General features: G+C 23.8%; 6 protein-coding genes across 11 annotated transcripts; 3 read left to right on the top strand and 3 right to left on the bottom strand.

Annotated features, from left to right (window-relative positions):
* Positions 1 to 14341: 14341 nt before the first annotated feature.
* On the top strand, positions 14342 to 15701 carry LOC129608786 (holocytochrome c-type synthase). Of its 4 annotated transcripts, none has more exons than XM_055520504.1 (3): positions 14342 to 14412; positions 14605 to 15219; positions 15277 to 15701. In XM_055520504.1, the coding sequence occupies exons 2-3, from the start codon at positions 14618 to 14620 to the stop codon at positions 15506 to 15508; spliced, it is 834 nt and encodes a 277-aa protein (XP_055376479.1). In that variant the 5' UTR covers positions 14342 to 14412; positions 14605 to 14617; the 3' UTR covers positions 15509 to 15701. The 4 variants fall into 4 exon arrangements, with proteins under 4 accessions (XP_055376479.1, XP_055376481.1, XP_055376478.1 ...); XM_055520506.1 differs by having other exon boundaries at positions 14352 to 14399; XM_055520503.1 differs by having other exon boundaries at positions 14376 to 14533.
* Positions 15702 to 16011: 310 nt separating this feature from the next.
* Positions 16012 to 19368, bottom strand: LOC129608785 (MICOS complex subunit Mic60). 3 transcript variants are annotated; one of them, XM_055520499.1, is made up of 11 exons: positions 19188 to 19368; positions 18660 to 18790; positions 18439 to 18602; positions 18342 to 18385; positions 18080 to 18264; positions 17879 to 18027; positions 17653 to 17819; positions 17068 to 17596; positions 16985 to 17005; positions 16663 to 16821; positions 16012 to 16605 (listed from the first exon to the last, which is right to left on the bottom strand). In XM_055520499.1, exons 1-11 carry the CDS (start codon positions 19230 to 19232, stop codon positions 16136 to 16138), a joined length of 2064 nt encoding a protein of 687 aa, XP_055376474.1. In that variant the 5' UTR covers positions 19233 to 19368; the 3' UTR covers positions 16012 to 16135. The 3 variants fall into 3 exon arrangements, with proteins under 3 accessions (XP_055376474.1, XP_055376475.1, XP_055376476.1); XM_055520500.1 differs by having other exon boundaries at positions 18342 to 18382; XM_055520501.1 differs by lacking the exon at positions 16985 to 17005.
* Positions 19369 to 20027: 659 nt separating this feature from the next.
* LOC129608803 (fumarylacetoacetate hydrolase domain-containing protein 2) lies at positions 20028 to 21438 on the top strand. The gene is made up of 5 exons (XM_055520535.1): positions 20028 to 20193; positions 20271 to 20514; positions 20578 to 20716; positions 20776 to 21107; positions 21169 to 21438. Exons 2-5 carry the CDS (start codon positions 20273 to 20275, stop codon positions 21338 to 21340), a joined length of 885 nt encoding a protein of 294 aa, XP_055376510.1. The 5' UTR covers positions 20028 to 20193; positions 20271 to 20272; the 3' UTR covers positions 21341 to 21438.
* On the bottom strand, positions 21380 to 22136 carry LOC129608804 (39S ribosomal protein L35, mitochondrial). Its single transcript, XM_055520536.1, has 2 exons — positions 22023 to 22136; positions 21380 to 21965 (listed from the first exon to the last, which is right to left on the bottom strand). Exons 1-2 carry the CDS (start codon positions 22045 to 22047, stop codon positions 21424 to 21426), a joined length of 567 nt encoding a protein of 188 aa, XP_055376511.1. The 5' UTR covers positions 22048 to 22136; the 3' UTR covers positions 21380 to 21423.
* Positions 22137 to 22808: 672 nt separating this feature from the next.
* Positions 22809 to 25262, top strand: LOC129608808 (isocitrate dehydrogenase [NAD] subunit beta, mitochondrial). Its single transcript, XM_055520540.1, has 8 exons — positions 22809 to 22992; positions 23066 to 23125; positions 23188 to 23289; positions 23788 to 23904; positions 23963 to 24097; positions 24156 to 24476; positions 24552 to 24677; positions 24741 to 25262. The coding sequence occupies exons 1-8, from the start codon at positions 22951 to 22953 to the stop codon at positions 24969 to 24971; spliced, it is 1134 nt and encodes a 377-aa protein (XP_055376515.1). The 5' UTR covers positions 22809 to 22950; the 3' UTR covers positions 24972 to 25262.
* Positions 25263 to 25460: 198 nt separating this feature from the next.
* Positions 25461 to 27017, bottom strand: LOC129608818 (uncharacterized). Its single transcript, XM_055520555.1, has 4 exons — positions 26743 to 27017; positions 26124 to 26223; positions 25809 to 26019; positions 25461 to 25729 (listed from the first exon to the last, which is right to left on the bottom strand). The coding sequence occupies exons 1-4, from the start codon at positions 27015 to 27017 to the stop codon at positions 25461 to 25463; spliced, it is 855 nt and encodes a 284-aa protein (XP_055376530.1).
* Between the last annotated feature and the right edge of the window lie 33931 nt (positions 27018 to 60948).

Genomic DNA, 60948 nt, shown 5'->3' with positions numbered 1-60948 from the left:
ATAAACAACAAATAATAATATAAAAATAAAACTAAGCATTTAACCGGAAGAGGGGTTGTTATTATAAGTACATATTTGTATGTACACATTTGGGTGCTTATATACATACATATAATATTTTTATTTATACATGTTAACATATACTCGTACATATACTTTTATAGAAATAAGAAAATTTTTATAACATGAATAGGAAAATTTTATACATAAACATTTATACATTGAATGCTTGTACATATGTATGTTGCAAATATAATATAAAAAATAATACTACGTATATATATAAAGTATTTGTATAAAAATAATATATAAATAATCATTATTATATTGTATTCAACACCTCAGTCAGTACTTTGAACCGTCACAAAAGTTTTTTGTGCTTTTCATTTGTATTTTTTATACTTATTTTTTGTTTTTCATTTTTTATTATTTAATTTCTATAAAATAAAAATACAAAACTTTCAATAAAAAAAAAAAAAAATATGTGCATATGCATGAATATTTGTGTGTAGTTATGTGTGGTTGTAAAAAAAACATGTGAGGACACACGATTTTTTTATTTATTTTTTAAATACAACACGCTTTTTGCACATATTAAATACATTCTTGATTTCAAATTGGTATACACACTATACATTATTATGATACTTATGTATGTATATACGAATAGAGGTATGTGCTTTCAAAATATACATACATACATAGAAAATGATTATTCTTATTTGTAATTTTTATTATATTTAATAAATCTATATAATAACTTTTTCATTTTAATAATAATATTTTAGTATTTTACTCTTTATTTGTTATACAAAATAATATAGTATAATATATTTATAATCTCTAATTTTATATGTATGCATATGCATAAAATTAATATAAGTATACCTAATAAAATTTTTTATTGAATATGTGTGCAAATATGTATGTAATGTATGTACACATTTTTATATAAAATATTTATATTGAAAATTAAATTCTAAAAATAAATTTTTATTTAAATGTTGTAGATTTTACCAGTGTCTGCATACATACATACATATATTTAACAATTTTGAGAAAAGAAATAAAATAAATTAATAATTCCATTTAAAAAAAGTTAATATTTATAATAGCAATAAGTGTTATTAACAATGAAATTATTAATATTTTTATTTTATACAAAAAAAACAAAAGAAAAAAAAATGAAAATTGTACAAAAAATAGGCCGTTGACTGATATTTTTTATTAGGTACTACTTTTATGTATGTATGCATTTTGTTTGTCTGGTTCTTGTATAAAATAAAAAAAAAAATATACAAAAATTTCATTTTCACACCCTTAAAATTAATTTAAATTATATGTATGAATAGATATGTATATAATAAAGTGTATGTATGTATATTAAATAATTGTGTTATATGAAGAAAATAGTTTGATTCAAATCCGAATTACAATTTTATTTCAATTTAAATATGTCCATGTATACATAATATTTCAAATAACTCTAGTTTCTTCTTTTGCCAAGTAATTTACGATATTTTATACAGTTATATAAAAAGAGTTATAATTTATAATTGTTAAATAGTTAAAATTGCCTATAACAATAGACATGCTTAACAAAATCTCAAGTATGTCAAAAAATATTTTGTATTGATTTATATTATGTGTGGATATGTGTATGTATTTATTATTTGAATATATGTTTATAAATTTGTTAACTGAAACCGGTTTTGATATTCCTTTTGTAACGAAAATTAAATTTTTTATATTAAATATACATTATTCTTATATTAACTTAAATATGCAAAAAGTAAAGTAACTAAATTTTTTTTTAATAATTCCACTTTTACTCAATTTTAAAATTTTTCAGAAAAACATTTTATAAATATAGATTCATATATACCGATATTACTTTACAAATTAGGTACAATATAACAATATAAGTACACAAATTTTTAATTTATGATTGAATTAATTAAAATTATTTTAATTACTTTGAATTAATTTTTTACATAATTAGTAATAACAATTTTACATTAAAAAAAGAATTGGCCAAAATAAATAATAAATTCTTAAGTAAATAGAAATATAACAAGAACAAAAAGAAAAAAACCAAAACAATAATTGTTATTTAATTACAATAAATTATATCTAGCTATGTATACAAAATAGAACAGTTTTTTTTATTTATATTTCAGTTTATACTTGTTGAATATTTATGAGTTGCTTAGCATTAATTAAAATTTCAAATTTTATTAAAAAATACTTAAAAAAATTATAAAGCATAAGTAAATATGTATATATATATATACATTATATATGTACATATAAATGAGTTTGTATGTGTGTATATAAAATATACAAAAAAGAAAAAATTAGATAAGAGATAAAAGATAAGATCATCACAGATAAAAATACGATGTCGTTTTTTTTTCTTTTGAAATTGATAAAAAAAATTTTCAATAATTGTTTTGTTATACTATATATATATATATATATATATACATATAGTTATTAAATTAATGTGTGAAATAATTTTTTTTGTAATGAAAATTTTGACCGTAAAGTTTTTAAACTAAGTATGGACGCAATTATTATGAATAACATGGATGTGAAAATAAAATTCATATAGATTTTACCTTTGAAAATTCAAAAATGCAAATTATCTATAACAAAATATTTTACATATTAAAAAAATTAATATTTAAATTCAATATAGTTTGAGTTAATGTACACAGTAGAGCCTCTTTAACAAGAACTTCTCTTTAACATGAACTTTTTGAATTTTGTGTCAGACATTTTTATATTTCATGCTATAATTAACACCAATTAATTTTGTCGCAAATGGTGTTATTGTAGTCTCACTGCCTTCATTTATGATAAGGATGTTTTAAATTATAAGTATGTACATATAAAAAGAAAAAATTTTCATAATTTAAATTCCTATGCCTACCTTTAAGCAGAACCATAAATCAAAAAAGTTTATATCTTTAAGCAAAACCAGAAACAAATAATGTAATTTTTAAATTTCGCATTTTTTTTTATAAAATTGGTTTCTAATTGAAAATATTACATATACATACATACACTCATATACACAATATTTGGTTAAATTTCACTGAAGCTGTTACCAAAAATATCAACGTTTCAAAATATAATATTAATTTTCATAAAATGTTTGTTCATAAGAGATCCAGAAAAATTATATTTTATATCATTTATATCTTATATATAAACCAACACATTTAAAACATCTAATGAAATTATTTAGCATAATGATAATATAATATGAATTTTTATAAATTGAAATAAACTGTATATAATATATATAACACATTTCTGAGTTCATTTTGTGTGATCTTAATATTATGAATAACTTTTATAAACTACATTAATTGAAATTATAAGAAAAATTAAATAATATAAATCAAAATCTTAACACTTATACATTCTTATATATACAAATTCAATTTTAATATTTGTATATACTCGTATACACATAATTATTTTTATTATACAAAAAATTTACTTTTATTATTTAAATTTAAAAATTAATTACGAGATTTTTTTTTATTTAAATAAATAAATTATAAAAAATTGTATTTCCATAAAATATTATAATTTAAATATTATTTGTTATACATACAAAATAAATCTATTTGTTTTTTCTTGTTTTTTATTAATTAACAATAATTTCTATAAATATCTTGCTAAATTAAGTATATGTAGGTATACATAATTGCAAAATTTGGAATATTAATTAAGTATACACACATACCGATAAAATATGTACATAATTTATTATTAACTTTTATATTTGAAAAAAAAAACATCTTTAAAAAAATTAAAAAATATTTTTTTGTGTTTTTATTTATAACAATAATAATAATAATAATAATTAATATGCAATAAAAATATTTTTTCGGAAGTAGGTATCGTATATCTGTTATACTACAATAGATAAATTAATAAAAATATTTAATTTTTTTTTTCATTTTATTTATTTGATATACATAGAATAATTATATTAATTTTATTTTATTATAAAATATGTATGTAAGTACAAAAGTATATGTATAAAAAATATTTTTTTTTAAAGTTGTTGCCTTTTATTCTATATATTGGCTTCTTGTTTTATTATCTGTTTCTGTGTTTTATGTTTTTTTTTTTTTTGGTTTTCTTTTTGTCTTTTTCATTTTCGACCCGGCCTTGATGAAATTTGAACTCATGACCTTACGCATTATACTTGAGCGTATAATATAATTTGCAATCGCATACACATATGTATATACATCTTTAAAATATAATATATAAAGTTATAATATCGAAAAAAAAAAGGTAGGTACCTACTTATTTAAAAATTAAATTTCTTAGAATCTTAAGTATAGTAAAATGAAAAAACTGGAATGTATAAAGGCTAAGAACTTATTATACATATATAGGAATAAAGAGTTGAAAAAATAAATTAATAAAATAAAATCTTTTAAATTTAGTACATTATTTTTTTATTTCACCAAATAAGTTAATGTATTAAAAATATAGGTAATATTATTTAAAATTATAATTTTTTTTTTTATAACAAATTAAATTATTAATTTAATTAATTAAATTTTAATATATTATTAATTATTTCATTTAAGTTTAAAATTTTTTTATTTCATTATGACACTTTCACATTTCCACATGAAAAAAAATATTATGCATGTATCCGCATATACTTATATATAATATATATATGTATATACATAAATACAATATAAGTACATTTTTGAATTCTTGGGAAAATTTTCAAAACTTATTGTGTTTTTTTTTTTCTTTTTTATTATTTTATTTCGTTATTATTATTCGTTTAATTTTACATTTTTATTTTTTGTGAATGGAAAATTTTTTTAACATTTTTAGTTATTAAAAAATTTTTTTTTCTTTCTTATTGTTATTATTATTTTCGTTCTAATGATTAATCATATAAAAATAATTTTTAATTATATATACGTAAGAATTATTACTTTTGTATATACATATATATTACCAAAAAATATATTTTCTCATTTTAATTGGAAAATATGAATAATATTCCGATAATTTTTTTTTCACAATGTTGAATAACCACGATTAATAATATTATTAATAAATTTATATTTTATTTTTTTTATTATAATTAAAAAAAATAATTTTTTTTTTTAAATTTTATTAATTTTTATTATAGTTTTAATTAAGAAACAACAACCTTAAAGCTTTCGTTAGCTACTAAAGACTGTTGTGTGTAAACCAGAAAAAAAAATAATCCGAAAAAAAAAATTATATATACAGAAAAATATAAAAATAAAAATTGTAATAAAAGTTTTCAACAAATTTATTTGTGTTTGTAGGTGTATGTATATTTTATATATGCACATACATATGCATATACATATTCGAAAAGAAATCTACAAGTATTAATGAAAATAACAAAAAAGAAAAAAAAACAAAACAAAAGTCTGTGTTTTTTTTTTCTAAATTTATCACGAGACTGACTGTATAGTGTACGCGCGTTTCAAAAGTTCAGAGTATGATGATAGTTATAAGTTGTTTTTGTGTTTTGTTTTTTTCTTTTATTCTTTAATATTTTTATGATATGTATACATACATGTGTATATAGACGAAAGAAGTAAAAGCAAAGAGGAGAAATAACACGTTTATATAAATGTTAAATATTTTTATATACATATGCATACATAAATATTTTTCGTATAGCTAATTATGAGGAAAATAAAAAAAAAAATTTTTTTAACGGTAGGGAAATTTACAAATTACATACAATATAATCGTATATAATGCACATATAACAGTATATAATTATAATATATATGAACATACATACATGTAATATTCATATTAATTTTTATATAGTACATTTTTTTATAAATGGGTGAATGGTTTTTTAAAAGTTACGTTACTAACCTTTTAGTTTAACCTTAAAGTTCATGATCTTTATAGATAAAAAAACATTTTTTTTTTTTTTTTTTTTTGTTATAGGGATTATCGTAAAAATATGTATTAGATATAAAATATATATACATATATATATATATATTCATTGTTATTAATTAATATAAAATATAAATTAAGCAAAAATTTATTTATAAAAATTTTTAAAATTGCAAACGTATACTTCAAATATTGTTAGGGTATATTATAAATAGGAATTAAATATAAACGTAAGGAATTAAATATATTATAGCTAATGACAAATTATAATCAATAATGTTATTTATTATGCCATGTTATTTATTGTAAGGTTATTGTTATGTTACAAATTTTAATTAATAAGTATCAATATTAATAATTTTAATTTAATTTATTACACAAAATATAATTCCAATACTACTTGCCTATTCATAATTTTACAAAAAATTGTAACGAAACAAGTATAACGTAAATTCTAATTTTCTTAAAAATTTTGTTTTTTTATTTATTTAATTTGTCATTATTTTACGTTAAATATAAGTTTATGTTAAATATAAAAATTTCTGTATTGACAGTAAAATAAACAATGAAATAGCTGGCTAGTTTAAACAAAATTATTTAAAAACTAAAAGTTAGAGGGGGAAAAATTGCATATTTTCAGGGGAAATTTTAAGATTTTGTAATCAAAGTTATTAAAAGTATTAATTTTTGTTTCATATTATTGTAATATTGGTATGTCTTATGTATATACTACAATGAAAAAATTTATATATTGCATAAATATTAAAAATATTGTACTTGAGTTTAAATATTTTACGTATATCATAAAAATTAAACGCACAGCTAGTAATAATTAATTTATGAAGAAATTTCTAACATAATTTTTTGACGCCACATCAAAAAAGAGAAACATGAAAAAATTTTTTTTATATGTATATATATAAATATTAAGTGTACAAAACAATTTTATTTCTCTTATCTTGAATATAACAATAACAAAAAAAAAGAAAAAATTAAACTTTATTATCTTCGCATATTTGGATTTTTTTTTTTTGGTTTTTCTTTTGCTTTTAAAAAAATATTTTAAATAACTTTTAATTTTCGTTCAGATAAAACTACGTGTACATACATATTGGTATTTATATACATATCGTAATAAAAATATTATTTTTGTAGTTTTTATGTATTTGTATATTTTGTTATACATAATCAACTCATATCACAGCTGTTCTTTAATTTGAAATTTTTAATTCTTTCAATATTTTCGGCTTTTTTTCTCATCAAGAATTTCATGTTATTTGGATTATAGTTTCGGACTTTTTGATTATTTTACGTATATTATAAGTATAATTTATATGTAAATGTGTTATACATATGTCTTTATGACAAATTATATTAATCAAATTTTATATCAACTAGCTATACTTTTACTCTCAGTTATAATTCCTAGAAAATATTTTCAAATATTCATTAGGCATGTAATGAGAAAAACGAGCTCAAAATGTAATTTTCCATTAAATTTGTAAAATAATAAATTAATAAATTAATACATAACAATATAGTATAATAAATAACAATATTTAATGTTAAAACATAAAAATTTCTATGTTTTAACATTAAACAAAATTCCGATTTCTCGAAATTGTTGAAAGAACTATTCCATAGCTACATTATTATTGTAAGTTTATAATACAATTTTTATATTTAAAAAAAAAATTAGTTTTCAAGAGCGTTAACTAAAAATTTTAATGTATGTACATATGAATATGTAAGTATTTTTAAATTATTTTTGCATATTATACACAAAATAATAATATGTATTATATACGAATGCGCATGTTAAAGCTTTTCGTTTTAATTTTTTCGATATGTGTGTATTCAAATGTGGGTGAACATTCATCGAATATTTTATTTCTATAATCTATACAGATCATACATGTATATACATATATATACGTTTAAATTTAATATAATAAATACTGATAAGCATGGGTTTTTGTATTGAAATATGAATATTTAACTATATACAGCTCTTAATTTTGTGTTATTTTATATTTTAAAATTAAATGTATATTCAAAATAAATTTATATGATTGTATTAATGAATATATATGATTTGATTAAAGGAAAATATACGCATACGTACATACATAATTGTATTTTATTACAAGTGTTATTTAAATATGAATTTTAAATAGAAAAACTTATAATAATTCTATACGGATATGGTTGGTACAAATGTGTATAAAAATAGTGTTAAGTATTTTCTATATTTTTTTTAACAAATTTTCATATTAGAGCCTAGCTATTTTAAAAAATTATTAAATTTGTAGCAAATAAAATTTTTGCTTGCGGGGTTAAATATAAATATAATTGCATAGTAATAGGCGTTATTTTATATACATATTATTATTTTTATGGAATATTTTTAATATTATAATGTGCGGAAAATCATATTATGTTCGTAAAATCAGTGGACAAAAGGAAATGATTTATACATACACATATCATGTATAAATAATTATAACATAAAATTTATACGTAAACACATATGTATATACCTGTGAATGTATTTTTTTTTTCATACACAATCTAAATGATTTTGTGTAGGCGAATTTTTATTTTTATAATCTAAAACTTTTTGGAGAGTAATAATATTTTTACTGTTATTTGTTTAATAATAATATTATTATTATGTTTTAAATCAAATTTTTTTTATATTCATACAATTTTATTTTAATATAATGAGTACATACATTTTATGTATTTGTGTATTTATCGCACACACAATTTAATCCCATATAAATTATAATACATTTAACATGTATGAAAATTTGTATGTTTGTATAATAAATGAATCTAAAAAAAAAAGAAAAATTTATTTTTATTGAGGTAAGCAAAATATGAAGCCAAAAGCTAAATAAAATGCAAACAAAGCAATATTACAAAAAAAAAAGAAAAATAAATAATAATAAGCAAAAACAAGATATCGTCGAAATAAAATGTGAAAACACGTGAACGTGACTACTGCTATAGCTTTTCATTTAGTGCGAAACAAACAAAAGCAGTATAAGAAAAAGAAAAATTTAATAAAAAAAAAACAAAAACATAAATTTATAAAAGTAGAGGGGGCTGGGCTGGGTTAATGTCGGTAACTGTGAATTTTTTCCCCATTCTGAATTTGTGCTTTTTATTATATCAATTGTTTTTTCTTCTCGGGAAGGCGAAATATTGGTATATGAGTTCCTACCTACATATACATACTTACATAGTAGATATGTTGACTTTGTCATGCTTAAACGAAACTGAAATTTTCTCTTCATTTTTATAACCCAATAAAAAAAAGAAAAAAACTTGTATCTGAAAAAAAATATTATGGGAAAATTCACATACAAATGCACACATCCACATATTTTTTTTTCACCGCACACAAATAAAATATTTTCCCATTTTTTTTTATAGTGTTGACGTCATGTCTCACGCGACTCCAGCGTGTTCATATTCATTTTTGAGTTCATTTTATGTTCTTTTTCATTGAAGTCACGTGTTAAAAAATGCTTGCGATGGAATGAAAGAAAAAACTTTATTTTTTTATTTTGTTATATGTGTGACTGTTAGTTTCAAATTGTTTTTTTTTTGTTTTCGTTTTATTCATAGTTTTCTTTATATTTTTATTTTTATATAACAAAATGTGCTATTATATACATATAGTGTGTGAATGAGTATGTATATGAGTGAATGAGTGTGCATCAATTTTTCTGCAACATTGTTTTTCTGGTATAAATGGTAACAAAATAATAAAAAAAAGTGTTTGTTGAGGTAACTAAGCTTTTTAAGTGTCATGAAATAGGAATGAAAATTGTGTGAAGTAATGAATTAACAATTTGGCGATTTAATGTTTTTTTTTTTAAATTTAATTTTATTTTACTGTTTTGTTATTTATACATATGTAAACTGTGACTCGAACTGACATATGTATGTATAGCTAAATATACGTAATATTATAGGAAATTAGCTTAGGTGTTGGCAAGAAAAAATAATAAATCACACAATTCATTTAGTATACATACATACATTATTATTATGTATGCCTATGTATATGAAAAAATAAAATGTAAATAGAGATTGATACCCATTTGAAGTAGGTACTCATACAATCTGCATCCTGTGTTAATGTTGGTATCGATGGTATAATTATTAGCATAAATGCAAATAAAAATTTTGTTTATATGCTTTTCGAAAGATAATTGCAAAATTAAATAACTTTTAATGTACATATATGTACATATTATGTATGTATGTATAATTGTTAAGTTCTAGTACATCATTTTTATCATGATGTCATGGGCAATGCAGGTCCTCACAAAACGTTTTGAGGAAAATGTAAGAATATTTGCATTTTATATTTGTATAAACTTTAGAAACTATCATAACAGCTCATTGTATTCATTTGCGTTTTTATATATTTAAATGTTTTAAATACTATGTACATATATATTCCATATTAGTTCAATTACTTTCATTTTTATATTTGAAGATATGTACCCACATATGTATGTAATGTGAGGTATAAGTATAGTTGGAATGTCCTAAAGTTTTCGTGTTAACATTTCTCACATATGTATATCCATACAGAATTACTGCATTTTCAATCTAGCAACTCTGTATGAGGATACTCATAGTTACAAAATAATTTAGCTCATAAGAGCCAGTTGCTGAATTATGCATAATAATAGAAAATTAATCCACACATAAGGTAACACTTTTAATGTCAGATGTATTATGTTGAAGGTATATGTATTAGATAAACCAAATTTTTTAAATAAAATTTAACAATGCATGATATTATAAAATAAAAGATGAAATAGATAATTGTTCCTCTTTCTGATTACTGCAAAAACTTTTAAAATAAATTCTGTAACGCGGTATCTTATATTAATTTTTTCACTATCGTATACACTCTGTACAAAATTTGTGTTTACCCACATATTATTATTGTGATATTATTTCTATTTTTAAAATGAAATTGTGGCGCAGAAAAATTATAAATGAATATTTGCCATTAAATTACTTTCATTATATAGATTTTATTATTAAAAGGTGTTTGGTTCATTTAAAATCAAATTAACAACATTTTTATTCTTTCTATTCCATTTTCAAGCTTTTCATATTCCGCGCCATTTTTTTTTAAATTTCAAACATAACATATTAAAACATTAGCTTATCCAAAAATCCAGCTTACAAATTATATCCCTAGTAATGAATGTGCAAATTGTTTGCTCCAAGACTCCATTTGAGTCATATCATTCGTAACTTGGAAGGAAATGAAATTTGTTATAGCGTTGTACTTCCGCTTTCATTTCAGTAATTTAAAAAGCATTTAAAACGGAACGATGAAAAGAGAACTCAGGTGTAAAGAAAAGCGTGTGATTCGAATGATGCTGCTTGTCAACCTTGCTGTAGAATATCAAAATTTAATTTCAATCAAATATTAGACATATGTATATTTTATGCTCTAATATTTGTTTATATGAATGTGCATGTGTGTGTACTCCTATATGTAAGGAGTAATGTGCACAAACGTGTTTTTGTGAGTGACTCGTATAGGAGTGTATTTTTTTATTTAACGGTTAACTTCTCGTGTTGACATTTAAAATAAAATATATGAAAGATATACATGTATACTGGTATACATATATATTTATTGTTCCTTAAAATTTAAATTTCAAATTTAAAAAATACAATTAATTTTTTTCAATACTTTAATTTTGTTTTTATTTTTCTAAAAAAAACAATCGATAAAATAATTTACAATGTTGAATTTATTCTGTTGAAACGGCAGAAGTCTCTTATGAATTTTCAGATTCTGCCGTTTCAACATGCTTTTGAGGTTTTAATACAAAACGAACAAGTATACAAGTATGAAGTTTTTCTTTTATTATTCCATTGTTTTTCTAAATTTTAATTTCTGACCCTTAAAACATGTAAATGAAATGTTTATTAAATAATAAATGGTTCTGGTTTAATCTAAAATCTTTTTAAATTGTAAAAAGAAGAAAAAACAAATTTTTCAACATTCACATAATACCATTGCAATATAACTATTTACATATGTACATATATGCATACATAAGTATTTTTTGTGAAGACAATTATTTTTGATTTGCTCCGAACTTATTCAATAACTTATTACAGATTTATGTAAAAAATTTTACCACATTTTCTGTATACATGAGACCTGTAATAAAAATGTATACGAACATGTGCATTTGCACACCGCCTATGTACGATATATTACGCTAATTTATATCAACAGTATGCCTGCAGTGCACACTATAGTATTTATATGCAAAAATCATTTACAAATTTAAATAAAGCATGTTGTGTATACACATCTTTATGCCCATAATAAATATTATTACGAACTCATTATTACGTGTATTTGTAGTTATGAAATATTACAAACATATAGACACAAATTTATAGTAAAAGCAATTTGTGTAATATAATATGTATAAATGTGTGTAATATAATGTACATTTGCATGCAATAATTCATTTTAGTATAAGACACGTGTATTTTGGAAAAGTACCTGCATAATATGAAGGAGCTTAAACTAAATAGTAAACTATAATATATAAATTATAATATGTATGAGTATGTATGTATATGTCCAATTATGTAAATAGATAAACTATTTTAAATGGACAATAAAAAAATATAAGAAATATGGTAAACCATTTTGGGAATTACATGTACGTCTAGAATATTTTAAAAATTTATGTCCAAATACCTACATATGTAGTACAAAATTTAAATAATATACTCACTTTAATATCTACTTATATACATATATTTTTATTCCACATGTGCATTTGTTTATGCAAAATTTTTGGTTCGCATGCTTAAACATTGTTTATTCATTTCTTATTCTATTACTATTTATTTTAAAAATTATTAAAAAATATTTAAATTTTTAATAAGTTTATTGATACATACATACATATGTATATGAATATAAAAAATATGAAAAATTATTATTATCTCTACATATGTACATAATATACAATAACATTTTTAGAATATATTCCAAAAATCAATAGTTGTTTTGGCCAATTCTGAGATATTCTAGACAGGCGAATGTGCGTTATATAACGTTCAGCTTGTTATGTTAAATTTCAGCAAAATTGTTTTGTGGCCATACAAATGAAATTTTAAGCTTGTCAAGTATGACATAGCAGCTTGTACGGTTACAGAAATTGATTATTCTAAGAAATTGTATCACACTATGAAATACAATCATGCAATAAATGTATACATATGTTTACACATATATAAAAATAATATATATTAAATTTTTTATCTTAAACACGTGCCCATAAACGCATTTTATTAGTTGTTTTAATTTTTAATTATGGAAATTTTCGTTTTTTTTATAAAATGAAAAATGTGATACTTGATTTGATTCGAATGCGTGTATAAAACGTGTTGAAAAGCTAGATTTTTTTTTATTGTATAATGATTTCATATATTATTTTATAAAAAATGCGTATACTTGAATTATTTGAATTTTTGGATTTTTGTTTAGTAGCCATAAATTTAATAATTGCTTTAACTTATATCATTTATCGATAATGATTATATAATTCGTATATGTTAACACTATTGTATGCAATACTTATCTGAATGTTGGTGTTTCCCTATTTCATTAATATCGCAATGCATTTTGTATTTTTTTTCTTGTTTATACTTTCAACAATGCAAATGTACCGTTTACTTATTTGTAAATATTATATTTAAAGCTTGCATAATTAAAATATAAAATTTAGTGGCTAGATCATCTAATTACCTGCGCAGAATATGAAAAAATTCGAGAAGGTTATGAAAATTAAGGAGAATGTGCTAATTAATTATGAATTTTCACTTATATTTTGTGTTATTGTTAAATTTTTTTTGGAGACCTCTTTAAAAGTGATTTCAGCAATGTCACAATTCGTATTTAACTCTTACCTCTTTTGCTAAACTGTGAAATTAATGAAATTGTTTTTTTTTTTTGTTTTTTAATTCACTTTCTTAATTAAGTAATTAAATGTAAATAAAGTATTTTTGAAAATATCTGTCAGTTAAGAAAGTAATACTGCTAAAAAAACGCCTATTTGTATGAAATGTCAAAACAAACAAAAATTACAGGAAAGAAATATTTAGTTTTTATGCGGTACAATTCTTATTTAGAACTGTACCCATGGCAGACGACTCATCTTTATTATCGAAAAATAGTTGTAGAAAATGTGTAACTGAATAATATAAAAATTATTTGATATTTATCAATATTACCATTTATTTTGAAGACTCCGAAATTTACAATTTAAAGAAAGGCTCATCACATCCCTGATTGAAAAATCAAACAATAAATTAATTGTCATTTGTCACTCAAACTTTTGTTTAGATGAAAAATTATTGAGTTGCAGGTGGTGGGTTGAAAATGTAATATTTTATTTAATTTTGAAAAAAACAAGTGATTTCAAAGAAAAAATCAGTAATTTTTTTCTATTAATTCTTTTTTAATGTTAATAGTTATTTATAAAAAAATATAATTTTTAATTACGTAATATAAAAATAATTTTAACTTATACAAATTTAACCTTAAAGACCTACCTTGAAATAATATTTTTTTAGATACGATTTCATTATGGGCAATACAGTTTCAGCTGCAGAAAGTATTGCATCTGAGATAGTGCAACCAATTTACAAAGAAGAACCAGTTCTACCAAAAGGTCATCCTCCATTACCAAAGGGACATCCCCACTCAAAGTTTGATTTAAGTAAAGAACCACCGCCGGAATGTCCAATGCATCAAAAAAAACCAGAAAAATTTGTGTCCGAATGCCCAATAAGACATGATGACAAAGAAGTTAATCCGCTTAATATGATGCCGCCAGGTAATCAAAACCCTTCCCCTGGGCAACCTTTTCGCTTACCTACTGATAGACAAACGTCAAGTATCCCGAAAGTTACCGAAGATGGTTCTGTGCAATATTGGCAATATCCTAGTCAGCAAATGTTTTGGAATGCAATGTTAAGAAAAGGTTGGCGTTGGAAAGACGAAGATGTTACACAAAAAGATATGGCAGACATTATAAAAATACATAATGCAAATAATGAGCAAGCGTGGAGGGAAGTACTTAAATGGGAAGCATTACATGCTCATGAATGTGGAAATCCTAAATTAAAAAGTTTTGGTGGAAAAGCAACTGATTTTAGTCCTCGGGCAAGAATACGCAGCTGGCTTGGGTAAGATGTTTAAGCGAAATTTATAATCTTCAATAAATTTTCACATTAAATATTTAGTTACGAATTACCTTTTGATCGCCATGATTGGATTGTTGATCGATGTGGAAAAGAAGTCCGTTATGTTATTGATTATTATGATGGTGGTGAAGTAGACCACCATTACAAGTTTGCCCTTCTCGACGTCAGGCCGGCTATGGATTCTTTTGAAAATGTTTGGGATCGCATGTGTGTTGCTTACATGAGATGGAAATATGAATTAAGTGATTTAGTTTTTGGAAAGTCAGAATAGAAAAAAAATTACAAAAAACAAATAATAGTAGGTAATGGTAATTTAAAACCCATTTAGCAAACTATTTAGTTTTTTAGCATTAAATTAATATGTATTTATCATAAACGAAAATCCAGCAAATCACCTTTACCATTACTATACTCAATTAATTTTAATTTATTGTTAAGTTTTAATAAATTCTTTTCAAAAACAATACACAAAAAATTCTGAAAAATTATTTAGACTATAAAATATCGAGAAGAATCACGGCAATTTCAAATAACTGTTGAATCATATTTAGTAACAACAGAAAATTTCGAATTGAGTTTAATTAGAAAGAAATAGCAAAAGAAATTGGCTTTGTACTGGAAATCGTAAAATAATTTATTTAATTATAAATGTTTAACAATATTTTCCTTTACTTTATTCCTTATATAGGTTTAGAAAGAACTATTAGAAAAATAAAATATAACTGGTAAAACAAAAAAAAACTCTTAATACGTAACAAATTAAAACAATTGAAACCAATGTTTCACTTATAATTTATTATTCACAATTTCATCTAACTTTGCTGTTACTTATCAGATAAATTAGGATAATATTAGATTGGAACTGATAAGATACGGCATTTACATATAACGAAATAAATTATAAATATAAAAGACCACTGGCCGCCGCATGGGCCATTAAGACATTAGCAGCTTGTTGTGTTTCTAATAATAGTCGCGCTTCTTTCATCCAATCTGAAGAAAGCTTTCTAGGAGCACCTTGTAACAAGTTCATATATTTTAAAGTTTGAGTTAGATCTCCACGATCTATAAAATATCTAGCCCTATCAAGAATTTCATATGTATCCAACTTATGAAAATCAAATTTTTCATTTTTTAATTCCTCTTTTGTGATCGATTCTGATGGCCGCATTATTAAAACTGATTGAATATATGATAACATATACATAAACAAACTTCCACCATTTTCTGGAACTAAAGCTACTTTGCGAGCTATTTTTTCAACATTGAAAAATCTTTCTCTTAATGCATCTTCGGGATAAACCCCACGCTCTAAAGCTTCTTTTGGTAAATTATTTAAAACAACCGCGACTAATTCATCACCTTCAGCTAAAATAAAAGTCATTTATATATTTCCCTATAACTGTTTAATTCCTGTTTGTTTACCTGCTGCTTTTTCAACGGCTTTGATTTCGCTTTTCAATGGACGCAATTTTTGACGCCAATGGATACCTGGTTCTCCTGCTCTAACTGAACCCCACAGGGCTTGACACGCCGCCCATAGAGACTGTGCTTGATGTGCGCACCTTTCTGACTCTGCCCTAGCTGAAATTATTAAAAGTTGTTTTATTTATTTATTTTCCTTAATTTTAAAAATATTTAAATTTAGCTCTACAATGAAAAATATTAGTATTAAATATTTATTACGGGTTTTTTGTACATTACTTATTTAACTAAAACTACAATTTTCATTAATTGCAGCTTATACCTTTTAAATCCTCATCAATTTCTGAGAGCATAAAATAAATTTTTTTCATGATATAAAACACACGTAACATATTTCAACATTACCTTTCAATGCAGCATCCATCCCCTTAAGTTTTCCTAACATTGAAGCTAACTGTAACTTATATGCTCCCTTCTCAGCGGATAGCTTTTCATCTAATTCGCGTGAAAAACTATTTTTCAGTTCAGCCTCCTTAACTGCCACTGCATCTTTAATATGATCTACATGAGCTTCTGCTTGTTGTTTCAATTGCTTTCGTAATTCTTTTTCTGCTTCACTACGAATTTTGAAAATTTTCTTTTGATTTTCAATTGCAAAATTATGTCTTTCTTTCTCAAGGTGGTAGTCGATTTGTGATTTCACAGCTTCATTCTGATCGTCTCCCCTAAGCGCTTCAACAGCACGCTTCAAACGAAGTTCACCATCAAGTTGTAAACGCTGTAATTCTTTTTGATACGCTAAAACATGAGAATAAGCATGCATAAGGAATATATCTATGTCATCTTTTGATAAATTAAGTTTTTTCTCTGCTAAATTTAAACCAGGAAAAATTGCAGCAATTTCGTCTATATAATAATTTCTAGCACTTTCAATCTGAAAGGTTGAAATGGTAAAGCTATTAAAAAAATTTGTAAAATGTATTTGATAACCTTTTTCCAATATTTTTCTGATAGGGAGGCTGCATCTTTAGTCCTAAAGAGTTCATCTTTAACGTTATTAATATGATCTGTATATTGCTTAATTTTGTTTCGAACAGTATCCAGCTTTTCATGATTCATAGCTGATGCATGTTTAATTAAAGCGGCCTGATATAATTCTATGTAAAATCATTTTCTTAAGATTGTGAATTGCGTACTTCATTAATTAAAAAATTACCAATTTGACGTAAAGCATCTCTGGCCGCGTTTTCGGCAGATTCAACGGCAGTATCTCGAGCACCTGTCTTGTTTCTAAGTGCTGTCCAGCTGGTCAAGTCAACTTTTTCTATTGCATCATCTACAACTTTCTGAACTTCCTCATTATAGCTATTAAAAAACACTGATAATTAACTAAATTATTATATATTTATCAATATACGTTTTCAAAATATTAATTGCTTTATTATATTCCTTAACAGCTAAAGATGCTGCCAATTCAACTTTTTTCTCTATTTCAACTATATCTGATGGAATTTGTTCGCTGACTTTTTTAGTTTGTACTGGTGTGAAAGATTTTTTTGGTTCCTCTTTAGATGAAACTTTGTCAGTTTTTTCTGGTGCTTTCTTAAATAATAATTATTTTAATTTTAATATATAGCACTTAATTAAAATAAATAACAGAGGATATAAAATAAACTTACGGGTTTCGTAGCAGAAGGACTAGACTTGACTTCTGAAACTTCTTCTAATTAAAAGAAAAAACTTAATAACTCATTCAAATTAAAGATATTAATTTACTTTTTGTTTCTCCACCCCCAAATAAATTTGCCGTGCTTGATTTAATCGACTCGATTTTTTGTGTAACGGATTGGAAAGGCTTTTCCTCTTGTAACAAAATCTTTAATATCGATTCTGCACCTGGAATATTTGCTTCCACAGATTTTCTAAATTCTTTATCGTATCTAAAATTTTTTTTATTAAAATGATTATGCTTCAATCAAAAACAACAATATATTTACTTTGCGTAAGCTGCAATTCCACCAACAATTGCTACTGGGGACAGAATAACTATAACCTTCCCAAGACCAGCTTCTAATGGTCTGTTATTATGATTGTGATACTGTCTTGTTGAAGGTGTGCGCACAGTATTCTGTAAAAGTGTCAACAATAAACGTTTTTAATAAAAATAAATGCTTTGCATAGTATTTTAACTAATTTGGGAAATGTTAAACAAGTTTTACTAGGCAGGGTCTACAAAAGTACACTTCATGCTTCTATTTGTATAAATTTTCACTATATGTGTGTATGTATATTAGTTTGTTTTTATTTAAAAAACATTAATTAAATTAAGAAAAACTGAGGTAAGTGAAAATCACTTTATTTTTACAAATATAAATTTTTCTTTATTTTGTAAATTAAATTATGTAGCTGAATTTTTATTGACTAGAAATATTAATATTCATATACAATGTGTAGTAGATGTAGTTTTCAGATTTTGGATGACATAACATGCTTATTTTATTTCACTACCAAAAATAACTTTTTACCTTTATGGCATTCTTGCAAGGTTGTTTTAAGGCAACTCGAAACATGATTCTTAAATACTTTTAAAAATTTTTTTAACACTAGATCACAATCCAACCGGTAAATATTTTACTAAAATTTTACTAAAATTTGTAATGCCAATAAAGATAGACCACCGTACCGTACCGTTCCTTTACTTCCTAAAATCACATCAAAACTATCTGACTGACATTTACCTAAAAATGAAAATAACATTAAATATTGTCTCCTTGAGTTAAACTAGACGCAGCAAACGCAAAAGGTTCAATTTGCTGCTTGTTACTTTATTACAACCATACTACACATTTGAGTCTTTCGAACACATCTGTAATTCAAATTTGTCTTTTAAGAAAATTTTAACAAAAAATTAATGTTTTTTGCATGCCTGCCAGCTCTCTTATTGTTCTTTTTCTTTAAATGAAGTAAATCAGGTATATCCGTAGTGTATTTTATTTTATACAACCGTGTGGTTCTTTTTCATTACTAAAACATTGAAAAATATTTTACAATCTTAACACATATTTTATAATCTTATTGCACAAATCATGTACTATATTTTAATTAGTAAAACAGAGAAAATGAGAGCTTATTGAGTTTGGATATTGGATTATTGCAATATTCGATAAAAATCATGATGCTGCAGGTTGAAGTGAAATTTTAGTTTTCACTGAACTGGATTTTCCTAAACGATAACACCGATTTTAAATTTTAAAAGTGTTTCATATTTTTGAAGTTTCAGGTTTCATTTCGACAATATCTATAAGCTTTTGTTATCAGTAAAGTAGAATACTCAAATATTGATAATTGATACTACTAGAAACTATATTATATTACATTTCTGTGATGTCAGCAAGTATTTAACTCTTTTTACTATTTTCATCTCTTTCAAAAGATTTACATTATTTAATGTAAATACAAACACATGACGTTGAACAAGTTCTAATTTGCTTCAAGATTATTTTTACAAAACATTTTTCGCTAATAAAAACAGTGAGTATAATTTTACTGTTCTGCACAATTTCTTTGCTTGAATCCCATTTATTCTTTATAATTTATTGAAAGAAAAGGAATGCGGTTCATACAGTTTTTAAGGAAAAATGATCCAAAAAAATATTTGGGCGTTGCTGATTTTAATTGCGAACGTATGTGGGATTTATCAACTGCAAACCTAGGATGTTCGAATGAAATGGTTAAATTTATAGAACAAAATTTCAAAATTAGTGAATTAAATAAGAAATTAGGAGGGCTGCAGGAAGAAATGATAACCGAAGACATAAAACTGCTACCACCTGTAACAAATCCAAAAAAAATGTAAAACTGATATTGTTTTTTGTTTATGTATTAATTTTTTTACATATACCTACATAAATGTAGTATAGCGATCGGATTAAATTATGTTGACCATTGTATTGAGCAAAATAAAGAAAAACCAAAGGAACCAATTTTTTTTAGTAAGTTTTCTAATTGCTTAATTGGTCCAGGAGATAATATTTTATATCCACCTGTAACTAATGTAAGTTTTAAATTAATTTTTATGTTGTGTGTAAACATATTTAAAAACTATTGGTTAAGTCATTAGATTACGAAGTTGAATTGGCAGTAATAATTGGAAAAAAAGCAAAAGATGTACCTAAGCTTAAAGCAATGGATTATATTTTTGGTTATACCATCGCTCAGGATATAACAGCCAGGGACTGGCAAAAACAAAAAAACGGTGGACAATTTCTTTTGGGGAAATCAATGGACACCTTCTTGCCTCTTGGTCCTTCAATTGCACATAAAAGTATTATTGAAGATCCAGAAAACTTAACTATTAGCTGCAAAGTAAATGGAATTGAGAAGCAACACCAAAAAACTTCAAATATGATTTTCAAAATTGATGAAATGATATCATATTTATCTCAGTAATTTTTTTTAATTTAAATTATATATAAATTGTAGAATTATTTTTTTTCTCTTTTGAAGAATGATAACTCTTGAACCTGGTGATGTAATCTTAACTGGAACACCTGGTGGAGTTGGTGCTCATCGTAAACCACCAGAATTTTTAAAAGTCGGAGATGTAGTTGAAAGTGAAATTGAGGGGATAGGAAAAATTTCTAATAAAGTATGCGAGAAAACTAAGAGCAGTGAATAATACATTCAAAATTTTTTGATATTACAAGAAAATCGTGCATTTGAATTTATTAATTTGTTTATTGTCTAATAAAAGATGTTGCCTTATTTAGTTTTATATTCAAGTGGTTTTTTCCTCGTTGCAAAATATTCTTCTCTTTTGTGATACTGTTCGTAAGGATCGTCGACATAATATTTTGGTTTACGCCAATAATTTGTAACCATGCTATCTAATAACCAGCTTTGCTGTGCATTGACAAAAACATGTTGCTTTAAACGTCTTTTAAGTGCAGGAGATTTTTTAAACATTTTTTTATGGCGACCACTCCTTGTACGAATCCATATACCCCAATGTAAGCGTTTAAACCTTTTCAGAACACATTTAACAGTTTTTCGTTTCCCTTTTTTTAAAGAAAATTTTGTTACGCTTCGAGATGAGTTGCTCAATATAGCAATTTGTGGTTTCAAAAGTTGCTGAGTGAAGGTGATGGAGTTAGGTGTGTACACGGGTTTGATAGTAAACAAATCCCTTTGTAAAATAGACATATTTCGACTCCACAAATTTGTAAACGAATTTTGTAGCATGACACTCTTACAAGGGACACATTGCTTTGTTCTGAATATTGTTTTTACTGGCAGTTTTTGCGCTAAAATTATTCATTAATTTTTTATCGGTTACTTGTAAATATTTGAAATATACTTACCCACAGAAATAATATTTCGGAACATTGCGTTTTGATTGATAGAAATTTTTTATTTTTACGTAAATTTCAGTACGCTACATTGATTTGACATTTAACAATATTTTTAGAGCTACCAAACCATTCTAAATTTGAATTTAATGGAATTAAAACTTGTCAAAGACAAACTTAATTTATTAGACGGGTAAAAGAATCCATTTAGACGTACTAAATGGAACGTTGAACCCAAATTTTTTCTAGTTGCCTCCTTCTTCGGACTGAGAATATTTTTTTTAATCTGGCGTTCATTTAAAAATATGTGAATATTTAGACAATGATAAGTCAGGATTATCTGAAAATAGGAATTCAATTGCTCTTCAATTTAGACGAAAAATATTTCTTTATTTTACTACTAGTTTTAATTTCATATTTTTATTGTTGTGAAAGCCATACAGCTTCACAAAGCAACGGAATGAAATATCAGCTGATTGTCCAAAATTAAAATTTTGTTAAGTTTTTTATTTAATTTTAGTCTAATGAAGTTACTTCATATATTGCTTATGCGCAATCCAATAATTTTATTACTAATATTTTGGGTATAAAAAATTTAAAAAGTTAATTCTAGTTTAAAACAAGTTAAGAAGTTGGCTAGTTTGATAAGATAATTAGGGTTTTTACATTGATTGATTTCATTTTGCTTTGTTCACACTTCCTAGTATCAAACTCAATACGATTGAAATTTTTAGTTCCTTAAACTGTCAAAGCACCCAATAAACCTAAAATCTTTGATTAGATATGTCAAAGGACAGTAAGTGCTTTTTAGGTGATCGGCAGCCTCCTGTAATACTTATCCACAAATCTGTTCCAATAATTTTCATATAAGTTAATTTAAAAAAATAGTGAATATAATTTTGAATATTTAGAAAAAAATCAAAAGGATAAAATTGTGGATATGTCGCTTTTGGCAAGGACACTAAATAGGGTGCTTTTTCAAGTGAGATATTATTTTTTCATATTAGGTGTTTACATAAGAAGGTGAGGTTAATATTTTTTCCTTCTGATTCAAGAGCGCTGCTGCAACTTCACGTTCCCTGCACCAAACTAGTGCGGTTCAATCTACTGCTGCGGTAATTTGTTCCTAGTCAAATTAAATTACATAACGCATATGAAATATTCAATGTAATTTCAGGAACCAGATCTGCATCCCGATTCGAAAAGGGCAACATGTACATTGATTCCAGGTGACGGTGTAGGTCCCGAACTAACTCAAGCACTTACTGAAATTTTCAAGGTAATTGCTAAATAAGCGATCACATATTAAATATCATCAGCTATAAATTTTGGATTAATTTGATGTACTTACCTACCCACAGTTTGTTTCTGAATATTCAAATCAATAGATTTTTCAAAAACAAATTGATTTTAACAATGACTTGATAAAAATATTAATTAAGAACAGTTAGACACCTGCCTTTTCAATATACTTATGTATAATTTATTAAAGTATAATATATTAAAGAATAGGTTTACTAGGATAAAATTCTAAAATTATTAAAATATCTACATATAAATATACCTATGTACATAATATTTGAATGAGTATTTTCAACATTTTAATGCACAATTCAATCTGTCGATATTGTAATATAATGTTTATCTATTTAACTTTCATTATTCTAATTAAGAGTTAAGTCTGTTATGTTGATTCTTGTACTACATGTAGCATCAAATAGTCAACTCAATTTCAACTTAAGTTTTTTCCAAAACATTTTTTTGTTTATTTTTAAAGGGCGCTGATGTACCTGTTGATTTTGAACCATTCTTTTTATCTGAAGTTAATACTATGATGAGCGCTAAACTGGAAGATGTCGTAAAATCTATCCAAAAGAACAAAATTTGCATCAAAGTAAGTTATTGTAAAATTGCTTTATTCCCTTCAGTGCTTATAATTTTATACTCAAAAGGGAATTCTTGCAACGCCCGGCTATAGTGTAGATGGAGAATTGCAATCACTAAATATGAAGTTAAGGACAGCTCTTGATCTATACGCTAATGTTGTACATGTCCGCAGTTTACCTGGGGTACATACAAGACACAAGGTAGATTAATGCAAAATTCTTTTTTATTTGTTGATTAATGTTGATATTCGTTTTATAGAATATCGATTGTGTTATTATTCGTGAACAAACTGAAGGTGAATATTCTGCTTTGGAACATGAGTCAGTTCCTGGAATTGTGGAATGTTTGAAAATAGTCACCGCTAAAAAGTCTTCTCGAATTGCTAAGTTTGCTTTTGATTATGCCACCAAAAATAAGCGTAAGAAGGTTACAGCTATCCATAAAGCCAATATTATGAAATTAGGTGATGGTTTATTTTTAAGAAGTGTTGAAGAAATATCCAAATTATATCCAAGAATCGCATTTGACAAAATGATTGTTGACAACACCACTATGCAAATAGTTTCAAACCCAAATCAAGTATGTAAATGAAATAAATTTTTCTCTTCTAACTTTCGCAAGAAACATTTCTCATATTTTTATTTTTTATGACAGTTTGATGTAATGGTTACTCCGAATCTTTATGGTAGCATTGTTGATAATATTGCTTGCGGTTTAGTAGGAGGTGCTGGTGTCGTTGCTGGAGCTTCTTATTCGGCAGATACTGTAGTATTTGAACCAGTAAGTAATAAATTTTTTTAAAACTTAAAATCATTTTAAATTTTTTTTTTATTTTGCTTTTAGGGAGCAAGACATACTTTTGCTGAAGCTGTTGGTAAAAATGTAGCAAATCCAACTGCTATGTTTCTTTGTGGTACAAAACTTTTACGTCATATTAATCTTAACGAGCATAGTGAGCGGCTTCAAAATGCCATATTTAAAGTTTTATCAGACGGAAAAATAAAAACCAAAGATTTGGGTGGACAGTCGACTACTCAAGAATTTACGCATGCTGTAATTCATAATATTGAATAATTTTGATCTGACATCTAAAGTAAAAAGTTAGGGATTTAACTAAAAAAAAATTGTTATTGGCTGGTTCCGTAAATTATTATCTCATCAAAATTAAATGTTTATTTTCAAGTTATTTTAATTTAAAACAATTGTACGTTTTAATTAATTTAAAATTTTAAAATTGTATTTACCACCATACTTTTGGCGTATATACCAATAAAATCTTTACTGGACAATATTTATGCTTTAAAAACGTTGTTATTTTTAAAGTTTATTTATTTTGTTATTTAAAAATAAATTTCTAAAATTAAATTTTTTGATTTTTTTATTCTCCAAAAGTTTTATTAAAAATTTGTATAATGAAAATGTAAAAATTAATACTGAATTTTTAAAACCTACTTGAATACTATTTCATCTAAAAAGAAAACTACTTTTGTCGCTAACAATATCAAAACTAGATCTTGATATTCATTTCATCAGTATTATTCATTTTTTCAAGTAAAAACAATCTCATAACGATTTAATTATTCTAGGTTTAGCTAATTCTTTCGTTCGTTTTGTTGTTTTTGCTTTCAATGCTTTTTTCTTTACAGTGAAAGCATAAGGATTAAGAGAAGGTTCCTCGTTTTCTTTGGGCTTAGCTAAATAAACTAATCGTCCTCCATCTTTCAACTTAAATTTCAAAGCATTTGGTGCAACTTGAAATGGATTTTCTTTCATATCTGATTCAGCTGTTGATCTATCTTTTGGTTCCGCTAACTCTAAAGTTCGTTTTTTTGCTGTTTAGGAATGAAAATTAAGTTAATATTATGATATTCATGCATTTATCATTTTGTCGATATGAATATTACATATTACCTTTAAAAGGTTTATTTCGATCTATTATAGGTGGTTCAGGTTTAATAAAAATAGTAGCATCAAATTCCTTAGGTTTTGCAAGGTTAAAAATTCTTATTAAATCTGGTTTTTTTTTCTGTGATGAGATAGATGGAGGCAAAAACAATTTTCTTGGCTTACATAATTTTTTAATTCGTGGTAAAAGTTCCTCAAGTGGGATTAAACGAGTCTCCTGAATAATATATTCACATATGTATATATATTATGTTTTTTAATATTGAGATAAAAGATGTGATTTAATCATATATGTATGTACTTATGTACACATTTACTTACTATTCGTTGTGGTAAAAATATTCGTTTAGGTTTTGATAGCTTCTTTAATGCTCTTGTATGCTTTTTCCAATCTTTTTTCGACCACACTCTACTTCGAAACCTGCGATTATTATTTTTGAAAAAATTGTATTGGAAATTTTTTTTGTGTATATAAAAAATGATTGAAGCGAGTCTCTTAAACAATAATTTCCGATGTACATTGGATAAGAGGGCAATAATAATTAATTTTCAAATTTTACATAGCACCAAAAAAAAATTCCCCTTAATTGTGGATAAATAATTTAAGAATTTTATTTTTCAGTTTAGCGTTTAGTATATTTTTAGTAATGAGTTATAAAATGCTTAATATGTAAGTTCTTACCTAGATAATTGCACAATATACAAAAGCGCTGGTATACTTACGGAGCTTTAGGCGCTTGAACATTTGCTAAATGACTGTATAGGCTAAATAAACTTTTTCTTATTAATCGATTTACATATGAATATCTTTCTGGATGATAAATAGATTGAAATGCATCACGAGTATTTAGGAGGTTCCTATAAATTTGTGAAGATGTGAAATAATATATGCATGACAATATAATATCAAAAACAAATGCAAAGAAAAGGGTAAATTTACCGTACTCTTGGAAATGCTAATTGCTCTAATCTTGTTCGTGGTCTAACATCAAGATTTATAATTTGATTATTGAATTTAAATTTCTTTTCAAATATTGGGCCTGGTTCAGAAGAATGATGTTTTGGTTGTGCCAATTCGCATATTCGATTTTTTGGTCTTATTTTTTTCAAACTTTTCTTTAATTTCATATAATCGATGTATTTATCATTTAGAAAACTTTTTGTATCCGATGAAATTGTTTGGTCATCACCATGGTCGTAGTTTTTCAAAATCATATTAAAACTTTATTTTTTCAATGGTAAATTTTGTTACACTTTTAAATTTTTATGTACTTTTTATTTTAATTTCAATTTAATTATTTTTTAATTTTGAATAAAGTTTTCTAAATATTTTTTTTTTTTCATTTAATTCCATATTGAAATTGAAAAGACATGTAGATGAAAAATATTTAGATATTTTCTATTTAAAATAGAAAATTCTGCTTTATTTATTTATTTTATCATTTTTATTCAATTGCGGTTGAATTACGCATACTTAAAACATTAATAATATTCTCATAACTAATAGAACGTTAATTAATAGAAGGACATGGACAGAATAGTATATGGGTTTGAGTTGCTTATTAACACTAGAACTACGAACCAGGCAATATGACCAGTTGGTAGAAATAGGTTTATGGTAAATCTTCGTAGTTCTAGTGTTAATAAATTTGCAATACTATCCTTATAATATTAAAGTTTTCCTAAAATTCCCAGAAGTTCAGACTTTTGTAAGACGTGTCTTTGTTAAATTTTTATAAATAATAAAAAAAAAATAGTACCTACCTATTATACGCACATAGAAGAAGAAAACCAATAGAATTTAATATATAAATACATACTTACGTACATATAGTACGTGTGTTTGTACTATGCCTATTAAACATTGTAAATGTACATCTACAAACTTTCTATGTTCTAAAGTAATATTAAATAATAAATTTATTTTTGTAGGTTCATACATACATATGTATTTACATTTGAAGTGAGTACTCATTTAAGTCTACATGTATATGCTGTGCAAGAAATCGATCATTTACTTGCATATTCCAATGTATGTATAAATGTTCGTTTACACAACATATTTTATTTTGACGTACATAAAACATTCAACAGGTTCCAAATTTTAAATTGTTTTGCCTAATTTTATCATATGATAAGCCATTTACATCATTCTATTCACACATAGTTAACGGATGTGTGAGTATTAAAATAAACACAGGAAATTTATTCTATAGCTATGTGGATGAGTGTGGATATGTATACTTTGTTGCATAATTTTTTCCGAAATATGCAAAAATAACACATGTGTAAAGTGTACTGCCAAATACAGTATGTGCGACACAAAAAGTGAGTATGAATAAAAATTTAGAAAAAAAAAAGATGCAACAGAAATTTTTCAATAAAATACAATAAAAAACTCAAATATCCAATGTGAAATGAAAGTAAAGAATATTTCCAACTCTATACTATATGTAAACTACCAGTTTAATGCATATTGGTGCTTATATAACACTCATGTTAGAGTATATGAATACGTGTAACATAACATATGTATGTAAAAGTGTGTTATGTGCATAAGGATAACATGTGAAGTGCATGCAAAAGAATTAAAAAGAATGAAAACAAAATTTTTGAAAATACCATGAAAATAATTTGGAAAAGTTATACTCACTGATTTTTATATAATCGAGCCGAAAATTACCGAAAAAGCCGATTTGTGAAAATATTAAAATGCATATATTTGTAACTTTTGCCGAATATTACCGATTAGGTATAATTTTTAAGAGTCGAAGAAATTTTGCGAACATATATTTTTTTTTTTTTTTTAGAAAAATTTTGTTTGGAGAACAAGTAGAAATTTTTCTCAGTTTTATTATTTCCTATTTTGTATACATATTTGAGTACTCATATTCGTAATATTCATATTTGAGTGTGTATATGTACCTATATAATTTGCAAAAAGGTATGTTATATTCCATAATATGGTTATCTAATATCTAAAATTTTGGTATTCAAAATTTGATAAACAAATTTTGGTAAGGTTATCCCAGGTAAGTATACATGTGAGGTATTTTTACATAATAACAATAATAGCGTTTGGTCTTATCATTTCTGATTAAATGAAATATAATTAATTTTCTTATAAATTAAACCTATTGACCGAACAATAAGCAAATTTCTTAACATATATTTTTAATCAATAATTTAATATTTTTAAGAAGTTTCTTCTATCGCGCTCCGCAAAGTTAACCGCGAAATTTTTGCGGATGGATAGAAACCGGGTTCGTGCTATTGCGATTTTTTTTACTGGATATTGCCGGTAAAGTTTCACCTCCATAAACTGCGGGAATCGAGACGGCTGGCTTTTTACTGGCCCAGTTTTATATTTGGAACAGGGATAGCGGGAGCGTGGGGAGACTGCAATTGGGTGCGAATGGAATCCCTTGGAATCTACCAATCTACAAAAAAAAAAAGAAAAAAGTAATACTTGAAGAGGATCAGATAATCTAATTGCTAATAAATAAGTTTAAGGGATATTAAATGGACTAAAGAGTATATAATTGGAATACTAATTCAATTGATTTTCATATAACCTTACATAATTATGTGGTCATTACATATATAATTTTTTTTTGTTTAATTTTTTTGAATATTTTGGTACATATATTTTTAAGTTTAATGTCAAAATTTGTATCAGTTCATATATAAGTCAACGTTAGTTTATATAATAGAATTTAATGTAACCTTTCCAGCTTTTCAAACGGAAAAATTTGATTATTATTTTATAATATAAAATATTTATACATTTAAGAAAATATATCCAGTCTCAGTAAACAGCTTAATAGACAGCTATGATATTTATTCAAGCGCCTCTTATAGTTCCCAAGTCGGAAGAAGGAAATAAATTAATAACGCCTAAAAATATGCATTTTTTTTAAAGATACGTTTCATTCACTTAAAAAATTTGTACAAATTATTAACAGCTTTATTAACATTATATTATTATCGTATGTGTTTTTTAAAAATGCAAGTAATACTGTACATACTTACATATACACATATTATGTATGTATATCTCATTTCATTACGGACAACTATGTTGTGTATAACAAGATATAAGAAGAGCATTAAATTTTTCAAAATATTTAGATATTCTTTTTTTAAATAAAAACTTTTGCAAATTAGTTCATAATTAGCTACTTTGAAATATATATGAATTCACAATCTATAAAAAATATATGTATATGTGTATAGTGCATTAAAAACAGTATAGGCATCCGGTTTTACAGACTTTACGGTTTTTATGATTTTAATACAAAATTAGATATTTACAAAGAAAGGAGAAAATAAAATATTTTGTTTTTTTTTATTTATTTTATAATTATAAAAATTGAATATCACAAAATATTGGTTTGGGTTACATTTGATGTAAGTACATACATATATACATATACAGTTTATATATATATGCATGTAATGAAGATTCCTACTGAATATTTTTTATAAAAAGAAATATTTTAAATAGGCAGTTAGGAATAGGCACACATGATACAAATAGAAATTTTTGTATTTTTTTTTTTTGTGATTTTTCCGTTTATTCAACTGTTATTTTTTTTTTCTTGAATAACAAAAAAAAAAATTAATTTCTTAGTTTTTAAGGATTAAATATTTGTGTTTTTAGATATTAACATTACATTAATTAAAAAAAAAAAATAAAGAAAAATAAGTATGTACAGGTAAAAAAGTAACATACGTTAATACATAAATATGTACATACATATATACAAAGTTAATATGTTAACACATACACACATATTATAACTAGATACACATTATGTCTAAGATGCTATTTAATTTTTTTTTTCAAATCGACTATTTTGAAAGATTAAAGAGAACATTGACTGCTGGAAGGTTATGCACAACCGTACATATGTTATGAACATTATTTTTTTTAAATAATATTATGTAAATGTGTACATATATGTATTTACTTATTTTTTAATACGTAAGAATAAAATTGATTAACATTTTAAAAAATTCTTTAAAGGAGCAAAAGTACAAATTCTTTAAAATATAATTTACGTATGCTTAGCAAGGCAAAAAAAAAGAAAAACAAAAAAACAAGCAAGCTATTGGTATGCAATAATAATATATATGTATGTATATATATAAATCTAATTTATAATATTTTGTATATTATAATTTGCATTTTCAAATTATTTTTATAAATATTTTTATTTGTCTGTAAATTTGACTGTCTGTTTAATTAAAATTACAAATTTGATAAAAATTTTACTATATAATTTTTGTTTTCGATAATTCTCAGAAATCTAGTTATATTGGTCAAAATAATATTTGAAAGATTTTTGTAAGAATATTTCCAAATGTGAAAAAAGAATCTGAGAATCAAATATGAAAATGAGAATTTACAGAACAACAAGTTCCTAGTATAATGGAGCTGTAAAAAGTTCTTTAAATTCATTTAAAACAGAAGAACTGTTTTTTTTTCCTGCATGGTTACTGCGGGTGAGTGCTGCTTAATAGGTTAGCACAAATATTTTCATTTTTTTTTAAATAAAATCTTTATTTTAAAGATTTGATAAAAAAGAAAATCTTCACGAGCGATTTAAAATCCAAAATATTTAGAAGCCAACCAAATTATTACGATTTCAATTCGAACCCAATTAAACACCAAAAAGAAAAATTAATAATATGCAAAATTGATATATGATGTCATAAGCCGTATGCGTCAAGTCCATTAATTTAAACTGAGAATATCAAAAATTTTCTGTCATGGAAATAGCATTACCATGCGTTGCCTATTAAATTCACAGTTTTGTTCAAAATGTTTCTTTGTGAAGGTTTAAAAAATTCCAATTCTGAAAAATTTTGTATAGCATTAAAAGCCTTATAAGACTTCAAAATTATAGTTTTAAAGAGATTTTTGCAAAAAAAATATAACCAAAAAACGTTCATTTTGAAGATAAATCTTCACTTTTGGCAGCGCTTTTATAATGGACTGCTTTTTTCTACATGAAACATTACTCATATCTTTGATATAGCGTTATTCATTATTAAAATTCTACTATGAATTTTCAGTTATTACTACAAATACAAATATTATGAATGGAGTATTTACTGTACAGTATTTTTGAAAATATTATTGTAGATTAATTTGTTTTATCGTATATCACATTATAATCGTTACTATAAAAAGGCAATTTAAGATGTAAATGCAATTCAATAAATTCGTTAATTTTACAAAAAAAAAATTATCATAGACACGAACAGTTTTGTATGCACTGGTTTGTGTCTATAATAATTTATATGTATGTATTAACGTTTTACTTTTTTACGATATTATAATATAACATCAACAAATCACTTTATTATTATTGCAATGATCTTGATTTGATCGACAGAATGCGCCTTATTATTATGCAATAATAATATAAAGAAAATCCTCTATGCAATATTTTAGAAATAGAAAATTTTTAATTGTTGAAAAGTACTTTTTTACATGTATACATAGCTTTGCATTTACTTAATTTCTATTTTAATTTTAAAATTTTAGGGTAGTAATAGCATTATCAGGCATCTGGTAGTTTTATTGCAATCTGCCTACAATATTATGCATTATAAATTAGTAATATATTAAAATTCATAATGTTTATATCAATAATTATGTTAATGTTAATATACATATATCTACAATATGTAATATTATATCTATAATGGAATGTACATAATAATATGCCTACATCATTATATTAAATAAGAAAGATTGATATTGATTTAATATGATATTAAAAATGTATTCCGTTTAGAATTTTTTTTTTTTATTTTTCTTGATATCCTGAAAATTTTTGTGATTTTTTTTTTATAGAATTCAGAAAACACACAAAAAAAAAAAAACAGAAAAATCAGGACTTTCATGCATAAAATTTTGCGATATAAAATATATGTGTGTATATGTATGCGTATATTTTCTTTTTTATTATTCATATATAAGTACATGAAAAGCACTCAGATAGTCATCAAAACTAGCTACATCCGTTACGGATGCTACTACTAATAGAAGAGAGATTCATTTTACCGCAAATAATAATAATAAGAAAAAAATGAAAATAAATTTTATGGGTATGCTCTGCATGTGTGCCATTTTTTGTTATTGTTTTCTTTTTTTTTTTTTGTTTATGAGCCCATATTATTAAACATTGCCAATTCTCTAACTTGAATTTTTTTTTGCATTTTTTTTAATTAAAATAAATTCAAATATAAAAAAAAAATAAAAGAAAATGGATAAAAAAAAATGGGAAGCCAAAACGCAAATTCATCGCACCGGACTAGAATTTTTCCTTTTTCATTTCGTTTTAATTTTTTTTTTATTTTTATTTAAAAGTACGCACTGTAAAAAAAAAATACAATTTAATTTTTTTTTACAATTCAGATTTTTTTTTGTATGTAATTGAAAAGTTAAATCAACATTATTATGCCTTACGTATACTTATATTTGTGTGTATGTAAATGCAAACATACAAACATTAAACGCATTCGTTTCAACCAACTCATTTTAACAACTAAAATTTTCCTTTCTTCTAATTTTTCCTATTTTTTTTTTGTTGTTTTAATTTTTATTTGTTTTATTTTATTTTTTATTTGTTTTGTTTTATTTTATTTTTGTTTTTATATTATTAGTTAGATAGGTTCCGGTTGTGGGTGAGAGATGAGAGAATGATAATATATGTATATATATGTACATAAAACGAAAAAATTGAATCCGTTAGAAAAAGAGATTCATAAGCTGAATAAACATATCTACATATGCATATATATATATGTATATGATCTACGAGTATGTATAATATTAAAAAAAATTTAAATATTATGTGCAAATAAAAAGAAAAAGAGAAAAAAAGAATTCAGGATATTCTAGAATTATTGTGTAAAAATTATCATTGTAAGTCGGTATTGTATAATATATTCTTTGTATATATATTTATATATACATATAATGTGCATATTTGTGTATGGCCACAAATCTATATATGATGATGAAGGATAATTTGTGATTTTTTTATATTTAATTTATCTAGATTTATTGTTATATTTTTTTAACGTTTTCGTTTTTTTTTTTTTATTTTGGTTTTTATTTGTTTATAGGATGGATTAAAAAATACATAATAATTCTAAACGAATATAACGTGAGTCAAATAATTGCAAATTGCATATAATATTATTATTTATGGATAAAAATTTAAAATAAATTTTATGACAACCTCAATGTCGGGCGGCAATGAAATTTGCATTTAAATATATTTTATATTTTAAATATAAATTTTAAATTTATATTTAAATACATTTGTTATTTGACGCCCAACATGAGGTTATCATCTTGACTACGAATTGAAGAATAAACCCTTGATCACACAATTAATTTTAAAAATAAAAACAGATTCAGTAATTGTGCAATTCGTCAACAATTCGTTTTTTGATCCTTTACTAGTACGAACATATATTCGAATCGACTAGAATTCTGATATAATTCTAAATTGTGATAAATATTGTTGAAATTTATTGGCTTCTTGTAGTAGTTGCCATACAATTTCAAAAATTACTTGGTCATTACTTAGAAATTATTTTATTGAAAAGCTGTTAAAATATCATGAGTACTTATGTTAGTTGCCATACAGCTTCAAAATTTATTTCGCCAGATCTCAGAAATATTAGGGCTCTTATATTTTATGAAACTATTTTATGAAACAACTTCGAAAGCCATTTAGTTTTATATTATGGAAACTATTGAAATTACAGTGCTGAAATTTTGTATAAAATTTTTTATTCAGCACGAATAAAAAACCAGGAGTACGGAACAGTGTGACAATCAACACGCATCACTTAAAATCATTCATTCGTACGGGTATCACAGAGTTTACACGGTCAACGCTACCTATTCTCGTTTAAGTTTAAAAAATGTTATATAAAAAATTTATTAAAGCAACAGGATCGATGGTTATAGCAAATTTTAAAAATTCTGTGATTATGGGTTTTCAAATCAACGATAAATTTATTTTTATAAAAATAAAGTAATTATTTTTATTGTCGCTAACCTTTGAAGTAAACATTGCATTTTGTAATTTTATATTAATGTAGTTTGACGTACTGATTCATGTATCGTCATAGAAATAAAAAGTATTCTAGCATTACTTAATTTTACTCCATCCTTTGAAAAATTTTAAAAATTTTGTGTGGCAAAATTTTTATATGACTAATTGAAATGGTTATAAATATGCGTATATTACAATATTTGATATTGTTTTTTTTATATAAATATCTGAAGGAAATTAGGCAGATAGTTAAATAATATAAGAAAACGTAAATCAATTGGTTGAAATTACAAAATTTTAGCGAAATCTTATGAAGTTGAAAAAAATCATAATTATAAAATTAAATTCTTTAACATAAATAGTTTTAATCATATTTAAATATGGGTTTCAAGGTGAAGATAAGGCACTGTATCAAAAAATTCTTTTGAAATATACTCTGCCACTTTAACTTCATATACACATATACAAAGCCGGAATTACCATACATGCACAGTAAGAATTTGCAATGAGCGCTCGGAAACAAATGCGTTATTAAAAACTATTCTTTCTTTTATTTTAGCAAAATTAACTTAATAACATGTAGCACTATACACACACTGCCCCACAAAAAGCTAAAAGTTTAATTTCAGGCTCTAATCCTATGACTAATCTTGCGTTCAAAATAATAGTGTTACAGCATGATTCAGTTACAACGTTTATTGTTTATGGTTTTTGAAGGCGGGTGGAATCACACTTTTTGGAAACCGCAGTGGGCGCTCTACAAGTCAGAACCGGACCTGCACATATAAAAAATTATATTGAATTCAATATCTTTTTATATTTATCGCCGTTCTTTGTTATCAAGCCTCCCTATTCTATTGATATTTCTCTTTTATTCATTTAAAAATTGTACAGTCGCTAAGTATGGTTTAACTTTCTGGCGTTTTCAAATCCTTAATTTTATATATACTTATATATTGGTTTTATTTGTGATATGAGACATACGCAGCTACATATTTCATCAAATATTTTGTTTAAAAAAAATTTTTTTTTTTGTTTTGTTTCGTACATCATATGTATGTAACCTAATTTAAAACTCAAACTGCATTACTGACTTTAGTTGAAATTTTTTTAAAAAAAATTTTCTTTCATTTTTTTTTCATTTTTTTTTTTGTATACACACAATTTTGTTAATTTATAAAGGAAAATTCTTTTCCACATTATATTAACTCTAATGGTAAAAACCAAAAAAAAAAAAACAAGAAAAATAAAAAAAATACAAAAAATTGAAAAAAAGGAAAAACGCAGGTAATTGGCTTTTGCCTGTTTAATTTTGAAAGACAGAATTGAAAAGTCAAAATCGGAATAAAGTGAGTGTGGAAAAGAAAGAATTGATATAAGAAACTCTAGGTATCAATAGTAAAATTTTTAGTTGTATGTGGTTGGCTAACATTCATTAAGTTCGTGCAGTACTTTAATTTCGGAAAACTTGTTAGTGTCTGGTATAGGCAACATTACGAAAAACCTTATGTTGTTTATGGAAAAATCTCATAAATAATCTCATATTAAATTTCATATTTAAAAAAACTGTTATTTAAACAAATCACTCAAACTTTCATAAATTTCCGTAAAATTACGCCTCCAAGCAAATTTTTTTAAAGTTGCTCTTTCTGACATGTTTGTCAGAAGTTTCAAATATGTTAATGAGAAAGGCTATATTTCGAGTTCTGTAATTATTCTAATTTATATTGAGTTTTTTAATTTTTAAATTTTTAATTTAAATTTTTAATTTTTCTAAATTTTAAAAATTTCAGTATTTTGACTTAATTACTTTTGCGACTCAATTTCGCTTACATATACTTGAAATTCTGGAACAAGAACCAGTTGATTAAAAAACAATTCCTATATTAGTTGAGAAACAGAAAACATACAAGGGTTACTTAATTTATAGTTAGAGATTTCAAAATTAATCAATAACACTCTGAAAGAAATTGTATTATAAACTAAAATTTGAAAAGCGCCCCTTTAAGGGGCGTCAGTTACTTTAGTATTTAAGCATGTTAGGCTACAATCAAATTTATATTTAAATATATTTTTTAATATGCGCTCAACAAGGAATTGTCATCTTGCTCACGAGTCAAGGAACATACACTTGAACGTATAATTAATTTTAAAAATAAAAACAGTTTCTGTGTTATAAACTAAAATTTATAATTTGGTAGACCTTCATCTTTTTTTTGATATCAAGCAATTTTTTCAATTTTATATTTGTTTTTTAAACATCAAAATGTTTAAATAAATTTGTATATATACACACACATATAATTCCATTTTATTGTAATTAATCCTATATGTAATACATATATGTATGTATGTAGATGAAAAAGGATATAAAAATTTTATATATTTAGATACAGTGAGCTTTAGAAATGTAAAATATGTAAAAAAAAAAATGAAGTAAGTAGGTTGAGAAACGAAAAATAGAAAGAAAAAAAAAAAAACAAAAAAAAAAATAAAAAAAAAAAAATTTTTTTTTTATTTTCTGCTAAAAAAAATTTTTTTTTTGTTTATTTTTTTTTTAACTGAACGCAATTTCCTTTTAGTCCTTGCATTTTGCAGCAATTTAACAATGCCAATTCTATTTTATTTGTTTTTGTTTTTTTTTTTTGTATTCTTTCAGTTTTTGTTTTATGTTTTTGGTTTTTTTTTTTTAAATAAATGCGTACTTTCCTATTTTATTAGTCCTTTTTTTATATTTTGATATTTTCATTTTTTTTTTTTTGTTTTTTTTTTGTTTTATTTTTGCAATTTTTATGAAATGTAAATTGCACTAAAGCAGTGACGTATAGACTTTTCATCAGGGAATAAACAATAAAAATTAACAAAAAATGTAGAAAAAAAAAAAAAGAAAGCAGAAAAAAAAAGAAGAATAAGAAAAGATGATAATAATGCGAATGAATTCAAATGTTTGTGCATTAATTGGGTACATTGTATATATATGAAATACTCATTGAAACACACATACATACATACATGAATTAATAAAATTTTTCCACAGGGTATAAAGCTTATAATATTCATCTATATATATATATATTAATTATGTATGTAATATAAAAAGGACATTATTATTGTAATATCATTATGTCTTAATTTAATTCGAGTGATTTAATTTGGTTTTTTTGAAAATTTAAAATAAATTTCATTTGATAAATTTTTAATATTAAATTAAGTAAGTAAGTAAAAAATTTAAATTATTATTTTGAATACCATTATCGATATATTTTTTCTTATATTTTAATTAATTTTGCCTCAGTTATTTAGTTTTTTTCACAAATTCAAAATGTACAAAATATTTTTGAGAATTTTTGTCTGAAATTTGTACAAAATTTAAAATTTGTAAAATAAGAAATTGATTTTGATTACGCTTTCTTAATTAAATCGAAAAGAAGTTAATTAAAAAGCAAAAATTTTTTGTATTCGTTTGTTTGGTCTGAGTTTAGGGACCCGATACCTATAAGTATCGTCAGTTCTCTATGACTATTATCAAAAGTAAGTAAACAGGTGAAGCTAGAATATATATCGTAGTTCTTTACTTTTAAATCATTGTTTTTTATTTTAAATTTCAAAACTATTCAAAAATAGTTAAAACAAAATACATAAAACTTTAAGTTATATAAATAAAACAAAAAAATAACAGAAAATTAATTTGAAAATTTTTTTTTCTCGTTTTACAACACTGATCAGTTGCATTTAAGCTCATAATACGACTGCCAAAATTAAATGAAACAAAAAAAACGCGGTCAGATATGAAATACAATGAAATATTTTAAAGTATCTACAACTTAAAACTAAAATTTAATGTATATTCGCGATTTTTAAATGATTTAATGCTGGTGATACTTGAGACTAGCATCAGTCAACAAAAGGGTTAACGTTAAACATACTATTCTAAGCTTCAGTTGTATAGATAACACTCTTAATAAACATAACACTTCCATAATTGCATAGATGTATAACAGTTTAAGCGCATATAACAGTTCTACTAAAATTATTAGTAGAATAAACAATATTCATTTAAAGGATTATAATAGTTATTCCTTTAGATGGTTTTCCATTTTTGTTTTGTAAATTACCATAAGAAGAAAAATAATTATCGAAATTAAATAAAATTTTGAAAATTTTTTTTTGTTAAAATTTGGTACCAATAATATTAAAAATATAAAAATTTAAATATTGTTTTTACTAAATGTGAATTAAAGTGGCGTCTGTTAAAAAAAATGTAAAAACTAAATGTACATTAGCTTAAAAAGCAGAGCCAATATTTTAGTCAAATTTAGTGTTATATGCATGAAATTCTTATTATGTATGTATATGTGTAAAAAATTCTAATGTGTTTGATATTTTATATAAAATTACTTATTACATATTGCATATATTACGGGCCGATTCAATGCAGTCAATAATTAAGATTATTTGGATATAAATTTTTAACTAAAACTATGATTAATTTTTAATGGAATAATAGCAGAAAAAGTATATCAAATGCAGTTATTATATTATTCGTTAAAATATTGCATGACTTGATTTTATGAGGAAAGCCCTCTATATTTTAAAATTTTGAAAAATATTTTGGAAAAAATTAGAAAATATTAGTTTCCTATTATACATACGTGGACTGTAAATTAAAGGAGAACCATTTTATTTCAAAATATTGCAGAAGTTTAAGGTTAGCCTAAGCATGTATTCATAATTTACTTGTTAAGAGTGTTAAAAAATAGATTCTTTTATAGTCAATAATATGGGAGATTTTATTTTTTTAACATTAATTAAAATTAATTTTCTTATAGTTAATGAAAACCAAATTTTCCACAATAAAAAATTCTATAAACTTTAATATACTCAAAAACCATACAATTATTTCTGTACTATTTTGTGTCTATTTTCTATAATTTATACATTACTTTATATACTATGTATGTGTATATTTATTACTTAGGACTTCGGAGTTTTATATTGTAATATAAAAATATTTTTTTTTATTCATTTTTCTTTCTTTTTCATTTTAATCTAAAAATTATGCGTTTAGGGTTGAATGAAAATTTATTTTTCCCATATATAAAAAAAAATATCAAAATTGAAATTTTCATTTACAAAACACTCCACAGATGAAAATGGTTAAATAGATATATGATGGATAGCTAATATATATGTATGTATATGTACATATGTATATATGTTTGTGGAGAACAACATTATTATTTATATTACCATAAAATTCAATTTTAGATCGCATTGTAAAAATATAAAAATTTTACCTATCAATATATATATTTGTATATAATATATGTATGGCATATGTGTATGTATGTATGTGTATAAATTTTATAAAATATATAATATAAAAAATGCGTTTGTTTACATTTCGTTTGTTGGTTCTATTTTTTTTTCTTGTTTTTATATTTTTATGTTACTTTCATAAATGTACGGGGAAGAATTAAATATTTTTGTTTTTTTTTTTGTTTTTTTTTCCTGTTTCAAATAATAGAGTAAAGTATTTAATTTTTCATATAGATTTTTTTAAGATTATAATAATTCCATACATATGTATGTATATATATTGAGTATCTATATTATATCAAGATGGGACTATAACAATTTGCAGCTGGTTTTAGGATGATGCAGGTAATGTTTGTTTATATTAAAACTAATGCATTGTATGTTAACTATGGAAACCAATTTTTGGTTCTCTATTTGCAAGACTTAAGACTTTCATATTGATTGTGTAAAATGCGAATTAAAAACAGGATACAACGTCCTATAATTGAAGAATATAAGTCAGCTGTTTTCAAAATGACTTTATTTTATATTCACATTAACGTTTTGCTTCAATATTATTTTCATTGTTAATAAAAGACAACAATTGTAAAGTATGAGCTGTTTTTAAAATTTGTTTTATTCTAAATATTTAAGATATTTTAGGTTAAAAAAGTATTGTGCTAAATATTATAAATTTAATTCGATAACTTTAATTATGTATTTTTAAATATAGTACAAAAAAAAAAACCTCACCAAACTGAAACAATGGCATTTTGATGAAATTTACAAAAAAGGGTGACCAATTGGTGAAATATCACAACGCTAAACTTTGTTTTCGAGTTACTAGTACTCATAATTCACCCCAGAAAGAAAAATGAAGGCGAATCTCAGAGAAAAATAAGCAGGTGTCACAAGTGGACGAAGTTGCATGTTCCAGGGTCGATCGGAATTCGCCGCTTTATTGCACCATAGGCAAAACGCTGTAGAAGTTTTTTTCAAAAGTTGAAGTGGAACTAGCTAGGTCACAGTCTTTGAAAGTTAGTAAATAGTTTTTCACGTAAAGTCGTTGAGTAGAATCCGCAAACTACAATAAGAGTAGGCAGACCTGAAGATATATATCTGTAGAAAAAGAATTAAGAGGCGTCCACAGGACATGGTAGAAATAAAAGAACCAGTTCAAAACTGGGTTAGATGGCGCAGTGTTTCAAACACTCTATGATCCCAAAGGGAATAAAAAACTAATTGTTAAAGATTTTTAAAATTTGTTTTGCGTTTACTCCGAGGAAGTGTATTTTGGCCTATGAAAATAAAATAAATGTGAAAAATAATGAGCGTATAGCTTTTTCATTATGTTTAAATATTAAATATAACAATTAAATTTTATGGACACTAAATTTAAACCTAAAAATGTAAAATTTTCTCAATCTTGCCTGGCAATCAATTACTTGCTTATCTTCTAGCATTTCTTGATTATTTAGAGCAAATTTTAAACTAAAATGTCTATAAATAATGAATTGGATTTTTATCTTCATTTATTCTTTATTCTTATACGCTTTAATTGCTCTAATTTTAAGATATGTCAACATATATGTTTTGTACATATATCAGTATGTACACATACTTATACATGTGTATAGAATCGATATTAACTATTATGTACATATTGCATTATTGGAAATTTCTACATAAATTTTTTATTTGTTTTGGAATTTCTCTAACAAAATAAAAATACACAGTGGAGGAGTAATTATTTGAACTCAAATTGTCTATATGTATGCATTTAATGTAGCTAAAATTAACAAATGCTTTAATAACATAATTTTAAATATTTTTTGATTAATATGATTACGCTTATTGTGAATTAGACATTGTAATAATATTAAATCTGAATCTCATCGTATTTATTAAATTAAAGCTTCTAAAACAAAATTTCCCGTTTTTTAATCTTTATATACAATATTATTCTAAGTTTAATATGAATTAAACTTTATACTGGTACTATACGGGGAGAAATTCAAAGAAAAATTTATGTGCCTATAATATATGGCGAATTCGTCAGCTTATCGAATTCTTTTACGCTAGCGGATTTGCCAGCATTTGTTATTATGTACTGCGAATGAAATCATTTGTCAATTTTTGTATACAATGGCAGCATTGCACAATATTGACTGTATTTTAAATTTTTAAAGTAAACTGTAACAATTATTTATATTTTTCATAATTTGGCGTAATTTTTACATAATATTTTAATTTATTCACCAGATTTTGCTGTCCAATTACAAAAGAAATTGAATGAATTCACCATATATAATAAGAAATTTCCTGTCCTGTCCACGTAGTGTATAATTCGTCATACATGGTAAGCCTATGAAAATGTTTGAATTATTGAGTGTGTACTGTATATAATATATATGGATTATTATTTAAAAAACGTATAATAAGCATATTATTTCCACAATATTTTATGATAATAATGATAACATAAATAATGTGTATAAATATGCTTATGCATTAGGTTGGGCATCTGTAAAAAAATTTGTATATTTTAATCTGTTTATTTATATTACACTATACCCTAGGTCTAGACCGATAATATTTGACCAGGAAAAGTTTAATTATAAGTTAATTGTTTTAAAAGCAAATGGGTAGGCTTAAAATTTCCATAATATTTGAATATTTATTATTAACAAATTTCAAATGTGCGCAAAATTACAAAATATATTTTAACTATATTAGGAATTGCTTAGAGAAATATAATTTAATTGTCCCACCCTGTACATGTGCGTATAAATTTATAATAATATGATCTGATATTTTTGTGTCGAAATGCGGCATAAATATATTGTAAGTATAAATTTGTATGTTTTAAATATTTATGTCATTATGAATATTTCCAGGATTTTCAGATTAAACAGTTAAAAAAAATCGGAGAAAAATAAAGTATAGAGCGAAAAAAAACTGTCTATTTTTTTAATATTTTACATTTTGTTTTTAATTTGTTTTTCTTTTTTTTTTTAATAATGATAGAAATGTTTCATGATTAATTATTATTATTGTTATAATTATTGTTTTATGTTGGCAAACAAATCTTTAAATATGTAATTATTATATTTATATATGTATATGTATGTAGATATAATGTACGCTTATGTAAACAAAATTTACACAATTCTACGCATATTGTTTAATAATAAATTTCATTTTTTATCATTATTATCGTTATTATCATCATTATTATTATTGTTATTGTTGTTATTGTTGTTCTATTTTATATCTGTATATAAAAAAAATAATATATTTTTTTTGAATTTTCACATCAAATTTCATATTTTTTGAATAAAAATTAAAAAAAAAAAAATAATAAAAAAATGTTTTTAACCCTTTTGTCATATGAAATTGGAAATTGTTATTGTTATTATTATTAAAAAATTTTTAAATTATTGTGATATGTGAAAGAAAATTATATATATTTCTACATATATGTTGACACTGTATTATAATGTTTGTATATAAGTAAATAAAGAATTTAAAGGGATGAATCTCAATTTTGAAAATTTTAATAAAATTAAATATTAATTATTACGGTAATACAAAACAAATGAAGAACATTTTTTATTAGCGTAACCAGGTAGTATTTTCAAATAATTTAATAAAAAATCATAGATCAGCAAATTAAGTATTTAATTTAATGAAATTTATAAGATTAATGTAAGTGTAATTCGTTAGCTTGATAGAAAACAAAAATAAAATTTTGCATATTTTGAGGCTTTACTATTTGTTCGCGGGGAATACGCAGTCCGTTTGCAAAAAAAATACTATTTTATGGTTGAAAATTTGCGAATAGTTAAATTTAAAAAAGTTAATTAAAATATGAGTCAAAATAATGGTTAATTTTATATTTGATATATCTAATAGTGATTCGAAACTAACTAAAGGAGAAAAAATAACAAAACTTATAAAACGACTGGCATAGAAAAACGGAATGATGGCTGGAAGCGTATTCGATATAGGTGTACGAATTATTTAGACAATTTTATTCTAAGCACCACAAAACTCTGGAATTCCGTTAGACTTAAAAAACTAAAGATTTTCTCCGAAAAAGGAAGAACGACGATTTGTAAATTAGAAAATTTGTTTTAAATGGTGAGATGTCCAAGATGGGTGAATATTTTAAGAACAAACCATTATGGTTGAGAAAATAAATCAAAAAATTTAATAGAACATAAAACGTGTTATTTTATAATTCTATATTAGGAAGAATACAAGAATAACATCTGAAGCCTACCCTGTTCTTTAAATATATTGTGGATTATATTATGTTACGTATAATATTATTACATAAAATTAAATATATAAAAATTTAAAAAATTTTTGTAAATTTTTAAATATGCACAACAAAATTTCATAATCCTTTAAAGTTAATAATTTATTCAGTTTTTTGTTCTCTCTGACGTTTTGTTTTTTTTTTTGGTTTTTTTCGAAAACAGATTGAATATATCTTGACATAAAATTAATCAACCATTTTTTTATTTTATTATCAAAAATATAATAAAAGTCTTTAAAGAGCAATAAAAGTGTATTATTTTTTATTTTAATAAAATTCATTAATTTTTAATAAAGTTTTTTTTTTCTGTACTCTTATTCGTGAATTGTAATTAATAAAAAATAATAATAATAACGCTGAATTGGTTTACTTAAATTTTTATATATAAAATTCATATAATGCACATGTTAGTGTAGTGTTTGAATTTTGTAATGGATTTTATAGCAATATTAACATAACAATAATTTTACAAGATTGAAAATAAAGTTGCCTACAATATTTTTAATACTTGAACGGTTATTTCGGACATATTTAGAAAATAGATAATTTATTAATAATTAAATAACTGTTTCTAATGCAATATATAAAAATAATTCGATATAACTTCGTCAAAACTATTTATCATATTTCTTTGTTGTCATTATTATATTTTATTACCGACAGTATTGCATAAAATAGGAGATGTAACAAAATTTTGTGCAGCGACTTGTTTTTACAAAAACGCATTTCTCTCTGAGAGAGGAACATAAATAAACTATTATGAGAGAGATTTTTGGTTTGCCGACACTTCAGTTTGCTCCCCTTTGTACTCGTTTATCTTGATTCCGGCTGAATTCGTGTTTTGAACAATAACTTATATCTGAATTTATTTGTCACAAATAGGTTAAATTTTGGATTATTTTTAAGAATATATTAAATGGATTTTTTTTAAAAGTTTATATATATAAGCATCATCTGATAGTACGATAAGCTGCAACTAACTACATAGTTTTTCAAGGAAATCAGGTACCTGTAACTGGACTCTTATTACAAGCCAATTAATTAACTTTTCTACTCATATATGGAAAAATATTTTTGAAATCTCATATTTTAAAACGCATTGTGAAAACAATAAATTGATAAATTTTTAACCGAACTTTCCTAATTGTCTATTTTACATTTATGAAATTTTAGAATTAAAATGAACTTTCTGCTCCAATAGTTCTGTTATATATTAAAGTACATTTAAATAAACAGCTGTTTTACTATTTTTCTCGCAATACATTTACTTCAATTACAATTTTAATTCAATAATTTTACTTCGATTTCGCGTCGTTTCTCTTAAAATTTATAAATATTTGGATATTTTTTAAATAATCGCAAATCATAGCTGAAATATAAAATATAAAACAGTTATTTTCTTCTATTAATTTGAGAGAGATTAGAATTTTATTCATTTACCTACTATAGATTGCGCTTTCTAAACTAAAAATAATTTTTTTTTTAGGAATTTTCAATTTTTTAGGAATTTTGCTGCATATTTGTCCGCGTAAAAGTTTGGAGTTCTTCAATTTCTTCATTTAAATTTATTATTTTATTATTAATATTATCAAATATTTATAATATTTATACAGGAATATGTTTCAGATTATTTAAAACAATTGCAATTCACAATTATTAATTTAATAAATAACTTTTATATTATTTATATTATTATGGAAAAAATTTCATATTCAAATCTAAAACTGTGAAAAAAAATTTAAAGGTTAATATTTTATTCTTTTGTTTAATAAAATATTTTCTGTGTGTGTACAAAAGAATAATAAAATTTAACATTTTTTTTTTAATATTTAACTCTAACAGTCATTGTTTTGGAAATTTGTGCATAGCAATATATAGGAATAAAACAAAAAAGACAAAATGTAGAATATACAAAAAAAATATGAAACACAAATTATAGCAACAAAAAATTCATTACATTAATAAAAAATGGCAATTTAAAAAAAATAAAATTGAAATGAAAAACAAAAAAAAAGTTGAAGGATAAATATTACAAAGCTAGGAAAGAATGAATGAATATGAGTGAAACTGATTGCATAAATAATATGCGATGTTGATGAAAAAATTGGTTTGCAAAAGTTCTTATGAGTTTATCTATGCATATTCTATGCAATTTTCTCCTCTCTATACAAAAATGACAACGTATGTATGTAAATGTACGCATTTGTAAACTCATTCTAATCTACTTGAATGCTATCTCATTAACTACTCATATATGTAATATATACATACAAACATATGAATATTTAGTACGAATATGTACGTACGTACAATATGTGTGTAAATTCAGTTCTTTTTATTTTTAATATTTTTTACTTTTGTGGCAAATAAAATGATATTTTGTAATAATTTTTTTTTTTTTTCATAAGCAAAATATAAAAAAAAATGTTTACTTAAAAATATCACAATTCATATTTTTAAGATCAGTAAATAATTATATTTTTATGCTTTCTTTCTTTGCATATCTAAAAAATAAAAAACAAAAATTAAAAAGAAATTTAACAAATAAAAAAAAATTTAATATAAAATTTTTTAAGGTAAAAAATATTTATGAATTTCTGAATTGCCATTTTTTTTAATATAATTTTTACTTTCGTATATTTAAAGGACTATTCATAGGCGGAACTATTTTGGAAAGGTATTGGATTATCTCATTCCGTCAGGCGAGACTTAATTATTTTGGCTCATATATTTTAATTTTTAATTAATTATTTGATTGTTGTAAATGCAGTCGCAAATCTTTTTAAACGTAAAACTGCTATAATCGCATATGTACAAATTTCCAATATAATACGGTAATCTTTTCCGAAAGTTCGTAATTATTTTAATGTTGACGATACTTTTAATTTTATTTAATACTGTGATTTATTTAGTTAATAGTTAAACACTTTGAAACAATTTAATTGAATTATATTGAACGCGAATTTTTACAAATATATTTACAATTACCTTAACTGTGCATTTCGATATTGATTAATGTATAGATTAATATCCACTTATAGCTTTTTATAAAGTTGTCAGCTTTTATTGTGATTAATCATATGAAAAGTTTTCAAATTTTGTTTGAAGCCTCTATGTTTTTTTTTGGAACGAAAATTTTAAGTAAAAAAACCAATTACCAATTTTATTAAAATCCTTATTTTTTTAACTTTGTCAAAATTAGGCACCCACCTCCGAAGAAAAGTTTTATCTAACAAATGGTATAATATATTGTTGCTAATCTTTCTGAATTATTTTGTATAGAAAATTTCGAAATGAATATTATGGTTTGAATTGTAAAACCAAATTTTATATAAATTGGACTTTTAAAAGAAAAATTAACACAGTAATTGTGGCGGTATCTGGATTATTTAAAAGTATAGGTTGTAGATTATTAAGAGAATGGAATAGGAGCCGTAGGCAACTCAGCTATTTGCATCTTGTTGTAATTCCCGCTAAGTTCCCGCTGCCTCGTTCTCGCTCCGACTATAAAACTCAAGATATTTTTAAGTGAATTGGATAGCAGTTCCTCAAAATTAAAGATACCCTGAGTAAAACCAGTACCGATACATTCAGATAGTGCTGTGCAGAAGTAAATGCACACAGAATAGGCATATAAGAGAAAAAATGATTTTCTCAGCTTAAAAATCATTTATATAGAATTTTTAATCTTAGCTAGTTGGACAGTCTGTAAAAATTTAAGAAAAAAAAAAATTTTTATTTTAAATTCAAAAAAATTTCAACAATTTTTGCAAAAAACAATTTTATTTTTATATTTACATACCAGGAATTTTTATTCGTCATAAATTTTCATTTTATTTTGTTCCTTTAATTTTTTCTTCCTTTTTGTTTTTGTGTTCGCCTATTTGTATATTGAATTGATGCAAATTAAATAAACGTCGAAATTGTAACTTAACTCTTATATATATGTTTGATATGTGGATAATAATAATAACAATAATAATAGAAAAAAAAATTATTATGCAATCTATGCGTATTATGTGTATTGTGTTTATTAAATGACATTTTTGTTTTATAAATGAATTGCAACTTATTCATTTTTTAAATCTCTTTTTAAATAAGTTATAAAATATAATAATTTTGCTTTTGTTATTTCGAAACTATATATATACACATTTGCTTTAATTTGATTCAAAATAGCGAATTTGTTGTGAAAAATGAAAAGCTCTTCAAAATTAATTTTTCATTATATTTTTTTTTTTTTTTTTATTATTTATTTAATTTTTATTTAATTTTTTTTTTTTATATTTTTACTTCCTTTATTTTTCGTTTTTATTTCATTTTATATTAAAAAAAATTTTCTTTGTGCTTAATTTATAACACAAAATTGAAATATATGAATATATGAGTTTATTATGCAGATTGGTTGCAGATGAAAATACTGTTATACTCTTATAATACATATGATGGATGACAGATAATATAAGAAAATTTTCAGGGTATAGTTATGGAATCGAATATGCGAATATGTGATGATAAAATATATGAATTAATATTGTGAAGCTAATTCCAGATAATATAGTAATTCAAAATTAGAAAAAAAACAAGAGAAAAATTTCAGTACTATTGTTTTAAAATTATTTTTTTTTTTTTTAATAATAATAGATGTTTACGGAATTGAAATTGTTTAAAAAACTAAAAAATTATAAAAAAAAAAAATAAAAAGGAATTAGATATTTGTATATTTTGCAAAATGGAAGGAAATATGAATAATTTTTTTTTTAATTTCGAATCCACAGAAAATTAATGTCCTTTGTTTGAAAAATTAAAAAAAAAAAAAATTTTTTATATAAAAAGGTTTGGTGTTCTATTTTCATGTTCGATTTTAAGTTGATTGAAATTTTTTTTCCATAATTTTCCATTGTCCATGGTATACACGATTATTGTAAAATTTTTAAAATTATCAAATGATTATGCATTTTTCTATTCAGCTTATTGTTTTTTTTTCATCATTGAGAATTTATTATATATATATATTAGCATGAGTATATAAATATTTTAAATCTGAAATTATTATCTGAATGAATACATGTATATAGAAATGTTTTAAGGACATTAGCAAGGAATGAAAATTGTAGTAATATGCTATTATTTATTTAAATATGTTTAGTAATTAATTTTACTATAATAAATATCCTTATTGTTTTGATTAGAATTAAATTTATTTTGAGTACAATTTTGAGTAAGAGATAAGAAAATTTGAATAAGAGATGAAATTTAATTTTTTTTAGAAAAGAGTAGAAAATAGACTAGTGAGCGTTTACAAAAGACAATTAAATTAACGTCAAAATTTAAAGAACAATTTAAGAAACAGAAAAATGACAGTAAAAAAAAAGAAACAATTATTAAATTTATGTCCAATTTCGAAAATTAAAATTTTATTTGCATAAATTTGACGAAATAAATTATATTTTTTTTATTTTTTTCATTATATTCAAATTAAACTTATAAAATGTCTGTACACAATTATTATTTTTGTGAGAATTTACTAAAATTTTCGAAAATATAATTAAATATAAAAATAGATGAAAGTGGTAAATAAGCAAAAAAAATTAAAATTTTATTCCATTTTGTTTCAAAATGGTGAAACCAATTTTTTATGTATAGAACATTGTCAGAAATGTATAAATGCTATTCTTTTACCTATATAAGATTTTAAATATTAAAAATTTTTATACAAATTTTTCCGAATATCGGATTGAATGCATTTACTTACTTTTGTACTAATAATGTAAAATAGTTTTGACATTATTTTTAAGTAAATTAAGTTTACCCTTCATTTAAACTTTTTCAAGAAATTAACAGTTATATCTTGTTGATTAGATTATTTTTCTTTCAGTTGACGTGATTTAAGAAAAAAAAAGGAAAAGTAAAACTTTTGTTTATAAAATCTTTAAGATCTTTCTAATAATACAATAGCCTTATGCAGTTGTTTTGAAATTGGATAATTTGGAGTTTAAAACAATTCGTTTTTCAGAGCCTAATTTTTTTAAACTAAAATTTTAAATTTGTTTTTATTTCCATTGGTTTTTCTTTTCGCTTTCATTAACCTTTCATTTTGCGTTTTTTTGTACAATTTATTTTGTATAACAGATTTTAAAATAATAAAATAATTATTAGTGTTTGCATATACGTATAAGAAACTCCCAAAAGAATAAAGATTAACTGATTTTCATTACATTTTTTTTCGTACAAAATCGTAGTCATCGTATGAAATTCTATAATACATAACTGTAAATAATATTTGAAATTAAATAATTTGAAGTTTTATTTAGTAAAACTACAAAGGTGTTATAAACAGTCAAATATTGTGTAAAATTTAAAATCAGTTTTTCTCTAAAACAAGTCAATAAGAACAAAGAAATTTTGGAAATAAAGTTGTGGAGAAAACAATTTTTTCCCTGTCTTCATATTGTTCAAAGATATTTTAATATCCTTTGAAAAATTTCTTTTATTTTTTTTCCTGAATTATCTTATGGATCCTTTCAAATTATCTATATATGCATATGCCTATAAACATGATTATTCTGCATGTCTTTTACGTGCGTTTACGTAAAAAATCGTTGTCTTAGGTCATGCCATTGTTTACAATCATACCATTGAGATATTTTAATTTTTTATTCAGTTATATTAAAGAATTTGATTCATGTAAAAAGGTTTTTTAAAATAAAAGGGTTTAGGTTTTCCTTACAAATCCTTTTCTTATATAAAACACAGAAATTCTTATTGAGAATTTATTTATTTTGTTTTTGTATAGTATAAGTATAATTTGAATGTTGTGAATAAAGTGACCATTTGATTTAAATTGTTCAACCTATTAAAATGAACGTGATTCTTACAAAAATTGATATTTAACTAAAATTTTATCTTTGGAAGAAATTGTTAGAAATCTTGGAAAAATATTATAATCTATTATTGAATGTGCGGCTCTGATAACGTTGTAACCATCAATTTTCATTTTCTTACTTTTTTTTTTCAAAAACGTTGTATTTTCAAAACTCCACATTTTGATATTAAATGTACTCCGTTAAATTCGAATACGAAGCCGGTCAATTTCACTTCAGAAATCGCAAGTCCGTGGAAAAATATTTTGTAATATTTTGTCGTTCGGTCGTCATGGAAGAAAGTATGAAAAGTTCCGTGCTGAAGAAGCTAAATTGAGGCAAAAAAAGACGTTCTAATGTTTTCGAATGGAAAGATATCAAAAGTAAGAGATTTTAAAGAATGCAGGAAAGTTTTATACAAATGAAAAAAATTAAATTGTTCCTCAGAAAAAAGCTCCACAAATGGTTCCTGTATAACGTTGTATGTAACAAAATTTTTTTAAATGCAATTTTTAACCTGAGAATGTAATTTGAAATGTAAAGATTTTTTAAAAGAAGTAATGACGCTGGCATTTGATATATTTTACAAAATGAGTTATTTGTGCAAGCTTAAATACCCAGACTCTTTTGTTAACATCCACACATATCGAGAATTTTTTAATACACAATTTAATTTAAAAGTTTATTCAACTATACCTAACACACATTCAACTATATCTAACTTTTAATTATTTTTACACATAATTATGGCATAAATATTCATCAAATTTGAAATATGTTCAAGTTTAAGGTTATTAAGTGAAGCTTTGAAATTTCAATTTAATTTTTGGAAAATGTTATAATAACCTTTTACGATTTTATGATTGAATTTGGAACAAAGACCGGAATACATTAAGAAAATTTTTGACAGAGTATAATATGTATATAGAATGAACTATATTGACAGAAATTGTATAAATAAACGTAAAACCCTTAAAGCTCAGCTTTTAATCAGTTTTTGGTTGTAATTATAAAGTTACCTTTTGATTTTTTAGAATTGAAATATTAATTTTGCTTTTATTGTATCGATTCTCTATACTAATATAACTTTAACATGTATTCAAATAAGAGAACGCAGAAAGAATTGACAACATAATAATTATGAGAAAAATTTAAAAGGAATTCGAGAACAATTCGAGAACAAAATTTATAATTAAAATAAACTTAAAGCGGCTGAAATATTCGTCCCATTTAAAGAATTAAAAATGTACTAAATCAAAGAATGAAATTTTTATAATTAGTTTAAATCAGAAGACGGAATAAAGTTCCATTCATTAAGGATTGGTTATTATGGAAAATTTAATGAGATCATAGAAAAATGTTTTCAATAATAATATAGTTTCTCTCTTTTCCTTTTCCCAATTTAATTGTATACGGCAACCATTCTTTACCCTACAATAAATTAACTGAGATTTAAGAATAAACTAAAGAATTTTGGTATCTGGTCTTCTTAATTTTTTTGTTTTAGTTGCAAAAGGTCTGAAAAAATCTTTTCCTTTTTCTTATATTTTCTCAATATTTAAATTTCATGTTTTTGTTGAGACCAGGATATTCTTATTTTTTTATGTTTAATTGCGCCTGTAACAAAAATTCAGGGATATTTTCATAAATGAATATACTAGTACATACTAGTATATAAAAATATATGTATGAATATTGTGTAAGTGTATGTGCATGTGTTTATATTTGGTGTTTTTAGATGTAATAATCAAAATGAACAAATCTATACTATGATTATTTTTGATGAGGCAAAATTTTTCTTTTCTTCTTTTTTTTTTATTATCGCGCTCCTTTTGATTTTTTTTTGTTTTAATTTATTGTTGTTGTTTTGTTGCTTAAAAAACTGTTTTATCTTTTTTTGATTTCCTTTAAAAGTTTTTTTTGTTTTTTAATTTTTCTTTGTTGTTGTTGCTGTTTTTGTTTTCTTTTTTGATATTTTGATTTTTTGCAATATAATTATATGCTATATATGTTTGTAGACATGTGTATATCTTTATTATTTTGTGCCTTTTTTTTTACCTATGTATATAGAAACATGTACCGGATGTAACCAGAATTGCGACAAAAAATTACTATAGAATATTAAAAGAAATAAGTTGGATCTAGTAGCATAAATATATATATGTATATATATACAAAGCTAATAATAATTGGTAGAACATTGCACTTTTCTCTATATATTTTTGCCATACCAATAATATTCCCCGTTTTCGAATGTTCTTCTGTAATTTTTTTTTTAAAAGTTCGGGTTATTTTCTTTAAAATTTTTTCTTATTATTCTTGTATTTTACATTGCATCCTCTCTAAATTATGTTTAAAATTTATCTTAAGAATTAAAAAGATATATATGTACATTGATACGTATATATTTTATATGTATATATTTGTATATGCATTATAAGTACGTTTTTAGTTAATAAGAATATTCTAAAAAATAAGCATTTTCTGTTTTGTTTTTCTGGTTTTATTCTTCCGCCTTAGGACAAACTAAGTTACATATTATAAATACGATGGACATTTAATATATACATACATACATACAGTCATACATAAAATTCATATATACAAAAGAGATAAATATTAAAGGCTCCACAATTTTTATTTAGATACGATTTTTACCCATCCAAAATATAAACAGAATGAACCTGAATTTAAATTCGTACAAAAAAACAAAAAAAAAAAACACAAACCTAGCGTAATAAGAAAAATGTTAAAAAGATAAGAAAAACTCGAACAATTTTTTTTTTTTTTTAGTAGGTAAGAATTGAAAAAACGTTAAGGTAAGTAAAAAAAAAAACAAGAACAAAAAAAAATTAAAATCGCTTATAACATCTTTTATAACATTGAGCGATTAGAGCGACTGTTCTATTAAAAATCAACACGCACTTTGAGGGGAATGTACTGACAGATGTTTTTATTAAAAAACAAAAAACGAGCAAAAAAATAATACAAAAAAAAATTACAAAGCAACAGCAATAATATTAACAACAAACAAGGAAAAAAATAGTAAGAAGAAGAAGAAGAAGAAAAAAAAACAAAATAGTTAAAATATGTTTAGGAAAATAAAGAAAATTGTTTATGGTAGGAAAATATTAGAAAAAGCAGGTTGGGGTCTCATTTTTTATTCTATATACACTTTTTTTCCCATTTTTATTTTTGTTTTGATTTTATTGTATGTTTTTTTTTTTGTTTTTGAACGCATCATATTAATTTTGTTTTGTTTTTTTATTTCGCTCTAAACTGACTGACTTCTTATGTTATCGAAAATACTAAATAAATAATTTTACTTTTATATTCAAAAATGCTTGTCTGTTTTTTTTTTATAAAAAAGAGCGAAATTTGAGGAGTTCTATATTATCCATATAAAACTCACATCACAATGTGAATTTTTTAAGAAAATCAATAACAATCGAAGCTATAATAAAAAGTGTTACAATGAATATTAAAAAGAAAATGACATTGGGAGTACTAAGGTTATTACAAATTATACTATATAGCAATAACCTCAAGACGCGAGGCTCCATCGAGATCACAAACGCCCTTCCAAAGCATATCAATAGTAGGTGTGCCGCAGATTCGCATTCACATAATAAGTACTCTCATCGGTTTCTCCTTTTCCAGGCAGAGATAGTAGAATTTGTGTTCCGTCTTACCCAGATCGGCAGGTAATGTCCATGCCACCCACATACTTATAGCCTCAAATTTTGTGGAAGAAGTGTGACTAGTTCCCGTCCTCTCGGTTTTAAAGAGGACGTAAATTTTTCTGAGTGAAATAGACCCGGTTCCTTGCAAAACATAATGTCTTCGGTTCTGTAACCGAAGGGCTCTGGTTTGAAATAAAAATTATACTTAACATAATTAATTTAATATGCAATACGAGTATAATGAAAATTATATAAAAGTACTCACCCAAACATCCATAATATATTTGATATTGAACACCAACAAAAAATAAATATCAATAGCCTTCAATATTTAATATAAATAAAACACAATGGTCGCTGGTCATTGCATACTTTACTCAATGACTTATGAAACTTGAAGCTTGCCTCTAAAAAGTCAAGTGGTACCAAATGGGAATTTATTAATACTTATTCTCCTGCATTGTTCTGTAATAGCTCAACCTTCTTCATGGCTTTTGAATTTTATATTTTAAACAATTTCGTATACGGTTCTATTTTTCTTTCCAGACTTTTTATTAAAATTACAGCTCAAAAAAATTATAATAGTTTGCTATTTTTTTTGCGTTTTTTTTGTTTTTAGAAAATTTTAAATTATAAGAGTAACAAAATTGGTAGGTTAAACCTCTATTTTTATTCAAAACTAAAAAACAAGAATAAGAAAAAAAAATTAAATTTTTTTTTAATTCACTTCATTTTCTTTGCAATGAAAATCTTCAATTTTTTAAGGAATTTTTCCTATTCACTAGCATGAAGAAAACAAGCAAAAAAATTTATTAAAAAGCGAAAAAATTCTAATTTCAGGTAGCAGTTTGCATAATTTTAGACGTGTATTTTAGCGAAAAACAAAAAAAAAAATTTTTTATGAGAAACCGATTATTATTATTATTACTATTTTCTGACTGTTTTGTTTTTTAATACATTACATGTATACATATGTAAGTATTCACATACATATACACATATTTATATGTTTATATAAAAATATTTTAAATTAATAATGAATATATAAATTAAATTATGAAAAACATTTTTATGTAACATGATAAAATAAGTAAAATAAAAAACAGAAAAAAAAATTTTTTTTTTTTATATTATATTAAGAATTTTTTTTATGAATATTTTATTAAAAAATGGATTATTTTTTTGTTGTTATTTTTATTATAAAATGTAAGCAGGAAATTAATTTTTTTTTATATATCTAGAAAAATATACAAAAAACGCTTAAAGAACTATTGGAAAAAAAAAAAATAAAAAATAGTTGCTACCGTTAAATAATAATCTTGTATAAAAAGTTATTCAAAATCAAATTATAAATTACAAAGTATTTTAGTAGAGTGTCAGGCTTCGACTTTGAATTAAATATAAATTTTCTAGAATATGAAATCATAATAATAAATGTGCACCTTTATAAAATAAATATAATTATAATATGATTTTCTTGGTCCAGAATAGGATCTTCCAAGTGTTAGAACAACAAAAATTAATTGAATCTATTCGTAAAAGCATTTATGATAAAACTTACAATTATCTATATTTTATTTTTTATAATATTTTTTCTTTAAACAAATATTATACATTTAGTCTATTACAATAGTGATTTTCACAACTAACATGATTTTATGGAATTCAAAATTTAAGTCACACGATTCAAGCATCAAACACTGTTTTTAGATTTTATTTGAGGAAAACACGGGGATGTTAACAAATCAAATGCTCATCAATTTTTAAATTTAAATTAGACGTAAAAATTTTCCTTGAAAATCAAATAGAATAGAAAGTGTTACAAGTAAACAAATCGAAATAAGAATATACCAATTAACAATTAAAAGCATTTTAGCCGATCTGAATCGACTAAATTATTCATCTTGATAACTTTATTATAAAAACAGGTTTTTATAATCAAGTTATCAAGATGAATAATTAAAATAAGTTTTTGGGGTTGTATGGCAGTTATCTAAACGAGTACAGAAATTCTATTTCAACTTTCAAATTATATGTATATCAGATTTAATAGCAAAATATAATATTTTGAAATACTTTTCAATAATCCTTTTGATTTATGGGGGCGGCTGCCTGAAACCGTTGTTCGAATTGGTTCAATCACATAATAGCTATTGTCTTTGTCTGCTCTTTTAAGCCATACGTGCAATCCAAGAACATACTTACATAAAATGCTAAAAGATCTTTTTATAATAATATTTTATAAAATTATTTACAAATGTAAATAAAAGTGTAGCGTAAAAATCATTTTGTTCGAAATTGTAATATTTCTGTAATATGAAACTCTTTTTTTATTCCCAAATATATAGTTTATGAATTAAATTTCTCTATTCCGGTCTCCGGGCATTAAGAGTAATTAACCTTTAAGAATTCGATTGAATATTTTCCTAATACAGTTTTACAATATTACTAAAATGATTTGTTGTTCTTTAAATTATTCTTCATCTATTGAATGCATTTCTTAATTTCGGAAGTATAGTTCCAATAAATTTCGTAACATAATTTCAAATTGATAGTTTTTAATTTGAATATTTGATTGTTTTCACTGCTGGTAAAGAATGTTTTTATTGCTTTTTTTTTGGTATTTCTCACTTTTCGATTAAACTAATATGTTTTTTCGTCTTTTCGACCAAAAGCAGAAAAGAGACAAAAAATTAACAATATTTAAAAAATAAATAAAAAGCATATTTTTTAATATCATATTTTAAAATAGTTTAATTTTAATTTAAAATTTTTTTCTCCTTAAACCATTAAGTCTAACGTAGTTGCAATATATATGTAGATCTAAATAATGAAAAAAAAGGAATAGGTACCAACGAAATACACAATACTTTATTACTATATAATTTTGCATAAATTGGGGAGAGATTCTAGAGAATTTATTTTCAGATCATTTGTACGGCAAAAATATTGGGGCTTATTTTGAGTGCTGAATCGCTAAGTAATAATGATAATTTTCGTAAAAAGTTCGATATTATTGTAAATATAAAGCAGTTCATACAAATGATTCGTGTCTATAACAAAGTATTAGAAACTTTTACAGTACATGTCACTATCTCTTAGTGATTCGATATTCAGAATTAGCCCCATTTGAGTTAGGTTTACTAATAAATTTTGTTTGTTTTATTGTCATTCCAAAGTATAAATTTTATTTATAAAGATTCATTTTAGGTAAGAGCGCATTATACTTCAACATTGTTGCTTTTATAGAAATTTACAGCTAATACAACTTTAACGGGAGTTGTAAAACATAAAATGTTGTTCCACAGAAATAATATTTCCATTATTCATTCATCTAAACAAAACTATTGTACAACCATTGTAAAACCCAAATATAATAGAAGATTTTTTATTATTTTTGAAAATTTTCTTAAAATATATTTTGTTTTTTGTTGATTATCACGTAACACATCGCATTGTAGCTATATAGATAACCTAATATGTATACATAGAATTGCACGTTTATTAGTTATCTTTCCTATCAAGTAGCAAAAAAAAAATCCTGATTTTTCTATCGTACTGCTACTAATCATCTATTGTATGAAATATCAATTAAAATTGATAGACTTGTACCTATTAGATGAAAAAATCAGGAAAAAAAAATATAAAATTGAAGCCAATATAAATTTTTTTTTGATTTCTTATCAATAAACCAATCGAAGTTCATTTAAATTTTGCTTCTAGCTTTAAAAATATTATGATGAAGATTTTTGGTAAAAAATATCATCATTCATCACTTAAAGTAAAATTTTAATATTTTATAAAGCGCGCTTAATTAATTGCTATCCAATAAAAAATCAATCTATTGTATATGAGCATATACTTATGTATATAATAGTATTTATGTGCATAAAAATATGGGTATACAAAAAATATTTTAACAGATAAATGGGTGGTAAACAGCAGGCGTTTTTGATTATGATCTTTCTGTAAAAGTATAAAATATGTGCGAGTATATACATACCTATATACAATATCCAGTTATAGAATCAATTTGTTCAAGAAACATACATATAATCTGTATATATGCATTCTAGTTATCGATATTTGTCCATTGTTCTCAATCAATATTCAATATTGTCAAATTATATTTTAAGGCATTATAGTACACTACAAGGTAAAATGAGACCTTTAAAAACTATTATTTTAACCTTTAATATATAAGATTCATCTACAATGGCCCCTAATTTATTTATTCAATCCGATTGATATATGAAACAATATAAAGGTATATAAAGTTGTTTTTTGTATATGTATGTATACATATAGAATATATGCCGTCGTATAAATGCCAACTATACACTATTCAACTAAGACTCGCAATATCGCATATCATTCAATTATACATAAGTACTTTTTATATATAAATATCTCTTTATTGACATTATCATCATCATAATCATTATCAATCATTATCAGATATTATTATATCGAAATGATTATTAGCATTTTGTTAGCACATTTTGGCATATACCAATAATATCATCGGTGATACTTTTTTACTATCCTATTCTCTTCTCATATATGTATACACAAATATGTGTATTGTATATGCATATACAATGTGATAATCAAAAATCATCAACAATTTTGTTAGTGCGGTAGGTCGTTTACTAAAAATGAATAAACAAAATAAAAAACAAAAACAGAACGGAAAAGAAACAAAACCTCTAAATGTTGGAAAAAAAAAGAAAAATTAAATAAAAATGAACCGAAAGCATAAGGAAAAACGATATAAGAACGACAAGAGCACAAAAAAAAGAAATATACTGAAATTTTCTAAGCCCATCAATGTTAAAATTATACGTAAAAAAAATATTCGTAGGAAATGAACGCAGCAATAACAGCAGCAGCAGTAACAGCAAAAACTAAAACATAAAAAATAAGGCGCAAGCAACCAAATGAAAAGAATGAATTGTCGTTATTGTAAAATTATTTGTGTTTTTTTTTTTTTGGTTGTTCTGTTCGTAAATTTAAAGTGGTTGGCCTAAAAGCAAACAACTATCGAACTCACACTATAAATACAAAAATAAAATGCCAACACAAATTATAACAAAAATTTTCTGGGCATTTGTTTAAAAAACAACGAAAACAACGAAAAATATTGAAGACATCAAGAAATGCGAACAATATTTGCAACGTTTTCAACTTAATTTTACAAAAAAACAAGCAAAAAAATTTTTTTTTTTTAATTCTATCTCTTTCTTTTCCTCTATTTTTTTTTTGTTTTATTTCTTCTTTTTTTTCTTATATTTCCTAACTATATAAACACACATTTTGTGTATTTTAGCATATTAATTCAGATGGAAAACCCACTTAACATATTTACTTACATATGGTCATGCCAAATTGTTGTCACAGGTTATGGCCTAAAGGTTGTTGACTGCATCAAAATACATTCATTATTATTATTTTTTTTTAAATATATGTACATATATACACACAATAGCTTACTGTACATTTTTTTTTGAATGTATATGTAAATAAAATGTAATTACGTACAAAAAATATAATATATTTGAGTATTTTTGCATATTAAATGAATGTATGTAGCTACATACTTAAAATTTATATAATAAACAACTACCACCGAAAAAAAAAATTTATTATTATTATTATTTTTCTCTTTTCTTATTTATTTAGTAAGAAATTAGAATGAAAACGTTACAAAAAAAAATTTATATGAGAGAAAAAAGTTATGACAAAAAACAATCCCTTTGATTCTTACCAATATGCAACTGAATTTTTAACTAACTCTACTTCGGCTGATTCTCTTCTTTATGACAGTCGGTTTGGTATGTGTTATACAATATGTATAAAGAACATATTATTATTATGTGTATGTTTTTT

The sequence above is a fragment of the Condylostylus longicornis genome, unplaced genomic scaffold (assembly GCF_029603195.1).
Source record: "Condylostylus longicornis isolate FDR11 unplaced genomic scaffold, ASM2960319v2 ptg000036l, whole genome shotgun sequence".
NCBI classification, from domain to species: domain Eukaryota; kingdom Metazoa; phylum Arthropoda; class Insecta; order Diptera; family Dolichopodidae; genus Condylostylus; species Condylostylus longicornis.
The sequence above is the reverse complement of the archived record's forward strand: the minus strand, read 5'-3'. Positions and strand labels throughout refer to the sequence as shown.

Coding starts and splice junctions, on each gene's coding strand:
- LOC129608803 (XM_055520535.1), top strand. CDS start 20,273: ATGCGGTTCATACAGTTTTTAAGGAAAAATGATCCAAAAAAATATTTG. Junction 20,515..20,577: donor GTAACAAATCCAAAAAAAAT/GTAAAACTGATA, acceptor ACATAAATGTAG/TATAGCGATCGGATTAAATT. Junction 21,108..21,168: donor ATGATATCATATTTATCTCA/GTAATTTTTTTT, acceptor TCTCTTTTGAAG/AATGATAACTCTTGAACCTG.
- LOC129608808 (XM_055520540.1), top strand. CDS start 22,951: ATGTCGCTTTTGGCAAGGACACTAAATAGGGTGCTTTTTCAA. Junction 23,126..23,187: donor CGGTTCAATCTACTGCTGCG/GTAATTTGTTCC, acceptor ATGTAATTTCAG/GAACCAGATCTGCATCCCGA. Junction 24,477..24,551: donor TAGTTTCAAACCCAAATCAA/GTATGTAAATGA, acceptor TTTTTATGACAG/TTTGATGTAATGGTTACTCC.
- LOC129608804 (XM_055520536.1), bottom strand. CDS start 22,047: ATGTTCCGAAATATTATTTCTGTGG. Junction 21,966..22,022: donor CCGAAATATTATTTCTGTGG/GTAAGTATATTT, acceptor GAATAATTTTAG/CGCAAAAACTGCCAGTAAAA.
- LOC129608786 (XM_055520504.1), top strand. CDS start 14,618: ATGGGCAATACAGTTTCAGCTGCAGAAAGTATTGCATCTGAGATAGTG. Junction 15,220..15,276: donor AGAATACGCAGCTGGCTTGG/GTAAGATGTTTA, acceptor TTAAATATTTAG/TTACGAATTACCTTTTGATC.
- LOC129608818 (XM_055520555.1), bottom strand. CDS start 27,017: ATGATTTTGAAAAACTACGACCATGGTGATGACCAAACAATTTCATCG. Junction 26,224..26,742: donor TTAGCATTTCCAAGAGTACG/GTAAATTTACCC, acceptor TAATAATCGCAG/GTTTCGAAGTAGAGTGTGGT. Junction 25,730..25,808: donor TCGAAATAAACCTTTTAAAG/GTAATATGTAAT, acceptor ATTCCTAAACAG/CAAAAAAACGAACTTTAGAG.
- LOC129608785 (XM_055520499.1), bottom strand. CDS start 19,232: ATGTTTCGAGTTGCCTTAAAACAACCTTGCAAGAATGCCATAAAG. Junction 18,386..18,438: donor TGGGGGTGGAGAAACAAAAA/GTAAATTAATAT, acceptor TCTTTTAATTAG/AAGAAGTTTCAGAAGTCAAG. Junction 17,820..17,878: donor AGATGCTTTACGTCAAATTG/GTAATTTTTTAA, acceptor GATTTTACATAG/AATTATATCAGGCCGCTTTA.